General features: G+C 43.7%; 7 protein-coding genes across 22 annotated transcripts in view; 2 read left to right on the top strand and 5 right to left on the bottom strand.

Moving 5' to 3' along the window:
* coq9 (coenzyme Q9 homolog (S. cerevisiae)) overlaps positions 1 to 7,028 on the bottom strand; it is a 7,261-nt gene extending 233 nt beyond the window's left edge. Inside the window, exons 1-10 of one of the 2 annotated variants that reach the window (XM_054733455.2) lie at positions 6,901 to 7,028; positions 5,742 to 5,979; positions 5,470 to 5,587; positions 5,167 to 5,309; positions 4,635 to 4,719; positions 4,430 to 4,534; positions 4,328 to 4,360; positions 3,129 to 3,284; positions 2,964 to 3,017; positions 1 to 71 (exon numbers count right to left, since the gene is read on the bottom strand). The exon at positions 1 to 71 is cut by the window's left edge and continues 233 nt beyond it. In XM_054733455.2, the coding sequence (XP_054589430.2) occupies positions 36 to 71; positions 2,964 to 3,017; positions 3,129 to 3,284; positions 4,328 to 4,360; positions 4,430 to 4,534; positions 4,635 to 4,719; positions 5,167 to 5,309; positions 5,470 to 5,587; positions 5,742 to 5,979; positions 6,901 to 6,958 (1,026 nt within the window). In that variant the 5' untranslated portion in view covers positions 6,959 to 7,028 and the 3' untranslated portion in view covers positions 1 to 35. The remainder of the gene's footprint in view (positions 72 to 2,963; positions 3,018 to 3,128; positions 3,285 to 4,327; positions 4,361 to 4,429; positions 4,535 to 4,634; positions 4,720 to 5,166; positions 5,310 to 5,469; positions 5,588 to 5,741; positions 5,980 to 6,900) is intronic. The other variant, XM_015965330.3, reaches the window with a different exon arrangement.
* A 172-nt stretch (positions 7,029 to 7,200) lies between these two features.
* Positions 7,201 to 11,798, top strand: ciapin1 (cytokine induced apoptosis inhibitor 1). 2 transcript variants are annotated; one of them, XM_015965328.3, is made up of 9 exons: positions 7,201 to 7,283; positions 7,992 to 8,188; positions 8,350 to 8,493; positions 9,023 to 9,102; positions 9,255 to 9,423; positions 9,503 to 9,579; positions 9,685 to 9,806; positions 11,337 to 11,415; positions 11,488 to 11,798. In XM_015965328.3, the coding sequence occupies exons 2-9, from the start codon at positions 8,032 to 8,034 to the stop codon at positions 11,596 to 11,598; spliced, it is 939 nt and encodes a 312-aa protein (XP_015820814.1). In that variant the 5' UTR covers positions 7,201 to 7,283; positions 7,992 to 8,031; the 3' UTR covers positions 11,599 to 11,798. The 2 variants fall into 2 exon arrangements, with proteins under 2 accessions (XP_015820814.1, XP_015820813.1); XM_015965327.3 differs by having other exon boundaries at positions 7,283 to 7,425.
* A 2,067-nt stretch (positions 11,799 to 13,865) lies between these two features.
* prmt7 (protein arginine methyltransferase 7) lies at positions 13,866 to 22,185 on the bottom strand. The gene is made up of 17 exons (XM_015965326.3): positions 21,957 to 22,185; positions 21,312 to 21,348; positions 20,927 to 21,076; positions 20,535 to 20,643; positions 20,221 to 20,333; positions 19,295 to 19,524; positions 19,043 to 19,223; positions 18,820 to 18,947; positions 18,586 to 18,724; positions 18,430 to 18,513; positions 18,292 to 18,339; positions 18,113 to 18,202; positions 16,585 to 16,746; positions 15,950 to 16,024; positions 14,579 to 14,739; positions 14,409 to 14,505; positions 13,866 to 14,226 (listed from the first exon to the last, which is right to left on the bottom strand). The coding sequence occupies exons 1-17, from the start codon at positions 22,049 to 22,051 to the stop codon at positions 14,068 to 14,070; spliced, it is 2,058 nt and encodes a 685-aa protein (XP_015820812.3). The 5' UTR covers positions 22,052 to 22,185; the 3' UTR covers positions 13,866 to 14,067.
* Positions 22,186 to 24,544: 2,359 nt separating this feature from the next.
* exoc3l1 (exocyst complex component 3-like 1) lies at positions 24,545 to 34,157 on the bottom strand. Its single transcript, XM_054733451.2, has 15 exons — positions 33,960 to 34,157; positions 31,016 to 31,179; positions 30,713 to 30,932; positions 29,948 to 30,160; positions 29,587 to 29,786; positions 29,284 to 29,502; positions 29,007 to 29,077; positions 28,777 to 28,894; positions 28,341 to 28,466; positions 26,425 to 26,525; positions 26,209 to 26,325; positions 25,774 to 26,044; positions 25,455 to 25,610; positions 25,162 to 25,295; positions 24,545 to 24,953 (listed from the first exon to the last, which is right to left on the bottom strand). Exons 1-15 carry the CDS (start codon positions 34,000 to 34,002, stop codon positions 24,767 to 24,769), a joined length of 2,340 nt encoding a protein of 779 aa, XP_054589426.2. The 5' UTR covers positions 34,003 to 34,157; the 3' UTR covers positions 24,545 to 24,766.
* Positions 34,158 to 39,027: 4,870 nt separating this feature from the next.
* On the bottom strand, positions 39,028 to 49,501 carry anln2 (anillin, actin binding protein 2). 13 transcript variants are annotated; one of them, XM_054733441.2, is made up of 25 exons: positions 49,365 to 49,501; positions 48,453 to 48,558; positions 48,188 to 48,355; positions 47,928 to 48,002; positions 47,626 to 47,810; positions 47,379 to 47,471; positions 46,958 to 47,050; positions 46,368 to 46,467; positions 44,977 to 46,035; positions 44,423 to 44,751; positions 44,204 to 44,298; positions 43,949 to 44,078; positions 43,305 to 43,440; positions 43,059 to 43,232; positions 42,826 to 42,952; positions 42,618 to 42,666; positions 42,223 to 42,276; positions 42,094 to 42,126; positions 41,978 to 41,999; positions 41,725 to 41,831; positions 41,424 to 41,477; positions 41,182 to 41,268; positions 39,832 to 39,939; positions 39,601 to 39,746; positions 39,028 to 39,422 (listed from the first exon to the last, which is right to left on the bottom strand). In XM_054733441.2, exons 2-25 carry the CDS (start codon positions 48,550 to 48,552, stop codon positions 39,281 to 39,283), a joined length of 3,666 nt encoding a protein of 1,221 aa, XP_054589416.2. In that variant the 5' UTR covers positions 48,553 to 48,558; positions 49,365 to 49,501; the 3' UTR covers positions 39,028 to 39,280. The 13 variants fall into 13 exon arrangements, with proteins under 13 accessions (XP_054589416.2, XP_070406669.1, XP_070406667.1 ...); XM_070550568.1 differs by having other exon boundaries at positions 44,977 to 45,993; XM_070550566.1 differs by having other exon boundaries at positions 46,368 to 46,464.
* A 1,322-nt stretch (positions 49,502 to 50,823) lies between these two features.
* On the top strand, positions 50,824 to 52,241 carry LOC107389262 (C-C motif chemokine 3-like 1). The gene is made up of 3 exons (XM_015965316.3): positions 50,824 to 51,151; positions 51,227 to 51,353; positions 51,787 to 52,241. Exons 1-3 carry the CDS (start codon positions 50,941 to 50,943, stop codon positions 51,893 to 51,895), a joined length of 447 nt encoding a protein of 148 aa, XP_015820802.1. The 5' UTR covers positions 50,824 to 50,940; the 3' UTR covers positions 51,896 to 52,241.
* A 10,201-nt stretch (positions 52,242 to 62,442) lies between these two features.
* The window catches only part of septin15 (septin 15), a 58,454-nt gene continuing 52,289 nt past the window's right edge, over positions 62,443 to 68,607 (bottom strand). For both annotated transcript variants that reach the window (XM_015965315.3, XM_054733453.2), the window contains exon 13: positions 62,443 to 63,050. In XM_015965315.3, coding sequence (XP_015820801.1) covers positions 63,011 to 63,050 — 40 coding nt within the window. In that variant the 3' untranslated portion in view covers positions 62,443 to 63,010. The remainder of the gene's footprint in view (positions 63,051 to 68,607) is intronic.

The raw sequence follows: 68,607 nt of genomic DNA, 5'->3' as shown, positions 1-68,607 counted from the left end.
AACTAAATGGCCAAGTGGGACGGAGAGGTTTCCCATCATCGCCTCTGGTTCAGTCCCGTGAGATTCTTCAACTGTAAAATAAACAAAACAGCCAAACATGTGTACATATATAAACAAACTACATACATACAACCAGTGACTTCATGATAAAAACACACAATTAATACTTTTTAAATGATTTCTAATCCTGAAACCTGCGGACCACAGAGCGTTTCTTTACATACGTACGACTGCCGTCATGACCTGTAGGGTTATGAGAATTTGGCGCATGCACATTAGCGTCAGCACGGCTTGGTACGGGACCGGTAAGGAAACCAGAATTTGGTTTCCCACTAGGGCTGGACGATATAGAAAAAATCCTATCGTTTAAAAAAAAAACCTTATCGATCGATATCAATAATTATTGAAAATCCTATGAAAAATGTAGAAAACATATTTTAAGTGCAGCCCTGTCCGTTTTATGTCATTACTTTATGATAAAAACAAGTTGGTTGTGTTACCAGACTTGGCTTTTATTGATTCTCTGCGAATTTTGCAAACCGTTGTTTGTTTTTGTCAGACGTGTAAGAATGAAAATGTTGCCACACGGATGAAGTGCTGCAAGCTTTCCTCGGGACAGTTTCTTCCACCTCTCCTTGCTGCAACATCTTGTTTAAGTCACAGAGCTGTCTGTCTGGGCGGGGAGGGCTTGGGTCTGTGTTTTTGATTGGTTGGGTGGAAGTAATGACTGGTATGAAGCTACTCGATGGGCAACGATGGAGAAGGGAAACTTTTTTTATCTACTCATTTTTTTCATGTCTATCGATCGATAGACATTGTTATTGAATTATTGTTCAGCCCTATTTCTCACATCGGTCAGATATGCATTTTCCATCCCATAGTTTGTTTATTTATTTATTTATTTATATAGCACGTTTAAAACGCAGCATGGGAGAAAGTGCTGCACAGGCTAAACCAAAACACGACCAAAATACCGATCAAAAGCAGATAAAACACGAGGAATACTAAGAACGCATTAAAGCACTAAAACGAGTCGCTGTCCAAAAGCCAGAAGTGGGTCTTTAATCGAGATTTGAAAACCGCCAATGAAGGAGTGGAGCCCTGCACGGGCCTAAAATCTGAGCCCGTGTCCGTCCCGGCCCGAGGGGGTGGAGCCCCAGTCCGACCCGGTCCGAAAAGGTTTTCAGGATTCTCTGGCCCGACCCGAGCCCGGCTTTTTTTTTTAACCTTTCATAATGTTTTAGCGTGATAGGATGCTCAGTGTTCTGATCATCTGTGGGAAGCGTTCTGCAGTAAATAAATAAAAAAGAATGAAAAACAGCATCAATGCAGCTTTTTTTTCTAACAGAGCGTATTTTCCGAGCGGCAGATGGAATTTACGAACACTATATTAATTGGATGCGTTTGTAAATTTAATCTGCCGCTCTGAAAATGCGCTCTCCAGTTAGAAAACAAACCAGCGATAAATGCTGTAATTTTTTAACTGCAGAGCGAATTTATTCACAGAAAAATAGAATGCTGCTGTTTTCATGAGGATAAACGAATGTTTCTGACATCAAAGTGGACATAAAACGGCGTGTTAGAACAGGGCCACATGTTTCAGTCAGCAGTTTGAAAATTTGTTTATATCGGCGCGTTTATAAACCACACACACCTTAACTGAGCTAACGGTGCGTGAGAAGCAGGCAGGTGCTGCTGCGTTCAAGTGTTTCAGCTTTTTTTGTATGAATTCGATTAAAAATAAAGGCGCCCGGCCCGGCCCGGCCCGGCCCGGCCCGGCCCGTGTCCGAGGTAACTACACAGTCGTCGGCCCGAAGGCCGGGCTGACCCCCGGGCCTGGGGCTCCAGTGCAGGGCTCTATGATGGAGCCTGCCGAACTAAAGTTAAAGTTAAAGAGCAAGTCATCCCCTGCCAGATTCTTACTCAACTCCCACTTCCTGTTTGAAAAATGCAACAAATTCTGTTGACTAGCAGACCGAGAGGGTGGAGCCGCTAACAAATACACACACTCATGACATTGTGACATCATAATGTACCATCTAACATCATAGTGTACCTCTTAGCCAATAGCGATGGCAGATTTAAATTCAAATGCAGTGCCTGACGACGGTGCATCGCTGACAGTTTTAGGCAGAATATTTAAATTTTAACTAAGATGCACTAAAGTGCCAAATTATTGACTACACGTGTCTGCAGCATAATCAGACACTCATTTATATAGTTTATCAACAAAAAAAATGTTGATTTGGAGTGACTTGCTCTTTAAAGTCCCATTAGTTGTCACACACACACAGGTGTGTGTGCGAAATTTGTTCTCCGCATTTGACCCATCCCCTGGGGGAGCGGTGAGCTGCAGACACGGCCGCGCTCGGGAACCATTTGGTGGTTTAAACTATAACGGGTAAAGAGTCCGAGGCCATTCTTTTTTCCAGACCTCCCCCTCAGCGGTCCGACTGGGACCGAGGTGACACTACGGACTGACGACTGGTGAGTAGACTCGGCCAGTGGGGCGTTCCCGTGTGTGTGATTCATTTTCACGCTGGACGTTGTCAGGTAAACGTCTCTGTCTGTAGCACGGAGCTGTCAGTGGGAACGGGAGAAGAGAGAGATATCCGTGTGTCCCTGTCCTCCGCATCAGAGCTCTTGTCCCAGCGAGCCGACAGACAGCTGCTCATAGGAGAAAGCAGAGTGTGTGTGTGTGTGTCGCAGCAGCAGAGGACAAGAGTTTTTTGAGGACACACGCAGCAAATTAATAAAATAATGTGGTTCAGAGTCTCCCAAAGCAACACGGCTCACACCTGCTTTGTTTCTTATTATGGAGGACACCGCGGACGTCCTCACGTGTACTAAACGCCGCCCACAGGCTCGGGGTTTACACGTGGACACTACACCGCCCGTTTGAGACCGAGCTGACGCTATCCTCCCCAGACCGTACCGACACTAATGAAGCGTGAAAGACTCACAGTGACAGCGGCTCCCACGAGCCCCTGCACCACAGCTTCGCCAGTCGACTGGACCTAAACAAAGTCAAAACAAAGCAACATTTGCAGAAGGAGCAAGAAAGTCGTGCATGCTGCTACAGACTTTCCTGAGTAGCCTGATTTTATTGCTCACATATTCTTCTCTACCTGCTTGGCTGTGGTGGCCATGTTGACCACATCCTGAATGCGATTATCAAGGAAGGTCCAGGTGTCCTGAAAGTCCGGAGAGGAGTCCTGAAGCATCACCAGCTCTGTGGTGTTATAGATGCCCGTCAGAACGGCCCGCTTAGTGTACCAGTTCATCTGAAGAAGAAACACGTCACGCAAAAATGGAGCTTTTACATTTTCGTCTAAGCAGCAACACATTTAAACCACATTACATTTATTCGTACAGCACATCTAAACACGGCATGAATCCATAATACAAACAATCAAAACTAAAAACTAAATCCAGTAATTCAAATAGAAAGAAAAGGAGACAGAGAATAAGTTAGACTGAATTAAAAGCCAGAGAATAAAAGTGAGTTTTTAAACGAGACTTAAAAAGGGAAAGAGAGGAAGAGAGTCTGATCGGGAGGGGCGAGTGGCTCCAGAGCTTCGGTGCACAAACTGAAAAGGCGCGCTCCCCGTGGGACTTACAGCGGGAGCTAGGGACATGGCGGAGGTGCTGGTCGGCTGATCGGAGGGATCTTGTAGGGACATAAGGGTGAATGAGCTCAGACAAGTAGCCAGGTGCTACGTTATTGAGGGATTTAAACACAAAAACCAGGATCTTAAACTCCATCCAGAGATGGATGGGAAGCCAATGGAGATTTGCGTTCTGCACTAGCTGAAGGCGGGCGAGAGTGGAGGAGATACCGTACGAGTTAGACTAGTCGAGACGGGAGGTAATGAAGGTATGGACAACTGAATGGAGATGACGCCGTTTTTAAAATGGGCTTAACTGTAGGGAGACGCCTCAGGTGGTAAAAACAGGCCTCAACTACCTGGTTGACATGGATGTCCATTTTTAGTTTAGCATCCATTTACTGTAACTGTGTTGGAAAGGAAAAGTATTTAGCACTGAGGAACACATGCAACACTTCACCAAATGAAACAGAAAACTCAGAAACAGAAGAAGTAAGGAAGGAATGGAAGTAAGGCTGTTTAAATTGACTGATTGGTGTTTGTTGTTAGCCTTCTGGCTTTATTATCACTTGTAGGTCACTTTGGACAAAAGCGTCTGCTAAACAAAAGAAACATAAACATACAAGTATGTTGCAGAATCCTTCAAATTATGCAAAGATATGCAAAAGTAAAAATAAAATGTTAAGTTGATTGGAAGTTGGGCGTGGGGTGTTAGTAACCTGAGAGGAAGCAGGCCGGATTGTGTTGGGATGCTGGTGAAAGGGGGACAGGAAGCTGTGAGCAGATGTGAAAGGAGACCGCGGGCGATAGGATCCACTCACGTCTGTGGACCGGTCTCCAGCGTAGTACCAGATGTCGTCTACCATGGTGGAGAGGTGCTTCAGGCTGTCAGGGATGTTGTGAGGAAGGAGCAGCACGCTCATCGCCTGAGAAAACAAACACGAGTCCAAGGATCAAATTTAGTTCATGCTGCCATTTTTAAAAGTTTGAGTCTTCTCAGTGCTCTCCACGTCTACTCTGAATAACCTGTGGCCATGTTTCGATGTAGGGGATGTACATCCGCAGCCGGGTCTCTATTGCATCTCTGAGAAACTCTGCCGTCTTCTTTGGTCTGCAGCACAGTTATCACAATAAATAAAAAAGGAAGAATTGTTCAAATATGGAAAAGAAATGAACAAAAAGGCGTCTCCAATATTTGTCCATTTATCATGTTCAGTATACATTTAATTATAATACATTTTAATTAAATGTTTTTTCCAAATCCAATTTTATTTATAAAGGACATTCAACAAGGCGTTACAACCAAACAAGGAGCTGTACACTAAAAATGTTAGTTAATTAAACCGGCGTCAGACCGTCATGTAGAACAGAGATAAAAGATCAAAAGGAAAAACAACAAAATTCCTAAAACTAACAGTTAAAAATCAATAAAACACAGGGAGAATAAAAAATAAGAAAAACAATTTAAAAAAGAACCTCAATATTTTTTTTATTGGCATCTTCCACCAAATGTTCAAGCCTTTCACTTCCTGACCACGAGCAATGAAGTTATACGTACTCGGCATGGCCCTGCTGGACCTGATTATGTTGTTCTGCCAGAACTTCCGTTAGCTTCGAGTTACACTGGGCGATGAAATGCAGGACCAGGTCTCCGGCTCCGTTGGAGAACATGCCAGCGGAGGCGGAGGACAGACCCAGAACCTGGCGCCAAAACAACCACATTAGAAGACTTTTCATCAGCTACTACCTGCGTGCTTTACTCTCACGTGGATCAGATATTTGTACAGCAACCATTAAACAAAAGACAAATGCTTCTCACCGCATCATACAAGCTTTAAGCTACATGTTGTGTTTTTATCACCTCGGCACCAGCAGCGATAGCTTCCATCGACCAGCCGTGCTGCGGGACAAACTCCAGGGCAGAGGTCAGGATACGAGCCTGCAGCTGCTCCTCTGTCTCATACTCCTCATCCTGCTCGCTTCACGTACGGATGGAGTTGTATTTGAGCAACAATGAAAGAGAAGAAGAAGAGGGGTGCAAAGGCAGCTCATTTTGATTGATCAAAATAAAAAAACATGGACCTTTTATCAAAATGAAAAAGGTAAAGATCCAACTGTTTCATGCTGACTGACCTGGGGTTTGTTCCGTCAGCTGCTGGATCGGATTCATGCTGGAAATCTGCTTCTGTGTTCTGATCAGCTGAGTGAGTCTGGCTGTGCTCTTGGTACGTTGTGGAGGATGAGGAAGGGGATGACGCAAAAGAAGTGGATTTATCAGATTTGGACTCATCCTGCAGCTTCAGCGCTGCACAGTGGAAACCTCGACTCAGGCTACGGTGCTGAGGGTTTGCTGCTGCTGGGGCAGCAACCGCTAAAAGGAAGAAGAATTAAATCAATGTCTATGACGCTTAAGCCAGGGGTGCCCAAAATGTAAACCCACAGGGTCTTTTTGACCTCTGGAACAATTTCTTGCAGACCTCATGTGCACTTCAGGAGTTTTACAGTTTGGTTCAAAAGCACAACTTTAAAGGTTTTCTGTTTCATTCTTTATTATTGTAAGGTTTAGCAAAAATGCAGTTAAATACAATACAACGTATCTGACTTTAACTGACCCCCAACAAGTTTTGGGGTAAATCTTAGAAAAAAATAAATAAAAGTAACTATATATAAATAAATACAAACAAAATAAAGACACCTTGAATTTGACTGTACTGAAGTGAACTGAAATTGTTTTAAATGTGACTGAAGTGTATTTAAAATTAAATCATTGGGTTGGTTTTTATGAAACATAAACAGTAACTGACCCGAGTTTGTTTACGGTGCCCTGATTTTGTAATCACGGCCAAACTAAAAATGTAGCTACGAATGTGTTCGTGTCGTCAATCGTAGGTTTCTCATCGTACAAGTAAAGTATTCGCAGCTGTTTATAGACGATCACAAACACTGACAGCTTTGCATAACTGATGAGAAGACGCCCCCCAGCTGCAGCAACCTCCGTGTTTACACAGCTTTATGTCTTAAAAGTTTATGTCTGGCAAATTTGATCATATTAGTGTAGACATTTTAGTATTAACAATTATTTTTTATTAAACTACAGCCCCTTTAATGTAAGAAATTGTCCTTCATTATCACCTTCTGAACTGAAATGACTTTGCCTGTGTGGCTATCGTCAATTCAGGCTCGTTTCTTAGCTTTAACAATAAAAAACTAAATCATAGTAAAAGCATGCTTTTTCTACGGGCTGTCCAATGTTTAAACGAAAAATAGACAAAAAAAAAAAAGTCTGTTTTACCGCCGCCCAGTCCTCGGAGGACCCGTCCAGCCCGCAATCCTCTCAGAAGCGCGGCCATATTAGCCGAAAGGCTCACAGCTACGTCACTTTACCGCGACTCTTAGATAACGGAAGTCAAGCAGACTTAAATTAGTGCCCTTCAACTAAAAAAAAAATGTATATATTGAAGTTAATTTTTTTAACCATTAATTTTTTACTTTTACCCTAAAAGGAACAAAAAAATATTTATAAAATCTCAAAAGAACATCCTTATCAGCATATAATGACTTTAATAAACAGTATGTCTAGAGAATTCGGTCGATTATTTTATTTTGAAAATTAGAAACAGGAAACTGAGGCGAACGTAAGCGTACGTGACTTTTTAACGAACAGGAGGATAGCAGGTGAGTCTGTGAGAACAGTTGCTGGAAATGTGTTTTGTTTAGAAAATGTAATTTAATGAAAAGCTTCAAAGTAACACGGTACAAACGTACGTGTACGTTCATTGGAGGTAGATGTTTATCGGATTTAAACAATCTAAAAACGGTAAGAAATCTGAAAAATGTCCTCAACAGTTAGAACTGCGTCACTCTGCTTTTTGCTACGTTTCGGATGTTTGAAGTGAACACTTTTGTCCCGTGTTAAACACCGAAGCATCACTCACATTTTAATAATAGTTAAAAAAAACAGTATTGTCATACGTATTTTTATTACTTTGGTCGTAGGTTTGATACCGTAGTCAGGGCAGGTGTGCTATGTTTACTGTAATAATTTGTGTTTACATGGATGTGAAACTGCTCATTTAGCTTGACTTACTCTGTTGACACATCTAGGATCAAAGCAGCAAGCCTGTTATTTTCTCTCCCAGCATTTTTCTTTGCTGATATAAAAATACTACACACCTTTGTGTTTCACTATTGCAAGAATTTTTTGATCAAACGTTATAATGAAGACCTGAACTTTCTAATTAGGTGTGAATCAATAAAGTGCAGTGATGTGTGTGAAATCCTATCTGCATTATCCTCGTGTTGATGGTTTAACCCTTCATTGTTTAAACTAATGTAGTTTCTGTGTTTGCGCTGATTTCCTTAACCAGCTTCTTTATTTTACAGATTTGAGTAAATCGGCGACTAGATCTTTCTTCGGGAAACCATGGCAGACCTCGGTATCAAGGCAGGAGACACGGTTCTGTTGGTGTGGGCGCAGCCATCTTCGCCAGAAGCCTTAAAACAGTATGCAGAACAACTGAGTTCTGTTGTTGGGGTGGATGGAAAAGTGGCAGTAGAGAACATGGAGAGAATGTTACTCTGTGAGTCCTAAAGTTTATTTTATACTGAGCTAGACTTGGTGATTATTATCACACATCAGCACACACATGCTGTGAAATGTTCGCTATGATATTCCGACAGTTATTAAAACATAAAAGAAGTTGGTAGAATACCAGTAAATGTTTTTCCCCTCTTATTTCAGCCTCTCATGCAGCGTCCTCCTTTGATTGGGTACTCTCCTGCCTCTTGGCTGATGGCTCCTCCATCCACAGTTCAGACGTTTTGGCAGAAATGGTCAGAGTGCTCAAACCTGGTGGCAGGCTGGTCCTGGAAGAGCCGGTTACAGGTTGGAGACACTGTCTCTTATGTGGTGGATCAAATGTTTTTCCTCACCCTCTTCTTGAATGACACAAGGCAAGGTTTGTGGGCGACGGTGGCGCAGGAGTTAAGCGCTCGCCCCGTAATCGGAAGGTTGCAGGTTCGAGCCCCGCTCAGTCTGTCGCTGTCGTTGTGTCCTTGGGCAAGACTTAACCCTCCTCCTTGCCTGCTGGTGGTGTTCAGAGGGACCGGTGGTGCCTGTGCTCGGCAGCCTCACCTCTGTCTGTGTGCCCCAGGGCAGCTGTGGCTACAGTGTAGCTCATCACCACCAGTGTGTGAATGGCTGTTTGTGTTGTAAAGCGCCTTGGGGGGTCCCAGGACTCTAGTGCTACATCAAATGCAGGCCATTTTAGGCATGAATTAGATGTGTAACACTTGTTTTTGTGTTCTGCGTTTAAATGAAGCCCTCATACATTTTTACAAGTTTATCAAAATCATCGGATGATGAAATGTTTCCGTTTGGAATGATTCTAGATGACGACGATGTTCATTTTTAGGCACCGAAGCACAGAGCGTGAGGACGACTGAGAAACTCATGTCAACGCTGAAGTTGTGTGGCTTCATGTCAGTAACAGAGGTGAGTTAGGGTTAGGGTCAGTTTCCGTTTCTAATGTTGTTTATTTGGCGGTTATTATTGAAATCACATTTTCCAGTAGGATTAAAGAGTGAATGTCTTATTTCTGAAGTCTCCTTAGGTCCGCTCACAGTTTTGTTCCTCTCACCGTTCAGGTCAGTAAAACAGAACTCGGCGCCGAGGCGTTGAGCTCCTTTAGAGCAGCAACCGGTTACCAAGGAAACACTCTGTCCCGAGTTCGTGTGTCTGCCTCCAAACCCAACTATGAGGTGGGATCTTCCAGCCAGATCAAGCTGTCATTTGGAAAAAAGACACCCAAGCCAGGTAGGTTTACAGTTGAATGGCCTTGCTTTCCTTTTATTTAGGAGATGATTATCATTTCTGGTCAAATGTTTGTTTTCAGCGGAGAAACCTGCTCTGGATCCCAACACGGTGAAAATGTGGACGTTGTCGGCCAACGACATGAATGACGACGATGTGGTGAGTTCACGACTGGCGCTGGACGCCTTGAAGGGAACGTCTCTGAATGCAATAAAAGAAAACCTCTGGCTCTGCTAGCCTCACTTGTGTTCCTGCTAACGTCAGGATTTGCTGGATTCTGATGCGCTGCTCGATGAAGAGGACTTAAAGAAGCCAGATCCAGCTTCTTTGAAAGCTGCAAGTTGTGGTGAAGGAGGTACCAAGAAGAAGAAAGCCTGCAAGAACTGGTGAGTTCACCACTTAAAAGGATGTTTTATGTATTTTACTAACAACCTCTGTAATTAGATTAGTATTAGTAGCTTCAGTTGTTGCATTACAATTCAAACACTTCTGGTTAAACTGCAGGGGTCTCATTTATCAAGCTTGCTTACGCACAAAACGGGGTCGGAAAACTGCGTAAGCAATTTTCCACGCAAACTTTGGGATTTATGAAAGAAAACTTAGCGGAAAAATGTGCGCAACTTTAAGTTGACTAAGGACCTGGCTTACGCACATGCTGGACATGGAGAGCACCTGCAGCGCTGCTGCTGAGAAGATACAGTTATGAAATCCTGCAGAATACGGAATGCAGAATATCAGCAGGGGGACAGATTGAGACCGAACATCATGCGTCTGTGACGGTGTGTGTCCTGTCACTGTGACCCGACTGATCATGCGCCCTGGCTACTTGTACAAGGGAGATCTCCGTTTGGCTGACTGGTTAGCGCGCCTGACTTTCACCCGGGAGTCTGGGGATCGAACCCCGATTAGACCACTCTTTTTATATCCGCCACAGATCTCTCTGAAGAAGTCAGCATTGACGGCTTCAGCAACGCTGTGCCACTCCGTGGATTTTCTCTTATTTGTTTTGCAAAAGCACTTCCTTTCATTTCTCCACCTCACCCACAGGTACCTCAACTTCTGCTTCTGTGAAATAGCGCTTCCTTGATCTGCCGTGATCTACGGTCGCCATGTCATTGGCGGAGCGCTGCAACAGCCGGTTTATGTATATGCATGAGATCCACAAGGCACTTTGCATTGACTATTTATGGCAGTAAGTGGGCGTGGTGAGGGCGGGATGTGACTAAAAAGCAGCTGAGAAACATTCTCGTTAGTCTCTGATTTATGGAGCGGAGATTGCGTGCAGCTGTGCGTCCTCCATGTTTGATAGATCACAAACCTGCTTGGCGTAAGTTCATATTTTTTGCTGAGCTTAACTCATTCACTGCAAATGACTAAAGTCGTCATTTGCATGTTTTTACTGTGTGGGCGTCGGACGAGCCCCCGCGCCGAGAGAACAAACATCTCAGCTCTGAAGCCGATCTTCATCCGCACACGTCACGTGATCAGGAAGCAGAACATCCATGTGTTGGGAGATCGTTTTGGGCCGCTGCTGTAAAAAAAGTGAGGCGCGAACCGGAAAAGCTTCTGCCGATCGCAACTGAACAACGGATTATGAAAGAACGAATAACGCTCGAAACGCACAGGTTCTTCCTGATGTAAGAGGTGAGTCTCTGCTTTGTTTTGGTTGTTTTGGCGTCGACATCATGCTAGCGCGCAACATTCTGTCACTCTTAAAAAAACGGTGAGAAATGCTGGCAGCGAAGGGCTTTACCAATCAGGAAACGGCTGGCGGTGAATGAGTTAAGGACGGTTTTAGTAAGGATTCTACGCAATGTTTGATAAATGAGACCCCTGGTCTTCCATCAGAAATAATACAAACCACCTTTGCTGTGAATATTTCTAATAATCCTTTTCATGACCTGCTGTGTTTGTAGCACTTGTGGACTCGCTGAAGAGTTGGAGGAGAGTAAAGAGAAACAGAAAACTAACCTTCCAAAGTCCGCATGTGGCAGTGTGAGTAGACGTGTTCTTGTTTGATCTGAACCAACTCCTGAGGAAATGACAACTCTGACTTCTTTGTGGCAGTGTTACCTTGGCGACGCCTTCCGATGTGCCAGCTGCCCATATTTGGGGATGCCAGCCTTTAAACCAGGAGAGAAGATTGTTCTAGACAACAAAACGCTGACGGACGCTTGAAGGGAAAAGCTTCCACGGTTCTGCTGCTCGTGCTTCGAGACATTTACATTCCTCTTTATTCCATCCTCCAAGGTTTCCTTTGGGATTTTTCTCCGGACATGTCTGCTGACAGGGATGCGAGTGAGATGAGTTTCCTCTCATGAGATTGGAGTTCAGCGAGAGTGAGATGGGAAATAAAAGCAAATTAAACAGAAAACAAATTTGATTTACTTTTGAGTTTGTAAATTATGGTGAATTTGTGCTTTAAAATCATCTGTGCGCTTAATCCCTGAATCAGGAAGTGATGTCATCTCTGCAGGGTATCCGCGGGTCCTTTAAAAAGTCTTAAATTAGCTTTTCCAAATTTAAGGCCTTAAAAATCATTAAAAATGACAAATAATCCTTAAATACAGTTTCCAAAAGTCTTAAATTTTCAAAGACCCAATAAACAAGATTATTTTATTTCTATGAAATTTTCATGAATTCCTAGTTAGTCTTCAGCAGTTTTTGTGTGTGATATTGGCGTAAGCGGAACCGTACACATTCAGTTGCTTGTGAAAGGGGGCTATTTTTAGATGAGCACATTAGCTGGTTAAACTAGTGGGAGCTTGCGCCATGGGGAAGTGCAAGTTCGATGGTAACTGGGTGGCTAATGCTATGTTCGCAACGCGGTTAGCACCGGTTCCAGGCAATAGCTGGAAAATAAAGCTTAAATTTAATTATAAAAATAGCTTAAATTTGGTCTAAGTGGCCTTAAAAAAGGTCTTAAAAAGTCTTAAATTTGGCTCCCTTAAACCTGCAGATACCCTGTCTCTGATGTACACAGAGCCGTGCAAATGAAACTAAACAGGAGCGAGAGAGCCCGAGTCTGGTAAGGAGATAACTTACACAGGTTATCTGCAGGTTTAAGGGAGCCACATTTAAGACTTTTTAAGGCCACTTTGACCAAATTTAAGCTCTTTTTAAAATTTAAGTTAAAGGGGCATTATGGAAGTTTGACAGCCAAAACTCGGCAGCCTCGCCTCTGTCAGTGCGCCCCAGGGCAGCTGTGGCTACATTGTAGCTCATCCCCACCAGTGTGTGAATGTGTGTGTGAATGGGTGAATGACTGATTGTGTTGTAAAGCGCCTTGGGGGGTTTCAAGAACTCTAGAAGGCGCTATATCAAATACAGGCCATTTACCATTTTACATTAATGGTATATTTTTTTTTTACAGTAAGATGCTCAAATTTTTATTTGAGACTCGCCGAACGGCATTGAATTCACAGATAAAAAGATGTGGGTTCAACTTTCATTTTGGAACAATTTTTCAAGCAAGGGAAGGGAATGATCTGAGCATGCAGGAGGACTGACCCATCATAAACCTTTGTCGGCTGTGCTGAAGAGAAAGGTACAGAACCAAATTATTTAATTAATTAGCTGCGTGTTCTCCTGCCCTCTGTCCTCCGGGCCACACACACACACGCACGCACACACGGGACTGTCTCAGCTGTTATTTTCGTTGAGTGTGTACATACAGCATGCGCACCTCGAGCATGAGACTACTATTAAAGCTGCCGTTACGCTTTTGGCCTGAGGGGGCGATCACGAGCATAAAAATTCAAAACTCCGTAAAGTCCAAGGCAGCCTTCAAGCTGCTAACAACCCCACCCCCCCACGAAGGAAGGTGCTAACCACGTCGCTAACGTGGGATTAGCCATCCAGTTACCATTAAACTTGCACTTCCCCATGGCGCAAGCTCCCACTAGCTTAACCAGCTAATGTGCTCATCTGAAAATAGCCCCCTTTCACAACCAACTGAATGCGTACGGTTCCGCTTACGGCAACATCGCACACAAAAAATGCAGAACACTAACTAGAAATTCACTAAATTATAGAAATAAATAGAATATAGAATAAATAAAAGAATCTTGTTTATTGGGTCTTTGGTAATTTAAGACCTTTGGAAACTGTATTTAAGGATTATTATTTGTCATTTTTAAGGATTTTTAAGGCCTTAAATTTGGAAAAGCTAATTTAAGACTTTTTAAGGACCCGTGGATATCCTGTTACAGATTTACTTCTCTCTGTTTCTAATGTGCTCAGACATTCACCAGCAGGTTGACATCAGTTACAGCAGGAAACCAGAAGGCTGTAGCAGTCGGAAAGCCGTATGAGCAACACTCTTCAGTCCGTGAAATGTTTGCTGGGTTATAAACACGTTTCACCCGGGACTGACTACATCTGGATTTAGAAACGTAAGTGGCTAGTGCTGCTGCCATGCCAAACACTGAACTCATTTAAATATATCAGTTGGCATTAAATGGTTTTAATGTTTAATGCAAAACTTTTTCAGAAGAACATTCTGGGATGTAGAAAGTTCAAACTCTGCAGCCTGCTTCATCCTGAGAGCGGTCATGTGTCAATAAAAGGCAAATGGTAATGATGATCGTAACCACACGTGTTAAACGGGCACCAAAATACAAAAACGGAGGTGAAGCCTCTCCAGAATCACTGGTTTGTGATGCTAAAGTCCATCTTAATGTCTCCTAAACTGGGTTCAAAGGTGAAGCTGTAGGACAGCGCCGCCCGGCCGTCACCTGAACTCTCCCACGCCGGCCTGAGGAAGTAAACTCCCTGCTTCCTGTGTCGACTCCACTCGCAGTCGCCCTGCAGGAAACGTCCCAAAAACCCAAATGAATTCAGAGTCACCAGATTTTCAACTGCAGGAATCTTTACGGATCCAGCTTTGCTTTATAAACGCCACACAACAGTTCAGATATTAATACGACTTTAATACTTCCATAAATTCATAAATCAGACGACTAATGAGCAAAAAGAATGAGTAGTACCTGATCACTGATTGGTTTGGTTAGACCTGCGCTGACGGTGATGTCATCAGTCAGGTGATATTCCATCCACAAGGCGACGCCATGGCAACAACCAGCTCTGAATCAGACATTTTAACAGATTAACGACTTCACACACACGGAGTAAATGTTTTTGTGGATTTACTAACTACCGTATCAAAGGTAGGGAGCCCTGGCTGCTGATTGGCTGTTGAGGGACACATTGTGTGAAGTCAAAGGTCATGGCAGCGGTGGACTGAGTTAGAGCTCGACACGGGTACTCCCAGAGGGGGTGGGGCTCCGCCTCGCGGGACTCACGGAAATCCAGAGACCGCTGCAGAGACAGCAGTTCATGCAGACGAGTTTGGGCTGAAACCCCACATTTCGGTCCTTTTTCAGATAAAATAATCACTAATAATTAACTCGGACCCACAGGGTCACAGGTGCTTTAAAACGTACGTTTTTACCTGTACTCGGAAAGGTTAACAGGATGCACCCACATGAAAACGTCCATATTAATATCGTTGTTATATTTGATTACCAATATTTATCGACGTTAAATGAATAGAAATCAAAACACTGAAATATCACACAATAAGATCTCGTGATAACACTGGATGTGTTTTACAAGCATCTGACCAGAGTTTTCCATTAGGTTCTGTCTGTCTGTGTGTCTGTCTGTGTGTGTGTGTGTATCTATCTGTCTGTCTGTCTGTCTGTCTGTCTGTGTGTGTGTGTGTATCTATCATCTATCTGTCTGTGGGTCTATCTCTGTCTGTCTGTGTCTATCTGTCTATCTATCATCTATCTGTCTGTCTGTCTGTGTGTGTGTGTATCTATCTGTCTGTCTGTCTGTCTGTCTGTGTGTGTGTGTGTATCTATCATCTATCTGTCTGTGGGTCTATCTCTGTCTGTCTGTGTCTATCTGTGTCTATCTGTCTATCTATCATCTATCTGTCTGTCTGTGTGTGTGTGTCTGTCTGTCTGTGTCTATCTGTCTATCTATCATCTATCTGTCTGTCTGTCTGTGTGTGTATCTATCATCTATCTGTCTATGTGTCTATCTCTGTCTGTATCTATCTGTCTGTCTGTGTCTGTCTGTGTCTGTCTATCTATATCTATCAGTGTCTATCTATATCTGTCTGTCTGTCTATATATCTATCTGTCTATCTATCAGTGTCTATCTATATCTGTCTGTCTGTCTATATATCTATATCTATCAGTGTCTATCTATATATGTCTGTCTGTCTATTTATCTGTCTGTCTGTCTATCTGTCTATATCTATCTATCTATCTATCTATCTATCTATCTATCTATCTATCTATCTATCTCTCTATCTATCTATCTATCTATCTATCTATCTATGTGTCTGTCTGTCTACAGATACATAAAGGACAACACATTGATAAAAATATCGGTTGTTAATATCGGGCCAGTTTTACTCATCAGAATTATACCGATTTGTTTAATAATAACAACCATCGGACGATATCGATCTATTTATATAAGCAAAACTAGCTTCAGATAAACTTTAAAATGTTACCTGGACCATTTCATCCATGGGGGTGACATCAAAGCCTTCACAGGTTCCACATGGAGCTCGTATCTTCCACAAATCCTAAAATATAAACAAAAACAAGGAAATCAGAACAGCGGGTTTTTGTATGAAAACATAATAAATGTTGTTTCAAATCTTCCATGTTTCCAGCTGGAACGGTAATAACTCAACAGCAATCCAAACACACAGTAATTGGATGCAATGACCAAATAAAACATCGTTTTAATCATTTAATTACACTATTTTGTACTTTTTTCCATCTCAGGGACCGAGAAGTGAAACGAGTCGTTTCTGCTGCCTCTAGTAGGAGAGATGAGACGATATCTGTTCGAGTCAGGAGGCTGGCTGACTCGGGTGAAAGGACATTTCAGCAGTTTGTTGAGAAAATGTTGATAGCTCAAAGATGATATTAATGCTAAAAGATGAGGAAATAAAACACATAAAAGTTGTTCAGATGTTTTAATTCACCCTTGAATGGATCCTGCACTTGATGGCATTTAGTGTGAGAAATCCTCCCCGACGCCCCGAGCCCAGATCGCTCCGACTTCCATCTACCGCTGGTAAGATACTGACCACACAACCCCACAGCATCCGATTTAAGTGAATGGAGGTTTTCTGACCTGGAACTCCACAGCCGCCATATGGAGGGAGGCGGAGCCGGGCAGGATGGCGGCGTCGGATCGCAGGAGGCCGGCCAAGGCTGTGCGACAGTACCAGAAGAACAGAGAGTGCCACGGCAGGAGGCTGGTGCTGAAGAACGGCTCACCCATCAGGACTGAAATCTAATAAAGACAGTTATTATTTTGTGTTAAATTATCAACACAAATCATCTTTGAGTTATTAGCAGCAGGCAATTCTCTACAAAAAGGTCATTTCCAAAGACCAGCAAGCTGAAAAGCCTTTATACAGTTGATGATTTCACCTGCTATAAGCAGATCTCTGGGCTTTCGTCCCCCTGCGCTACAACACTCGTCTTTTTCTGCACAGTGTTATGCCAGTCTACCAGAAAAAGCAGCTAAAGTCAGACAAAACCTCAGAAAGCCACTGCTTTAAGAGCAATTCGGGGAAATCTGTCTCGTTGGAAGCAAATATAAAAAATAAGAAACTGGATCACGTAGCGTTGGGTACAGAATTCGGTACTTTTTAAGGTAGCGACCGAATTCCATAGTACCGACTGAGCACCGATTCACGTCATTTGAAACGGTGCCTCGTTTCAGTACCCGTCCTTCACAACGAGAACTTGCCTAGACAGCTGCGCATGCGCAAGAGCGTTATGTTGTCGGTCACTGAGAGCGAGTTGTAAACAGAGCAGCACGGTAGAAAGAACGCACGCTAACGCTTGGGTCCACTTCACTAAATGTGATGGGTAACTGGGTGATGATGAAACCAGCGACAACGATCTAAGTGAGACATCCTCATCTTAATCTGCTCCGGTAGGTAAATAAAATGTTTAAGATAACGTTAGCTTGATATGTTAGCTTCCGTTGCGCTAATGGTGCGTTCACTTTCTCCTCGGAACTCCGAATTTCCGACTAGAAGAACATGAACACGCTCTAAAGTTTGGCTTCACTTTACTAAACGCGACGGGTGATTGGGTGAAGATGAAACCAGCGACAACGATCTAAGTGTGAGGCATCATCGTTTTAATCTGCTCCAGCAGCTAAATAAACTGTTTAAGATAACGTTAGCTTGATATGTTAGCTTCCATTGCCACCGTTGTTATCAGCTAATGGTGCGTTCGCTTTCTCCTCGGAAATTCTAACTTCCCAGTAGGAAAAATCAAAAGAAAAAGGACGGCAAAAGGAATGAAGACACACAGTAAATTTAGTTCACAGTAAAGATGTTTGCTTCAGTTTAATTATCAGCTTATAAAACTACAAGGACGATGTTAAAATACAAACAGTTGTATGTTATTTATCGTGATATTTATCAAATATGGTTATATATTGAGAAAAATATATATTTAATTATAAAAGAGAATTAAAATAATAAACACTCAAAAGTATCGAAAATTGGTACCGTTAAGTACCGGTATCGATTCCTAGGTACCGGGAATTAGTACCGAATCGATTCAAATGTCAAAGGTACCCATCCCTAGGATCACGTGTTCTCTGCCTCCTCGTGACCAATAGAAACTAAACTAATTACCTGTTCTCCTCTGAGGTCATTGCTGGTCAGCTGATCGGGTCTGACCTCCAGCAGCTCAACTCCTCCTCGCACTGAGTTTGCTTCCAACACCTGCAGGAAAGGTGCAGTGAATCAGTCTTCTTCACCCACCAGACAACAGCCACCAAGCCTGAAAAACAGCTGCTGAACTGAGACGTTACCTGCTCAATAACCTGTTTAAACATTCTGCGGTTTTCCAGACTGAACACCTGATGGAGACAGAAGCACAAAATCACACATCTGAGCTGCTTTTGGCTTTTACGTCTTTAGTGTTTAACTGAGTTGGAATAGCCGAGGACCTTCTTGGCTCCCAGCATGTGAGCGAACACAGGAAGCAGACTTCCATCGCTGATGGAGAGACACACACCATCCTCGCGCAGAACCTGCAGGTTAGAACCGTGATCAAACACGCCAACACGCTCGTACCAGCTCAGAATTGCTGCCGGTCCTCTTACGCTGCGTAGAGCCGCGGCGTAGCTCTCCGTACGCTGCCTGTCGTTGAGTTCACCAAAACGGGGCCGAGTCCAAACCAGGTGAGCCTGGCAGGTGCAACACGGGCGGGAGGGAGGAGACTCTGACGGTACTTCCTGCTGCCTGAAACATCACCATTAGACCGGTTCAGCCAAACTGATGTGGAAAAGCTCATTCTGAGATTATAAATGGAAAGAATAAAAATATACGCCGAGTACCTGTGAGACTGCAGGCTGTACCAGAGGCTGTAGTCATCATGGCAGACTGTCAGCCTGAGATCGTCTCCCGCGGTAACCAAGCTTTCTGCAGGCAGGAAGTACACGCTCTGCATCCAGTGATCCCGCCACTGAAACACCAAACAGCAGGGCAGGGGCTCAGCTTCAACAGGAAACACTCATCTTAAAGGTCTAAGCACAAACCAGCCTCGGACCAGTGACTCACTGGGGCCATCTCTGGCTGTGGGTACGTCCAACTGGGAGCCATGGAGCACACGATGGTTCCACTGGGATCCATGTGGAGGTCCCACCAGGACAGGACAACCTGAGCTCGGCCACCAGACTGAGCGGAGAACCTGGAGGAGTGGAACTGGGGGGCGCTGCTTACCGGTTTACTGAAGTCTAGCCTGAAGAGGATTCAGGCAGACATGAAAACGACTGCAGGTGCAAAAATGAGATCTTTAAAATGACGTTTTACCTGAACATGGTGCAGACAGGACTCAGAGGGGTGAAACTGGTGGGGGGGACCTGGCTTAGCTGGATGTCGCACACAGAATGAGCCCCGGCACAGCAGCCTGCAGCGGGCGGTGGGACCAGACGAGCCCCCTCCACCTCCACTGGCTTCAGCTGCGCCCAACTCCACAGAAGATCCGACTCAACCAGCTGGGCGTAGACGGTGGCCCGGTGAGGGACCGCTTCACAGTCCGCCTGCAAGGGGAGAGTCAAGTTAACCAAAAAGTGAATCTGATGCTCTGGAAAAAACAGATGAGTCCAGAGAGACGAGCAGCAAAGCTTCAGCTTTAGACCCTGTCCACACGTAGCCGGGGATCTGCCAAAACGTAGATATTTTTCTACGTTTTGGCCTGTCATCCACACGAAAACTGAGTTTTTTCACACAAAAACGGATCTTTTTAAAAACTCCGGCCAAAGTGAAGATCTGCGTTTTCTCCGTTTTGGGTGTCTGCGTGTGGACGGACAAAACCGGAGTTTTAAGGTCCGCAACGTCACTTTCCGCGACAAAAAATGCTGACATCACGTGTGCGACCTGTGTTTACACTAGCCGACAGCATGGATGCCCTCAGAGCTGCGCTCGCTTTATCAATTGTCCAAGCGCTTTCTGCTTGTTTGTTTTTGCAAGCGGAATTACTGCTCCTTGCGGAAGACCACAGACGAAGGACGAGGTTAAGAACGGGGGAAGTACTGCCACCTACAGGTCTGGCATGTCCTTAACAACGTATTTATCCGGGTACGTGTGGACAGAGTTTTTTTCTAAAACGAGGTGGAGTGGATGCAAGTTTTTGGAGGGGCGGATATTCGTTTTTAAAAAAACCCGGCTACGTGTGGACTAGGCCTGAGTGTGATAATCAGGAACTTACAGAAAATGACGTTTACAAAAACACAAACCTGGACCAGGTTCTGGTGAGCATGCTCATAACTGGGCAGAGCTCCCTCACCGATCAGCTCGGTGTCAAACAGCTCTGTGATCAGTAAATTCGCCTTTTCCTGCATATCTCCTCCTGTTCAGAAGAACCACAAATACAAATGTTACACGATGATGGTGAAGTCACGTTTAAAGGCTGAGAAGTTAGAAAACCACTTAGATTTTAGAAAATGTTGAGAGGTTTTCATCAATTTAATGACAAAATTTGGAATTACTGAACATTTTTCACAGCATAAAGTGTGTGTGTTCATCTTAAAGTGTGTGTGTTCTCACTGACCCGGTCCTACGGTCACGTCTGTCGAGTGCTTGTTGATAATCTTGATCTTGTCAGAAAAGCCGTTTTTCTCCACGATGCACTGAGCTGCTTCAGCCATGGGCTTAAAGACCTGCAGGAACAACAAAATCACACGGTAAAGAATATTTATGAGGAACAAAGTTTAGAAGCTCAAACAGATGAGAAATGAGCAAATATTCAGCACCTTCAGCTGCTTAAATGTCAGAATTTGCCTTTATTTCTTGAACTATTTTCCACAATAAACTCACAAAATGTTAGCGACTGGCCAAATGCCATTACACGGGGAGAAATCCACAACAGGCATCTGAGAATAATGATGTCATGCAATGATTTAGGAGGAAAAGCTAATATCAATAGCACAGATGTGAATAAACCTCCACAGCGTAGCAGAAGTCCGCTCCAGCAGTGAGGGCCATCATGGACAGCAGGCCTGTCCCCGTCCCGATGTCCAGGACAACCACCTTCTCACCACGAGCCTTTACTCGGGCTACAGCCGCCCGGATGCCCTGGTAATACTTCTCATTCTGGAAGGAAAAACACAAATGTTCAAATATGGTTAAAAAAAATCTGAACACGAGTTTTTTACTTGCTTTTTATGAAAAAAATCACATAATCTACAGGAAAAATCAAACTATCAACAAACCAAACAATGAATAGCAAAGAATCGTGGATCCTTCCAACTAATTTGAACGCATATTTTTGTTTATTATTATTAATTACTTCAAATAGAGATTAAAATGATGCTGAACGAGATCTCACCCTGTCGTGATCATGCAGCATATCAGCATAACACGACCTGAAACACAGAAACAAACATGAATATCTGCGTAAAAGTGAAGAAGTGATGGTTTAAAAAATGACAGCACATGGAGATAAAAACATTTTCTACTTAAACCTGATGTCAGTCAGCCGTAAAATATAAAGACAATTAAATAGTCCAAACTAGACAACAGTTTACTTTGTGCCTCATAATGTAAACTAAGAATTTTAGTTTACTTCATTCATTTATTTTGAGAGGAGAGGATAATATTTATCACTAATGAAATACACAATAGTTTCAGGTCTGTTTTGCTCATTTTCCTGTTAACTACAAATAATCTGCTGCTGTTTAGATTTTTGATTATTTTACTTGCAGTTTGGTCCCTGAAGCGCCTAAAGGTGACAATAACGGAGTTAAAGCTTTATAAGATTATTTTTAGTTTATACATTTAGTTTGGTTTTATCCAGGAGGAATTAAACCTTTATTATTAATCTTTTGATAAAGAGGTTAATAAATAAATAAAATAAAAGCATCCGGTTATTGGAAGCCCTTTCAGCTCGTGTCAGAGAGCCACTCAGCGGGCCACTGCTTCAGCCTTCCCCGGGGAGAGTCGCTCTCGGCCCCGCTGCGCCATCCGCAGCTACCTGGCTATCTCCTGGTGGTAGTCGTACTCCTCGCCCTCCTCGACCCAGTCCAGCGCTCCGGTGGTCGGGTTCACTCTTCCGCAGAGGGTCTTCATCTTCGGTGAAAAGTCCCCAACCCAGAAAATTAAAAAAATAAGTAAAACAAAAAGTGGCTTTTCAGAATTATTTACCAATAAAGTAAAAAATGAACCAGATTACTGACACGACGTTGATCCAACGAAGGCCGCCATATTGCATTTTGACGTCACGAATTATTTTGGTCACGTGACCAGGAAATTTTCTTAATCTGAAAATAAAACCTTTTTTTTTTCCTTTTTGTTTTGAACATATATTGTTAGGCTTCACTGAACAGTATTTTTATATAATACTCTGTTATTTGAATTGGAAAAGGGTAGAACGCCTTCTCCGGGTCAGGGATGAGGTCCTGCCCCAAGTGGAGGAGTTTAAGTATCTCAGGGTTTGTTCACGAGTGAGGGAAAACTGGAGCGTGAGATCGAAAGGCGGATTGGTGCTGCGTCTGCAGTGATGCGGGCGTTGTACCGGTCTGTCGTGGTGAAGAGAGAGCTGAGTCAGAAGGCGAAGCTCTCGATTTACCGGTCGATCTACGTTCCTACCCTCACCTATGGTCATGAGCTTTGGGTAGTGACCGAAAGAACGAGATCACGGATACAAGCGGCCAAAATGAGTTTTCTCCGAAGAGTGGCTGGGCTCTCCCTTAGAGATAGGGTGAGAATCTCGGTCATCCGGGAGGGGCTCGGAGTAGACCCGCTGCTCCTCCACATCGAGAGGAGCCAGTTGAGGTGGCTCGGGCATCTGGTCGGGATGCCTCCTTGACGCCTCCCTGGTGAGATTTTCCAGGCACTTCCAACCGGAAGGAGGCCTAAAGGGAGACCCAGGACACGGTGGAGGGACTATGTCTCTCACCTGGCCAGGGAAGTCTGGGCCTCCCTGCTTAGGCCGCTGCCCCCGCGAGCCGACCCTGGATAAGTGGATGAAAATCGATGTATGGATGGATTTTGTTATTTTATGAAGCCAAATGGCATAAATGTTGATATTCTAATCAAAAACATTGTTTTCTATATTTGAAAATGAGATCAAACAATATATTAAAACTATTAAACATTCCAATAAAGTTAAAGCTATTAAAATCTTAACTTTGCTCTCTAAAAAAAAAAGTTAAATGTTACTTGTGATATCTCATTTGAGTATTAATTGGCCCCTGGCGGTTATTATTGTTGCGTTGTTTTGTATTGGTTACAAAATTTCTGAAAATAAACTGAAAAAGTAAAAAAAAACAGTTTAACCTAAATATCTAATAATAAATAAGAATAAACATAAATGAAAACTCAGAATAATTTGTTGAACATTAACCTAAAACATCTTCCACAGATGTTGATTGTGATCTTCATTTGTTGATCTTTTATTTTAATGTGATTTTTTCTGATAGATGCTATGTGAATAAGCTTTACTTACACACACAAACCTTTAAAATCATTTTGATGGAAAACCACAGAGGTTTTTCTTCAGATGGTTGACATTTAATTTAAATAATATAAAACTATAGTTACATAAGTGTGCATATTTTACATATTTGGGTGTTTGCCTTTAAAGAGCAAGTCACCCCCAAATCAACTATTTTTTTTCTGATAAACTATATAAATGCGTGTCTAATAGTGCTGCAGACACGAGTAGTCAAGTTTTGCACTTTAGTGCATTTTAGTTAAAATTTTAATTTTCTGCCTAAAACTTTCAGTGTTGTGCCGTTGTCAGGTAAAAACTCTGCACTGCATTTGAATTTAAATCTGCCACTGCTATTGGCTAAGAGGTAACCTAGAATGTTAGCTGGTACCATATGATGTCACAATGTTGTTGTGAGCCTGTATGTGTGTGTGTGTGTGTGTGTGTGTATTTGTTGGCAGCTCCGCCCTCTCGGTCTGCTAGACAACAGCATTTGTTGCATTTTTCAAACAATAAGTGGGAGTGGAGTTTGACTCTGGTAGGGGGTGACTTGCTCTTTAAGTTTCAGAACTGTTTAAAACATGCTGAGATTTTCAAAACTAAATAATGCCACTTATATCTAAATTAGTCAATTATTACATAATATGCAACAAGTAAAATGCTCCTTTGAAATACATTTCTATTATTTGTTCATGGATTGTGTGTTATGTATTTAACATGCTGGATTTCTAAATAAAAAGCCTTTGTGAAGAATTTATTAATCTTTCTGTTTATAAAGATTTATTCAGACAGTAAAAAAGCCGAAAACCCACATAAATATAATAAATACTTACTAAAAATCAGAATAAAACCTTCAGTCTAAAAAGGATAGACCTGGAGAGGATTTTAAAGCAAAACAATAAAAGGTGATTATTAAAAGAAATCAAAACATTTAAAGATTTCGCAGCCAAAATGATGTACTCCGTTCTGGATTCTCTGTACTGGTTCCCACTAGCTTCTACCAGACTGGACTGGTTATTCACACAGATTTTTTACACGAGTAGGAAATGTTTTCCACCTGTAATTCCTGAGAAACAGAGCAGGAGAGGAATGGTCAGAACAAAGATGGAAGTTTGCAGCTGGTCGAGTCAGATGTGTTTGGGCGAATTAGACGATACAACTTTGAACAAAAGTTAGACCTGAACCAGCAAGTCACCAACTCAATCCCTGAAAAATCAACAACAATAGATCCATCATGATCCCGACTACTCAATAATATTAAGAAGCCTAAGAAAAGAGAACCTGGGACAAGAGAAGACAGCTTTATTTCTGAGTCATGCTTCCTGGGCTTGAATCCATCAGAGTCCCTTCAGTCACGCACACTTGGCTGTCGGCAGACAGAAAGCCAAGGTGGAGGGAGGCACCAGGATTTCAGTGAAGATGGGTCGGTATCCGGCTGGAAGAGGAGGTGCGCTCTGCTCCAGCAAGTCCATCACGGCGCCTCGGATGTCCCTGGAGACGTCGCCTCGGATGTCCAGCAGCACAGAAACATGCTCGTCGCTGACAGAACGGAGACGACAGCATTGTCATGATAAAAGAAACACAACACGTAGAGAAAATGGGCCCTGTCAGCATCGATCCGACCTGGAGGGGATTTGGTGAAACAGCTACTGAAAGGTTTGGAATGTGAAAAAACGCACACGCGTTTAATTATGAGCATCGCTGCGTAACTACACACACGATGGGATGAAGAGCAGGAAAGGATCACCTGATGTCCGGGTATTTAGCTGCAAGTCCAGAAACCTCCAGCGTGAGCATGCCGGGGTCTTTGAGACGGACGAAGTCAGCCAGAGCGGAAAGTAAAGTCAAAGGATTCACCTCAGAGTCTGACCCCGACCCTTCCTGTTCAGACAAACAGATGAGAGGTCAAAGCTGCTTTCTAACACCGATTAAATCTACTTTTCAAACGGAATAAAAATTTCTAGGGCAGTTTCTGCAGCACTGACGCCGTGCAGACTCGTGCGGCCTTGCAGGGCATTCAGACGTTTGTAATGATCTCACCAAAATGTGGAAGACTTCTCTGAACAGCTGGTTGTCCTGAAGCATCTGCTGAGCAAGCTGCATCCTCTCCTCACCGCTGCGACACACCAGCTTCTTCTGCATCACCGCCCTGACGTATTCCACCACCATCAGCCACTGGGCCTCCTCCTGCAGGCGCTGCAGACACAAACCTGATGAGCAGTATTACCTCACACCTGCAGAGCAAACGTCATACGGTCCTAAAGAAATCTTTCTCACTACAGTGGAGAAATGTACATACATCTGGATGGTTTCTGCTAAATTCAACAAACAGAAGTAAATTGTTGAGTGGATCTGTTACCCGCCGGCAGGGCGGTCTAACCCGACCGTAAAGCTCCAGGTGACGCTCCAGGATGCTGCAGAGTTTGGGCGTGGGATCTCCCTGGGCCAGCCAGGGTCGGGTCAGCAGGCCAGGCAGGAAGAGCTGAAGCTCTAGCAGCAACTGATCCATCACCAGGCGACACGCCCGCCGCACCGCTCGGTCCAGAGCGGCCAGAGGGTTAGGAGGAGTCCGAGAGAACTGACCAGCAGACCGGGAGGCCTGTTGCTGCTGCAGGACCTCTGCAGACTTTCTGCATCGAACACAGACAACACAGAACCGTGTTTAAATCCATCTTCAGAAAACAGAGTAAATGGTAGAATGAAGAAAAACACACGAGCAGATTCCTGCTGAGTCATCATTAGCGCACTCTGAAGCAGTAAATGAACCAGAGGAGGTTTTGAAACCAGAACCCACTTGAGGATGATGCAGTTGCTGATAGAAGCCAACAGGTAGTGGAGGCAGAACTTGTTTTTGGTGTTTCGTGGATCCCTGCAATGCTCCTTCCCAAATTCAATCAGAGCTTCACGAAACCTGGAGATTAAAGTGACATTTAGATTTATTTACAATGCTGTACACACAATGAACCTCCGAGGGTGCAGATCTAATCTGGCCTTTAATCTGATGACATACCTGTTCAGGAGGTTCTCCATCTCATACAGCCCCATCTGGATGGTCTGATCCCTCAGCGATTCTCCGATCATCAGAGCCACCCGAGCATTCTCCTCCAGCATCTAACACGTTTACACAAAATACACATCACCACCGCACAGAGCTCACCAGGCCTGGAGCTGTGGTGCTGAAGCAGGGTATCTGCAGGTTTAAAGGAGCCACATTTAAGCCTTTTTAAGACCTTTTTTAAAGCCACTTTGACCAAATTTAAGCTATTTTTAAATTAATTTTAAGCTATAATTTCCAGCAATTGCCTGGAACCGATGCCAACCACGTCGTGAACAGTGCTGGGAGTAACGCGGTACAAAAGTAATTAATTACTGTAATGCATTGCTTTTAACTGTAATGTGGTAATGTAAGGCATTACAGGGAAAGAAAATGGTAATATTTACTCGGTACAGTTGTCAGTAACGCGGTAATTACAATGCATTTTAAACCCAGAATCAAGATGTGTTCCTTAAAAATTCAAATTGCGGGAAACCCGAAAAAGTTCCAGTATCTGCATATATGACGTCATTTATGGACTCAGCTTTGCGGGCAGAGAGGACGCAGCGGTAACGGCTCAAATACTCCAGCTGCATCCTACACCGCTGTAACATTCACAAAATCGCTCCACCAAAACAAAATAATTCACCTGCGATCGTTCATATCAGCACATGTTCTCTGGTATTCTGTACTTTTCTGACGTGCTTTGCCTCCGCTGAGTTAATCTGGGCTCCGGTGATTTCAACTCATTGCTGCTGGAGCGCCGCGCATGTGAAGATCCCTTTGGCTGATCGTTAGAAAGTAGGAAGTCTAGGAAACGGGTTTTCTGGAAGACGGAGAGAACATGCAGCATGCAGGAAGGTTAGAGAGAGAAAGGGCCGGAAATGATTCAAATAAAATCAAGAAAACAAAACAAAGTGCTTGAAAAGAAAAAATGTAGGTAGATTTATCCCCGATACACATTTTTACCAGTGAAAAGCAATAATATATAAGCATTTAATATTTATACATGTGATAGAATCAGATCACCCCAGAAGTCAGTCCCACATCCAGGGCCGTATCAAGGCGTTTGGGGACCACGGCAAATATAGGCTTGGAGCCCCCACCACCTCACTCCCTGCTCAGGTAATCTAAGATGGCAGCGTGCTGAGAGTACAGATTGTTGTTGCTTTTATTTAATAAACAATCATTTTAAAGAACTGTTTTTAACAGCAATCCTAGCTCAGACACCACATCACCTTCCACCGGATGTGTCATGAGTTCACCAGGCATCAGATTACCAAACCCATACTGAAGTTGTTTTGGTGAAAGTAACTTAGAGTAATGCAAAAGTAGTGTAATGCCTTACATTTTAAAATCAGTAATATTGTAATGTAATGAATTACTTTAAAATGAGGGTAACAAGTAATAAATAATGCAGTTTTATTACTACAGTTTTGAAGTAACTTGCCCAACACTGCTCGTGAACGTGGGATTAGCCATCCAGTTACCGTTAAACTTGCACTTCCCCGTGGCGCGAGCTCCCACTAGCTTAACCAGCTAATGTGCTCATCTAAAAATAGCCCCCTTTCACAACCAACTGAACGTGTACGGTTCCGCTTACGCCAACGTCGTACACAAAAAACACTGAACACCAACTAGAAATTCACGAAAATTTTATAGAAATAAAAGAATCTTGTTTATTGAGTCTTTGGTAATTTAAGACCTTTGGAAACTATTTAAGGATTATTTGTAATTTTTAAGGCCTTAAATCTGGAAAAGCTAATTTAAGACTTTTTAAGGACCCGCAGATACCCTGTGAAGGATGGATGGAGCTTGAAGAATTTTAAAGAAGCAGGAAGATGGCTGAATGTGTGTGTGTGTGTGTGTGTGTGTGTGTGTGAGACACTCACCTGTGTGATAATGGTGGGCAGGCTGGTTTGGTAGAAACCCTCGTGGTCCATATCTGGCTCCTGGTCTCTCTGCCAGTCTTGCAGCTCCACCTGCAGAGCTTTGTGCATCCACTCTGAGACACTCTTCTGCAGCAGCAGCAAAACACACACACACACACACACACACACACACACACACACACACACACGCACGCACGCACGCACGCACGCACGCACGCACGCACGCACGCACGCACGCACACACGCACACACGCACACACGCACACACGCACACACGCACACACACACACACACACACACACACACACACACACACACACACACACACACACACACAAGCATAAACACACACACACACACGCACACACACCTATGTTGTGTTAGAACAGTTTTCCCACGCATCTCAATTAAGGGATTAAGAAACGCTTCCATTCACCTGAACACTTTGCACATATTTGCTCTGCAGCTGCTCCAGTCCCTCTGAGGAGATGAGAGGTCCGAGCTCTGACCTCTCCATATCAGTCACCAGCTCCGGGTGTCCCATCATATCTGGGCTGCCAAGACAAGACCAGCAGGTCCGAGTTTCACGGTGAATGTTCCAGATGAGTCCGGCAGCAGTAAGTCTGGGATCAGATTTCCTGGAAGTGAGATTTCAGTTGGGCTCACCTGTTGTAGATGTGAAGCACCCAGTTGAGCACCGCAAATATTTCCCCGCTCTCCAGATCCCAGCTGCTGACCTGGACCACAAACATTACTCAGATGTGACGCTAACCTGTCATCACTTCAAAAAACGAACTCTTTAAAATGTATTCCCACGCGTCAAAACGGTGGAAATTCAACAATTATTTGAGAAAAATCTAAACGGTCCGTTTCGATATCTACGGTTCATGCAACACATCTTAGACTGTTGTAGTTTTAAACAGCACAGCTGAAAACGGCACACCTGTGCCAGGTGAGTGTGTAAACAGTGGTGGCTGGCCCTCAGGTAGGCGGCGGTCAGCTGGTAGTGCGTTGGGACGCAGTGCTCCAGTAGGTGGCGCACGGTGGCCAGGTCAGTCATGATGCCGTGCTGCAGGGCGGAGAGGTGACCGGCCAGGCCTGGACCACGCGTGTGCAGGTAGGAGACGCTACGGAACCGCGCGGACACCGCCTCCTCCAGTACCTGAGGGAAAAGGGATCCAAGACAACAGGCGTTTCTACAAACAGGTGCAGATTTGTCTCAAGTTGGGCTTTTATTAGTCTCCACCTGGAAGAAGGTTGCCCTCCAGCAGCGAGGCCGTCCAGGAGGGAGGGGCCGGCTGCTGCCACCGGACCCCCCCCTCTCTGCCAGCAGAGCTCGATCCAGAGCCTCCTCCCTCTCCACGATCCTCACAGCAGACACAAACGGTGTGGGGTTCTGACGGGCCAGAGCCAGGGAGCTGCTCACCACTGCCCACAGCTCTTTAGCTGCAGGAGGACGAAGCCCTCAAGTTTAAACTTCTGCTTTTTTATAGCTTTTAAATTTGTTCTGTTGATCCTTTTGACACAAAATAAATGTCACTTCATTCTGCATGTTCTGATTCTAACGTAACGTTTCCATCACTCCCGAGTAAACCTCGTCTCCTCACCCAGGGCGTCCACCAGCTGCCCGACTCCAGAGAAATACTTCACCACTAGCTCCTGGTCCTCAGAGCTGAGCGCGCTTCCTGGCGTTCCAGCTGCCCCGTGGAGCTGCCAGAGGATGTCATCCTGCCACCATTCCAGATCCATCAGGCGGGCGTGGGCCTCCAGCAGCCGCCGGGACTCCACCAGACGCTCCGTCTCCAACACCATGCTCTGAACTAGAAATTTCACATAAAGGGAGACGACTCCTGCAGGTTTAATATCTGTGCACGAAACCGTTTCAGCACGTGGTCACGTATTGGATCAGCAGGAGGTTAATGTGTTTAGGAAATCACATTTAATGCTTTTAAATCATTCAGAGCTTTAAAAATCGTTATACTTTTTCCTCTCCAGAGGGAATTCTTCATTTTTCCGTGTCAGCACAGATTTCTAAACACTGATCTGTATCTAGATTTCAAAGAAATGCAATATTACATTAAATTATTATTGTATAGCTTTAAAAAAATACAACTTTCTTAAAATGATTAAACAGAATCTTTGGGAAATGGAAAGAAAACTAAACATTTTATGATTTGATGAATAAATTTGACTATTTAACACATTTTCTGACATTTAATGAGGATTTGCAGAAACTTTAGTGGCTAAATTTTTAGTTTCATTCAACAAAAATAAATGTTGAAATGTGTGAAGCGACTCCCTTCAGCCTCAGGCAGTTTTCCTTCTGCATGATCCAATATAAACAAGTCTGATGTGGTTTCAGAGCATCTCACCAGAGTAAAGTCGAGGCAGGTTGCTGACGGCGGCGAGGAGCTGGCGGTGGTTGATGGAGACCTCCCTCAGCCTATCGAGAGATTTAACACAGTCCATGTTTCCATCCGACTCCAGCCCTGCTGCTTTCAGAGTGTGCGAGACCTCCTTCAGCTCGGTTCTGGCCTCCCGGAGCTGCTCCAAACCCCAGCCCACGCCCTCCAGGTAGGATTGCACCATAGACTGGAAACAAACCACACGATGACGCTTTGGTGTGCAGCAGAGATGCAGCTGTTGAGTAAAGCGTCTTTTTTTTTGCTCGTCACCTTTAGTCTGGCGTGAACGGAGGCGGTCCTCTGACTCTCCCGCTTCCTGTATTGGCTCAGTCGCTCCAGATGTTCAGGCTGACAGAAAACCCCCGACGCCCACTTCAGGGCAGCACCCCGGGCCAAGCGCTCCGCCCGCTCCACCTCTGGCCACACAGCAGCCTCTGGCATTGAGAAAAACACACAAGTCCTTAAAGCATTTTTCCTTTTTGCAAAAAAGCTTCAAACTGATGCTTCGCACGTTTCCATCACTACAAATGTGTCTTCAGATGAACTATCCTTGTTCTGGAGGGTTTTGAAGCGGGGCACGACCTTCCCTACGACAAAAGAAAAGAAAAAAAAAATACGTGCAAACCAGCAAACATTTGATCCTGTGAAGCTTCATCATCATCACTGTTGGAGAGAGGAAACTCAGCATGCTCCGAGGTTTGGTCCCAGCTGGGCCGCTGACGCTCTGCTGTAATTTAATCTGTTTTTAATCCATTTCTCATTGAGCAGCAGAAGAAACATCTTCACTAAAGCTGCAGAGCTTATTGTGGAGGTTTCTACTAATCAACGCTGCATTCAGTTAAGAAAAGACAAATGTCGTCATTACAGGGTGGTACTGGGACAGGAAGTCTTAATGCTTTTTATGTGGCTTCCTCCCAAAACAAGTTTAAGTCTTCTGACCTAAGTGGTCTAAAGAGTAAGAAACACGAGAAAAGGATGCGATCAGATGACGGAAACAAAACAAACAGGAAGATTTCTGCTCTTTATGTTCGTGCATTTTTTTTCCCGGGACTGCGCTGCTCTGGGTGGCTGCATGTTGGAGTAGCTCTGTTGACTAAATGTAAGTTTTGCCTTTTTTTGGACATTTTTTCTTCTAGTTTCTCAAGAAAAACTGTATTTTTTGTACACTTTACTTTTCTGTTTCTGGTGCTGTGAAGCTTGGAGGATTTTTACTGCTATTTTTTTTATTTTTTTAGCTTTTTTCACTTTTTGAGCATTTGTTATGATGCGTAACCATGGCAACAAGCTGGTTTACAATCAGAGCAGCTGATTAACATTGGAAAGGCTGAAATAATACCTCAACTGAAGCCACAAATCCCAAATGAGCTAAAACGTAAAAAGCGTGGGTGCAGAGCGGGAGCAAAATGGAGACAGAGAAAGAGGAAATTCAAACCATCTCTTCCATCGATCATAATGGGCAATGTGAGATCACTGGCCAACAAGATGGAGGAACTCCAAGCCCTTTCGAGGACTCAGCCAGAGTGTCGGCAGTTTCGGAACCGCTGGAGGAGATAATGCAAAGAAGGATTCTCCAGAGAATCAAGAAAATGATGGACAACCCTGAGCATTCTCTTCACAAGACTGTCCGACAACAGAAGAGAGTCTTCAGTCAGAGGCTTCTTCAGTTTCACTGCAACACTGACCGCTACTGGAGATCCTTCCTGCCAACAGCCGTTGTAATATACAACAACTCTTTGATGACCTGATTAATATTATTATTATTCTGAGCTACTACAGCAATCAGTTTCCCTCTGGGATTAATAAAGTATTTTTGAATTGAATTGAATTCTTAGAGATAATGAAAACTAAAGTAAAAGCTGCTTTAGAAAGATCTTGATGATGAGCATGCTCAGCAGGAGGATGTTGTGGATGTGCTCCATCCAGTCAGGTGACACTGCAGGCATCAGAGTCACGTGAAGGGGCTTCACTCAGAAATGGGGCGTGATGTTCAGTCAGCGGGTCAGAAACAGGCTGAGCGTTAGGTAGCCATCGCCCCGAACACAATGTCACAAGTCTCTTCCTTCAGGTATTTAGACGCCTCAGTTACACAAACAGGCCCGTCTCTGTCTCAGACCGGGTCATGGGGCATCGGTGACAACACCATCAGCAACTCCTCAAAACAATAAACCACTGAGCACCACACGCAGGAGAGTGATGAGTGAGATGTGATCTACCTCTGCAACAACATCCAGCCCAAACAGAACCCGCCTCTGATCAATGCGCTGTAATCCTGCTGCAAGCTGGTTGGTATGGAAACCAGGAGAGCCGGAACATTACAGCTGGCTCCATGGCGACCAAGTGGGCAGAGCTAATAAAATTTGCAGCGCTGCTAAAAATTCATTAAAAAGGATGAAATCGGAGGCGTCAAACTCAAGTTTCACATCCAGAGCTCCATAAATGTGTTTGTTTTGTGTGTCTGCAGAAAATGTCTCAATTCTTGCAGAGTTGTTTGTTCAGAGTCCAAACCTGAGTTTATTTTTGTGATTCTGCAGCAAAAACTTCACATGAAAGAGTCAATTCAGGGTCAGCTGGTTTCAAATTAAGCTGAAATGACATCAAATCCCTGCAAGATGACGTGGCCTATTCCGATGGCCCGAGTTGAGCGTTCATGTTTTAAAATGTGTCACATCCAGGGACCTGATTCGGCTACTTGAACTCATTTCAATGCTTTTCGAGACTTTTAAGCAGTCATGTTTCACCCAAATCGACCATCTCGTCTTTTGGTCATCTGAAGAATCAAAACGCATCTTTTAGAGAAGTTAACTCAAGTAGAGAATAAGTCAGGAGTTCTCAGCCTCTAAAGACACACAAAAGACTAAACTAAGCACTGTCCCTTTAAATGTTTGCATAAAAACAACAACTTGATCTATATGTGAACTTCTGTGGGAAAATGTCCCCAAAGTTCCCTTCTTATCTCAGAGGATCGTCCAATAACATCTTAGCAGAAAGGTTTTTGAATCCTAGCTGACAGAGTTGGTTTTCTGAAAACGCTGAAGCTGTTCAGATGGAGGAAGGTGCTGATGGCAGACCGTGGATCAACACGGCCCCTAACCTGATTCTCCAGTGATGACGCTGCAGACGACATCCACCGTGCTTGCAGAGACTTTAGAAGAAGAAGTGGGCATTGGCCTGAACAGTAAAGCTGCCTCAGAACAAACAGGGAGACTCTCTTTACCTCTGGGGTTGTCACCTCCATTTTCCTCGTCGCCAGCTGACATTGAAGTTCAGTTCTCAGCCGCCTGTCCACCTGACGAGTCCTTTCCCCCAGAGGGCCAACGCTGAGGGTGCCCAGGGCACGAGGCAGGCGGAGGAGGGTGAAGGAAGCCAGAGAGGAGACAGGAGAGGAGAAGAAATGGTGAAGGAGAAAGGGCACATGTCCATTCTACTAACAGCTTTCCCATTTTCCCCTCCCTCCGACACATCCTCTGCTGAGAGGCCGGCAGGAAACAGAGGGAGGAGAGAATGCTGGATGGAGAGGGGGAGACAGAGAGGGAGAGGGAAGGAAGGAGACGTGCTGCATTCAGGAGCCTTGGCAGAAGGTAGTATTTATTATTAAAACAACAACTTTGCATCCAGAATTACCCAAATTATGCAAAAATGCAAATAAAACCGAAGCAAACACACCGATCAGTTCAGAGATCACACACAATCTGCTAAAACCTTCAAGTTATTTGCAACATACACACTTTACCTTGAAAATGTTATAGCAGAGGTGGAAAAAATGAAAAAGAAAATAATGACTAAATTATATTTTAATGCAAAGCTGTAAATGAAGCACTGATTTATTCACGTGCAGGATGAAATGTGAAACTTGTTTTCTGATAATGGTCCATGAGGAAGACGTGTCCTCATAACTGTCCTAAAAGGGGGCCGGTTTGTTCACAAACCCATCTTTAAACTAATGAAACTACATAATGAGGTTGTTAAAAGCTCTTCTGGAGCTCAGCTGATCCGGAGTGAAGCTCAGGTTGCTGGTGAAATGTTCTGGGGACGTCCCAACCGTGTCTTTAGTACGACTGAAACCATTCCTTTCCTTTTGTTAGACTTGAAAAAAAAATTCCTCAGTTCTAAAAGGGACACGAACAAACCCACAGAACACGATGAGGGGAGGGGGACCAGCTGGTGACACAAAGGGGTGAGGAGGGGACGGGGGAGTCGACTCTCTTGAGAGTCTCTAAACCATTAAAGGCAAACCAGTTCCAGGAAGGAACCATGTATAATGTATAAGTCATTAGTCCGCTGGTCGTCGAACAACTAATGGAGCTGGAATCTCAAACCTTCACAGCCGACGGAGAAATCAAAGGTTTGTGATCTCCTGCGTGGACGTGTGTTCAGCTGTGTGGAGTCCTCCGACCCTGCTGCACCTTTTACGCATCCCAGCTTCCTGGACCTTCTCAAAAACACAACAAGGAGCACGCCAAGGGGCTCCAGAGCCGGAGCAAACACGTGGCTCCCGTCAGCTTTCAGAGCAACACCCAACACTTCCTCCCGCAGCTTTAAAACAAATACAGCAGAGACCTGTGGTGCAAGAGGTTCAACATTTTAAATATCTTCTTCATCATAATTTTCTAAATTAAGCCCTGCAGGAAAACTTTTACCACCACTGAGGCAAACATGCACGAACCAAAGCAGAGCAGATTATTTTAAAAGCACACAAACTGTTATTTCCAACCAACCTGTCGGTCTACTGATTTAATCAGCAGTAAAACAGCTGCAGGAACGTTTTGTTTCTTGGTTTTACGTCTTTAAATCGCAGGAGGTGGCTGAAGGCAGACCGGCGCGCTGAAGTTTAAATGCTTATTTATTCATTATTAAAAGGAGACTAGGCTGTTTTGGCTCACTTTTAACCTGGTGTGTTTGTAGAGCAGAGAGCAAAACTTATCTCCTCGCTGCACGTTCATCTTTTAAACTCCTTAATCCAACAGCTGAAATGTCTCCAGCCTTTATTAGTGTCTGCAGGAGCGCTTCTTTACTGAATTAAACAAATCAGCCGTGTTCATGATCTGAAACATGCAGGAAACGTGCTGGGACCAGACTGCAGCACCAGGTATGTCAGCTCAATGGTTTTGAGAACCGACTGGCCGGCACTCTGAAGTTGCAAGTGTACTAATCTGGCCACAGGGGGTGCTAGGGGCTGGGTGACCTTTCACTAACCCTGTAAAGGGTCATTTTAGCACATACTGGCTCAAGAAAATGATCTAAAACTGTGAAAAAGTTGCAAAGTATCCCTCTAAATCGGGGGTGCCCAATCCTGGTCCTGGGCGGCCGGTGTCGGTACAGGATCTGCTCGGGTGCTGGATCGGTTCGGGGTCCTTCGACTGCCGATGACGTCACATGACTGCAACTCTACTCGGCTTTCACACACACGTTTTGGAAAGACATCAGCAGTTTTGCTGATAAATCCTTGTTTGTTAACACCTAAATGTTTTCTTTATAATTGTAATTTGTTAATAAAACACCATATTATCTTTGTTTAGTAAAGAATGTGAAACTGCATTAAAACCAACAACGGACTGACAAACAACAGAACAGTTCTTATATGTGAAGCCACATGTGTTTGTATTAATGTTCGTCTGTATATTTCCTTAGTTGTTATCTAAATACATTCTTTGACTCTAAATGTTGCTTGGTGTCTTTCAATAAAGTTCTTATATTTAATTTTGCCCCATTTCATCACCATCAAGAGCTTTTGAGGGTCACCGTTTATCATTTGCTTATATTTTACATTTCCTTTAGAAATTCAAACATATTTTCTCCAAAAAGTGTTGATTTTTGGACTACAGAACTACAACCGCAAATTTGTTCTGACCAATCAAAATCATAACGTGACAACGTCACTTCCATAAGCTTCATGTTCAGCCAATCAACTACTTTGACGTCACTGGCAGTCGAAGGACCCCGAGCCGATCCTGTACCGACACCGGTATCCACCCCTGCTCTAAAAACTTAAACTACCAGGGCAGCTGACTACACTGCATGTTTATATTTATATATATATATATATACACAAAACATGGAAATGTGTAAATAAATCTAACTTTTGGTCCCGTTTGTTCAGGATAATCCACCCAAATCTATCATTTAATCTATAAATCTCTTATTGTGGTCTGAACGGGCCTTCAGCGTCACCTCCCTTCCTCCAGCTCAACGTAGAGAGCAGAACTGAGCTCGACTCACCAGGATGTTGTGCTGGACCTGTTCCTACAAGGGTGGGACGACGTCGATGGACAACAAGGCCAATGACCTGGACCTGTCACGCCAGCAGGCCGCCTCAGTGCAGTTGGGTGTCTGACATTCACAGCGGTCCTGCTCGACTCCACAACAGAGAATCCAACACATCAGCAGGACACGACTGAAGGTTCTTACCATAAAACAGAAAACGTAGTCTTCAGAGTATTAATCATATATAGCTAGCTGCTTTTCAAATGCCATCAGATTACAGCTGCTGCATGTTTGCTCCCTGGAGGACAAATGTGATGTAGCCAGATTTTATTTTGAAAGGGCAGCAGCAAAATTCCTCCAAAGGTAACAGAAGTTATCAAACGGCCAAGCAACACTAAACGGATGTTCTTACCTTGAAGGTAGAGCTTTAACAGATCTCAGCGACGGTGGGGTTAGAAACTTGACCAGTTACATATCTGACTCCACTCTGCTGGCCAGATGCTCCGTGGAGCGGCTATGGGGTGCTCCGATACCTGCATTACAGCCTCTGCCGCGATACCAGGAGAAAAGCAAACTTCTTTTTCTTGACGATGAGCAAACAGTCGTAACGCATGTATTAGAGCACCGAAGGCTTGAGAGAAAGCAGCCAAAAGCTGCTGCTGTAGTGAGCTTTAGATGGAAATCATTAAAGACGACCGTTCAGCAGCACGGACGCAACGTCCTGCTGTGACATTTCGTCTGGATGTTGTTATTCAGCCAGAAACCAAGTTTGCAGATCCAGCATGGTGGGAATCCTGCAAATACTCATGTAAGCCCAGAGTCTCATGGATCTGTGTGGAAGTGATGAAGACTTGCTTTTCCAGTTTGGACATCTCGACGTCCCTTCCATCATATCTGAGGCTGTGTTTTTAATCAGAAGTGCTTCCCGACACCATGATCCGACAAGCTGCAGCTTTTAAAATAGCTGCACCTTTCTGTCCAGCAGCTGTCCTGAAAGCAGGACACACACCTCCTATTGCTGTCATCACCTTAAACCCAGCAGCTCCTCCACCCAGAGGACAAACAGGAAGTCTAATTTGAGACCACTTCCTGTATGACATTCCTGACCTGAGCAGCCTTCCTGCCAGACTCTCTCAGGCTCGGAGTGTGTCGCAGACCTGACACCCCAGCTGACACCGTTACACTTTCATCCATGAAGGATAATCTGGTGTGTGTGTGTTTAAAAACATAGAAGTAGGAAGTATTTAAACTCTCGTTTTAGTTGGGAAACAAGTTCTTTTGACATGGACGGGTTTTTGTACGAGGAGGAAACCTGAACAATCACGAGTGTTCCGAGTTGTCACGTTGATCTTTTGTGTTAAATCAGTCTTAAAAACAGCTTTTGAAGCCTTTTCAATCAGTTTTATTGTAAGTTCAGTGCAAAGAATTAAAATACATACAAGGTTTATAACAAAGGGACCGACAGAGGTGGGAAAGTAAAGATCACATTCATTTCAGCAGCAAATCATTTTAACTTCACCAAGTATAATGAGTTACACGTGTCGCTATCTGGGGATACGCGTGTTCAGTATCTGAGAAGGAGAACAAACAAGATGCAAAATAATAACTTTCATTAAATGTTTCTGCAGGGAAAAGATCAATTCTGTAAAAGAAAGAAGGATTTGGAAGAAGAGGCGCGCTCATCTCGCTTCGTTAAAGAGCAAGGATAAAAACACGGTGCCTTCCCTGGGATGCGTTCCCCAAACCCCCCAAAGCAGCTGGAATAACGGCTCTGGGAACGGTCACCTGCGTTAACCTTCACTCTCAATCTGTCCCAAATCAAGTTAATAAAAATTATACGCATATAGAATAAAAAATAATTAGTTCTATATATTTAGTGTGTAGTCTACTCCCATTCTTTAAGGTTTATTAGTTAGAATTTTATTTATTAGTATCCTGATGATTGTTTTATCCAAAAACGGGATCTGAATCCAAATAAGTAAACAAAAGTAAACAGGCTACGGAGATAAATGTCAACAAAATGACTGAAAGTGACCAAATGCAGCCAATAAAGGCTAAAGCAGCCGAGTGCTCCCCAAAAATTCAAAATAAAAGCAGATTTTAATAAGTTCCAATCTCATTAAACTCAAATTAATCAGCTGTGTTCATAAAATAAAAACCAACAATGATCGGATTCAGATGAAAAGAAACACAAAAGGAAATGAATCAAATATCTCCCAACAAGATGAGACGTTTCATCTTTTCAGCAGAGGCTCGTCTACCTGCCAGGTGACTCCAGGACCCCTTCATGGGTCACAGAAAACGTAGGAAAAACATGTTGCAGGATTCCCTCCTTCACTGGTTTCCACTGCTGGTCGTGTTCTGCTGCTGAGGTTCTGGTCGGGCTCGGTTCCACGTGTGGAAGTCCAACAGGACTTGGTTAAGCTTCTTCATCCAGTCCAGCCTCTCCTGCTTGGTGTCAGCGGAGAACCAACACCTGAGGAATAAATCAAGTTTTAACGTTAAAGTTTTCCCCAAAACACACAAAACCAATTAAAGATCCGATTCAAACGTATTTATTTAGTTTCTGCTTAAATTGTGAATCAAAGCAGAAAAAGTTCAAAGAAGAGATTCACGATCGACAGCTTAAAACCAAAAATATGACATCATCTTACCTGGACAGTGGTTCCTGGTTTTGATCCTCCTGCAGCCTAACCTCGTTCGCCAGTTCAAAGGTGAAAGGTCGCGCGCAGGAGTCTCTGTTAACAGGCCTGACGCACTGACTGGGGAACTTGGACAGAGAGATGCTGCCCTCTGCTTCCTGAGAGGTGAAAACAGAAAATCACCCGGTGACCGCAACAGGCAGACAGATTTTATACATCTAGAAATCGGTTGTTCTATTAAACCTTTGTTTCTCTGTCATTTGGGTGGTTCCAGTAGAACAGATCACATCCCTGCAGGACAAAAAACCTGCGGTTCCACACGCCAAATCCACTGATCAGGTCAAACACGGTCTGGAAGCAGAACCACAGAATGGCTGTTGATTTCAACACACACACACACACACACACACACACACACACACACACACACACACACACACACACACACACACACACACACACACACACACACACACACACACACACACACACACACACACACACACACACACACACACACACACACACACACACACACACACACACACACACACACACACACACACACACACACACACACACACACACACACACACACACACACACACACACACACACACACACACACACACACACACACACACACACACACACACACACACACACACACACACACACACACACACACACACACACACACACACACACACACACACACACACACACACACACACACACCAGACTTTGCTTTTTGTTTTAATTTAAAGATCAACTTCACTCATTTTTTATACGTCTGAAGGCCGTCTGGTCTCTATTCAGAATGAATGCCTTCCAAGTCGTACTCTGGGTGAAAAAAAAGCTCTGGTACGTCTGTTTTGAGTCAGAGGAGACGGTAGCCTCAGATGACAGGGTTCGGAGTCTTACTTCCTGATTTTTGGACATCTCGCCTCAGATTGGCTAACAGCATCGTGACTCTACCACTGACTATTTGCTCTGCAACCCTGATGCTTCATCTCCAAAAATAACTCAAGCATTGAGGAGTTATGCTGTGTGGTGAAGCTGCTAATGCTAACGGTTAGCCTCTGCTAGCCAAGACGTTCTCTGCTGTTTGCTGGACACCAAGCACTTTGTGTCGCATCCTATGCATGAAAAGTGCTATATAAATAAAGTTTGATTTGAAACCAACAACAGCCTTCCCCGTTGTAAGATGGGTGAGTCCATGAATGTTAGTGACAGTGTGACGTAGATCTGTCAGGCTTTTCGAATCCTAGAGTTTCACCGTCTGTTTTCTATCAGAAGCTGATGTGGGAGATAGTCTCCTACACCTATTTTCATGTTCAGCCTGCATGAAACACTCAGTGACCCATTAGAATCAGAGATAAACACTAAAAATGGTTTTTAGTTAAGTGGACCTTCACAAGAAAAACACCTCTAACAGTTTTAATGAATTTCTATTTTGTGTGGACTTGAATTTTTAAATATTTCAGTTTTATTCCTAATTTGTGCAATGGTCTTAGATTTAAAACAGACAGTCAAGAAGCACAACAGCAGATCATTCTCCGATAAACCAGCGATGGAACCAGCGCTACTGACCAGGAAGCCTTGGTGTCGGACATCAGAGTGACCCTCGCTGTCCAGCTTCAGGTAGATGTTGCCCTCTAGAGGTGAAAGAAAAGGCACCTGCACGGTCCAGGAAGAGGAAAGAAAAACATCAACAAAGTCAAACATAAACAGAGGAAAGCGTTTACTAATTTAAATAACAGGTTAGTTTCTGCAAAGTGAGAGAAGTGCTGAGAAACGAAGGAGTGACGTGTTTAAAAAAAGAAAAGTGAAACCTTTTCCTGAAACTCATCTCCCAGCAGCTTCCTGATTTTGCCTTCAAATTTCATCTGAGTGGGAAAAGCAGGACAGAGACGGGGAGGGCGAGACATAGGACAGCAGTGAGCCCACCCGTGCTCTTGGTTTTAAAAGCACAAACAAAAAGAACCATTAATAGTAACGATGTAAACAAGAGCAAACAGAACTGTGCAGAACCCGGTGATGGTGGTGGCCGCAGTCCATTTAAAGTACTGGGGCTCTCTGAACTGCCCATACGAAAACCAAACACAGCCCCGGCCGGTGATGATCCACATTTACCTTATCCAGCGGGAATTTGTTGCTTCCTAGCGAGGCTAAGCTGATCGTGTGGGAGCCGACCAGACAAAAGTTACTGGAGCGACGACTGAGTGACGTCTGAGGAGAACCTGAAGGCCAAACAAGTCCAGACTGAGAACTCATAACAACTTTAGAGTTAAGACGGTGTGTGTGTGTGTGTGTTTATGGTCAGAGCCGTTCCTCGTTCCAGGTCATTAAACATCTCGGTCCCGACCAAAGCAAAGATCCTACTCACTTGTCAAGCTGTAACCGGATTTCTGTCACAAACACAACAAAAGGAGCTGTTAAAGAGGCGGATCAACTAAAACACGAACTTTAACATTCAGACATTAAACGTGATCAGATGCTCACTGTGATGGTATTCAGGAGCTTTCTGGGCGTCACCTGAAAACACCAAGTCACCATTAAGACATCGGCCTATTTTTATAATAAAAGCTGCGTTTTGAGATCTAAAGACTACAAAAAAAATCTCCAACTCACTCGTGACTTAGCGCCGGGTCGATCTGCGCTGCTGTTGGTGCCTGAAGAATGAGACTGACACAGAAAAAAAAAATCACAAATGAAAATGATGTTTTCTTTTTTTAAACCAAATAAAATTTTTATGTAAAACTAGGAAGAATAAAGTTGTCTTTAGCAGAGAAAAACCACAGAGTTGAGTGGACTCTTCCTTTTAGGTACACATTTATAGGCATTAAATATATAAAATAACTACTGCATTAATATGCTTTCTTCTCATGTGGAATGCAGCCCTCATTAAACATCAGTGATAAAACTGGGTTTAATTTTCTAACGTTTTTGTCCTTCGAGCACAAAAAAAATGCACTAAGCTCGTATAAAAAGTTAAATCTCAGATAAAATTTATTTATTTTTCTCACCAGGCTGTAGACTTCCACTTCAATCTCAAAACCAGGGCGGATGTCCTTCCTGAAAAAAAGAAAATGAAATTGTACATTTATTCTATAATTATATACACACACGCTCATAAGAGATTATTATTTTACAATCAGACATAAAAAAGAAAAAGCCAAATTTGATCTGAAACATAAAAGCTTTACGAGCTTTAACTAACAAAACGCAGCTCACAGCGTGACCGATGTTGGGAAGGAGATGGCGTCTCCGCTTCGGGCATCGGCTGCTGTAGCCAGCGGCGTGGCAACGATGTGGCAGGGCCCGTATCGGATTAGAACGAAGAAGTAGTGGCTTGGTCGTCCTGACGGGCAAAGAGCAAAACATTTAGCTTTTCCCTTTGCGTGCATAAGCGGCTTAAATTCGTAAACTATGAAGAGTTTAATCCAAAACCCTTTCTACCGTCCTACCTGCGCGGTTCTGCGACGAGCAGACAAACTCCACCTTGAGAGGCAGCTGGATGTTTGTGATGCTGACCGTCCCTCTGCAGGGCTGCTGCTCCTCTGTTGAAGCCCCTTCAGACTCTGAGCTCTTCTCCTCCCTCAGTCTGGTTACCTCTGCCAGCAGGGCAGAGCGTTTCTCACCTGAAGGCAGTTAAACCACAAATAATGAGACGAATACTAGAAAATGAACGCACAGTCTGGCGGTGTACATACAGGAGACCAGCAGAAGTTTCTCAGCTTCAGCCTCCTCCAGCGAGCCGCGTCCATGGTCTTCATCAGTGCAGCAGCTCAGAGCTTGTAGGGTCTGGCTGATCACGGTCTGCAGCTTCACGGCTTCTTCATTAAGAGCCTGGAGATGCAAAATTTATAAGAAACAAAACATTTTTAACAAATCCAGTCTTCATGTAATTCTATCTTGTTTGTTTTTTCTCGTCTTTTTCGTAAAATATCTTCCCGTTTTAACTAACGAGCTAACCCTAACCCTCTTAACATGAACCTACCAGAGGACTGCAGATGGAGATTAGCCTAAGGCTACAATCTGGCATATTAGCAGCTGTTCATAAATATGCAATGTCCTCTCTTTAAATAAAGTAAGAAAAAAAGTGTTTATTACAGTTTGCAGACATTCAGTAGATTTAGATGTTTGTCAAACTTATTTAAAACCAGTCGAAGAGTTTATGAAGTCTCTGAAAAACTAAAATACATTCCTGGATGAGAAATAACAAAAACTATTAAAATTGAATAATCTAAAAATAACTGCATCACTTGATAAAATCTCCTGTTTTTTTTTTTCTTTTTTTTTTTTTACACACAGAGACCATTTTAAAGTTTCCACTTTAACTCCATTAGTTCCTCACGGCTATTCTCTCCTTGGTGTTGACCAACGGCTGGGGCTCGGACACCTCTGTGGCCCGTCTCTGAGCAGCTGGAGTCACGCCCTGAGTGGCGGGTAGCTTACTCTGTCGTTGTGTGCGGTACGCATCGACACTGTCGAACAAAAGATGTGTGCATCATGTTGTAGGAAGTCATTTTAGAGACCCACTTGTAAAATAAAAACAAAGCTTTTTACGAGCTTGTCCTCCTTTTTGTTCTGTAAAACCAAAACGAGGTACCTGTAAAGTGGAGCGAAGTCAGCCGGAGGGGTGCTGGTTTCTTCTGGAGTCAGGAGCAACGATGAAGAGCTTGACTCCTGAGCTGCTGCCAGCCGCTGTTGGAGAACATCACAGACGCGCGTTATTAAAAACACTCCCAACACGACAAAAAACAAAAAGGTTTCTTAGCCTGTGCCAAGTCTCCTTTATCAGTTGGTGGAGCACAAGTGACGCTTTTACCATCGGGGTGACCGCAGCTTCTACAGACTTGCTGAGAGGAGAGAGGATGACGCTTGGAGGAAAGGTCAGCAGCTCATCTCCATAACTGTCCAGCTTGTTGCTTTCATTCTTCCCCTCTTCTGTTGCTTCTTCACTCGTCTCCTTCTGCACGTCGGTGTCCATCTTGTCTTTATCTCCAGAGCAAGCACCGATACCACTATCGCAGTCCTCTGCATCTTCATCCACTCGCTCCTTTTCTTCCACATTTCCGGCACATTCCAGCACCTCTTCAAACATCTTGTCGATTACTTCAGCGGTCCCGGTCTCATCGTGAGAGCTCAATCCATCGTCTGATGAAAGAAAAGCAAAGACGGGATGGAAAATGTTCATCATTTCTGCTTTCCGAAACAATTCAAATATCAGAGAAACCACACCGACCCCGAACACCTGTGTGTTTATCTGAGCGCAGCACTGAGAAAATGACCATCCCACCAGCAGAGAGCTTCACCCGTGTGCTCCACTGTTCTTAAAAAGAAACCCAAGTGCCCATAAATCCATCTTCAGACCAATCTCACCTGACAGACTTGTCTCAGTCCTGGACTCCATTGAGGTATCGCTCTCAGTCACGGGCGAGCTGTTAATCAGCTCGGGCTCCAGGATGAAGGTGACTCTCTTTGGGTTTTCTATCCTCTGACTTCCTGCTGCCAGCTTGTTTACATAATCCTGCCTTACACCTGATGAATCCGCCTCCATCTCACAGGAGTCTAGCTGGATCTCTGTTGACCTCTGAGCTTCACCATCGTTTCCATCAGAATGAGTTCCCGCATCATGGTCTGCGCTCCCTGACTGTGCTTCTGGTCTCGAGTCTCTTAAAGCTCGAGTTTCACGTTCCACACTGCCTGCCTGGCTCTCCTTCCACTGTTGAAATGCATCGTTGTTTCGGATCAATATTCCCACACCGCAGCTTTCACGGGACTTCAGCGTTTCTTCATCAACATCAGCCTTCTCCATCACAGAATCATCTACCATGCTCCTCATCTCAGGTGTCAGATTACCACGATTCTGCGGCTCCGGAGAGCCATCAGCCTCACTGGAAATATCTGCGTGAGGATCAGCAGGTTTGTTGTACCTCGTAAAGCCATCTTCTTTATCTTTGTCCTCGCTGAATGTTTCTAACTCCCTTCCCTCCTTGTTAGTTAAAAGCTGCCTTTCTTCCTCATCCTCAACCACCTTGCCTTGAGGATATCTCCATACCCTTAATTCCTCATCGGTTGAAGGTTCAATCCCCTCCTCACTGTATGAAGAACAATTCATTGTTTCCTCTTCATCAAAAGTAAACACCTCAGATTTGTCTTCAGTTCCTCTGAAAACCTGACTCGTTTCCTTTGTGTTGGACTCATCTAGGAGGGTTGATTGTAAGAAGCCGTCCCTCTCAGCTGTTTGCAGCTCAGATAAACTGTGCTCCTCACTGAAAGACAGCTGTAGTACAGCCAGAGCTTCTGGTTGTAGGAAACCTGGCTGCTCGTTATTCACATCTGCTGCCTTGTGTTCTTCCTCCTGACCTTCCTCATCACGATGAGCATTTTGTTTCTCTGCAGATGCAACAGCAGCAGATTCAGAGGACGTTCCTTCACCTGATGAAAAATAAGTCCTGCATCTCATCACCAGATAATCAAACTTCATATCTAATGGTCTACATGTGCAGAGGAGAGCCAAATGCCGCTAATAATCCACAGTTTAAATTATTTCACAGGAGGCAAAAGTGTCAAGTTGGCAAAGAAAAGAGTGAAATAAAGTTTACAAATATTAAAAAAGAACTACTACTGATGACTGGTCAGTGATAAATCTGGGTAAATGTAACTTCTTTCAATTAAAAATAAACTTTTCAGCTGTCTAAACTTTATGAAGAAAACGAGACATGGGAAGAGTTTGTCTATGAGAAAAGTTTAAATGTCAGATTCCTCACCAGCGGGATTTGCAGGCCCCTCTGTGGCTGATTTAAGCATTTCAATGAAACTGCCATCTTTCATCTCAGTATCATCATCATCATCATCATCATGAACCTGCTGGATAGAGAACAGCAGCATCAGGATGTAAATAAACAGCTTCTAAGTGAAAAGGAATGCATTAAGGGAAACTGGGCAGAAAGGAAATAAAAGACAAACACTGGATATTGTTTTTAGAAGCTACAAAGAAGGTGAAACAGTGCCGAGTAACCAGGTGAGTCCCTCTAAATTGACATTACAATGAAAATAATCTTAAAATGGACAGAAAGTGGTGCATGACTCATCCAAATACTGTTTTCATGCTTTTCGGTGAGCTTTCAACTTCCCACAAACCACACCACACTCTTACTAAGGTGCAAAATACCAAAAGTAAACCACACACCTCAAAAGGATTTTGATAAAAATTATCTCTAAATGTGGAATAACTCAAGTTGGACCACTTTTAAATGAAACCTAATATAGAAGAACCACAACTGAATAGAATTGTATTTAGACCTTTAGAGGGTGAAAACTCGGTGCAGTTTGTTTTGATTCCACATCACAGACTCACATCAGACGGCTGCACGGGAGGCCAACAAACCTTCCTTTTAGATCTTGCAACTGACAAGGTAGGTGATGAAGAGCCAGCAGGGGTCCTTCGCTGCTAAAGTTTATACAAGTTAACTTGCAAAAAAAAGCTAATGAGAACAACAGCCAACAAGGTGTTACAAGGTCCCACCAGCGGGTTTTATCCACTAGAAAGTGCTGAACTGTTGCATGTTTACTATTTTAGAACCTTTTCTGCAGCAGAAATCCAACCTTTGTTAATTATGTGATTTTAATTAAAATCACTAAGAATCAGTGAGAGCGTAAACAGCTCAGTTTGTTATAACTTATCTACTTTAGTACATCAGCCACACCTTCCTCAATATAGCTGATAAACTCGATGTTTTCTTTTTTATTGTCTAACAGATAAAGTATGACAAACTTACGCTTGTTAATGATGAATCGGAGTTGCTCCTTTTCAGCCAGGCGTTCTCACTAATTGGCTGGAAAGACAGCTGGTTCAGCTCCCGTTCTCGTTCCTGATCAAAGAAACCGAGTTGGACCGTTTACTGATTCTACAGGGACGTTTTTAAACGGGTGAATGTTAAAACAAATCTTGGAAGACATGTATTGATCTACAACAGAACCAACATTAAATGTGGGGACTATATCAGCGTTTAAAGCAAAACCAACCTGGCGTATGCTGAAAGCCTGCTTCGAGCTGGGGGTTGTTGAGCACTGGAGTTTCTGCTGAATGCCAGAGACGAAGCGGGAGCGGGCCCGTGGGCTGGGATTGGCAGGAATCTCTGCTGGGGTGGGGCTGGCCTGGAAAACAGGTGCTTTAAAACGCTCCAGTCTTTCATTAAATTCTTCTTCGCCTGCGTAAAAATACCAATGAATCAGTAATGATAAATCATTTCATGTTATTTTAAAAGACTTGCACTAAACATTCAGAAATCTAAAATAATTTATGGTGTGCTCATTGGTGTCCTCACCAAGGAGATGCCCTTTGATGTCTTTGGTATTAACTGATGAACCTTCAGCTCCGGGATCAGAAAAGCAACGCTGAACTAAAGAAGAAATGGCAAAAAAGTGTTTCAGACTTGATTTTAATCAAATACCAACAACGCTGCTTTTTTCTGATTCATAAATACAATTATATTATCTGACATGGAAAATCCAATCTCACCCGACTTCAGGTCAAGAAACAGAAATACCTCAACAACAAAACACCCAACAAAAACAAAACTATTACCATCTCTTCTCTGGGCGAGCAGCTGAACTCGTGAACGGACTGAGGGAATCATCGGCGTGTCTGGTTTTGTCTGTAGCGCAGCCAGTCTTCCAGAGGTGGACGGTTTAGGACTTTGGTTCTCCCTACCAGCTGCCTCCAGACGCCGCCGCTTCAGCCCATCTTTCATTTCTGAAACAACATACGGACAATTGTTGTAAATATGTGACAAAGTCTCATTGTAACAATTAGACCCATAGCAATTCTTTAAATATTCACACAAACATACCTGGGGCTGGGACAGCATTGCCTTCGGAGTCTGACAGAGGTTCTCTCTGCCTTTTCAAGTTAGCGTTGGCTTTGCCACCATCTTCCTCTCTGGCTTCCATGTTGAACTGAAAAAAGTCAAAGTAAAACTGACCTTTCCAGGCCACCATGCTAGGTGTTCTCATGGGAATTAAGCAGCTTTTTTAGCTTATAGTGGAAAACAAGTTATATAAAAACAATAAGCTATCATGAAATGTAAACAGGTTATAAAGTGAAAATACACATTTCAAGAATTGCTATTTGCTGTAACTTTAACCATGCTAGCCAAAACAATGGGTTTGTAAACAGAAGCAGAAACCAACCAAACTGTCACGCTTCTACTTTGTTTTTCAACAATGTTTATCTTTTTTATTTTATTTTTTTGTATGACTTAGCTGTGGACATTAAACGTGGGTGGGGCGGGTAACATTTTTTGAGTTACGTGTGGTTGTATCATATCAGTTCAAATGGGAATGGCAATTTTATTTTTCTTGAAAAAATGAATTGTGGTATAAAAAAGAACAAGGGGCCAATTTTTTCCATTAAACTTCTGCGTGTGTGTCTATGAAGAGGAGGAGATAAAGTCCAGTTTAGATCCAGTAACAAACACAAGTAGCATGTTTTGCTAGCTGGTCAACTACGTCTTCGACGTTTCTAAATTCAGAAAAAAAACTGTTCCATGATTTATTACATTTCCTATTCTTCTTTCTAAGACAAAATTGAACAAGTCACAACTTATTTTACTGCTTTAATAAACGTTTAGCGACGACGCCATGCGTTTTACTTTCTTCGAACCTACAGTTGGGCTAGATTAAGTTTAGCATGAAGAGTGAACAGAAGAAACGCTTTGCTAGCTCGACTTGTTATCTCAACATGTAATGTGTTGTCGCCTTACCTGAGACGATGTCTGTATAAAACTGCAGTTTCAAAACCAATAACGACAATAAGACGGAAGAAATAACCTTCTTGTTGACACAAACGTTCAATCTCCTCCTCTAACTTTAAATTTCAGCGGGTCTTGTGACGTCAGCGGAAACTACAACTGCAAACTGATCTGGAATCAGTCTTCTTAAAGTGTTACCGTAATACAATGAACGCTGGACTGGGAAAAGCTCAAATCTGACCGCTGATCTAGGATCAGCCATTGTTGGTGCAACTTCTTTTTGCGTGTTAAAAACTGGTCCCAGGTCTGACAAACGGGCGTAAAAGTTTTAGTACGGCAAGTGAACGCGCTAGAGGATATGAGGCATATTTACATACAAAAATAAATAATAAAATAAATTATAACCGTTTTTTTTGTTGCTACAAAAATCCATCAATCGAGATTAATCATTTTTACTTGTCCATTTAAATAAACCGGCTTTGATTGAAATTAGACCTTGAAACGAAAGGGTGTTAATCAACACTCTTTCTGCAGCTGCATGCAACATCTCTTTGGATAACATTTAGTTGTTTTTACATATATTTCACACCTGTAGTTTCTCAGTTTCACACTGCAACGAGCTGCTTCTTTTAGGCTTCTGCAGAAAAGTAGCTCAAGTGGGTCATTGGTGCATCTCATTTGTAAGGAGTCAAGATAAGATCTTCAGAATAATTAGTTTCACATTTTAGTTTTCAAAATTATTAATTTAGAAGAACCGAATCATGGTTCACGGTTTACCCTGGAAGGAGGAAGACAACTTCTGTTTACATTTATAACCCAAAGTGACTGAAAGTGAACTCTCACGCTTTATCCTAAAATAGCATTTTTCTCTTTGTGTCACATTTGACATTTCTTAGAATTATTCACAGTTCACCTTCACAAATAGACACAAGGAACATACAAAAAAATTACAAAAATGATGCCTTTGATTTATATTTTTAAAGGGCTTCTGCACCCAAGCAATTAAAATGTGTAAGTTTCTTTCTATTGACATTATTATGTAAGCAGTTTTAAACTAACTACAAACAAACAAAAGGGTCCTGGGTAGGTGGGTAGGTCTTTTGAGATCAAAGTCACAACAGGTTTACATGCAGATACCTGAGATTTGATGAGGCACAGGGACAAAACAGAAACCCTTTCCTGTCCCAATAGCCCAAAGATGGTCCAATTAGGACTCAGGAACTGACAAAATCTTCTGAGTTGGTCAAATCTTCTAATACTCATATTTACAGATTCTCTGTGCATTTAAATTGTCTCTTAGTGTTTGTAAAAACTATGTCGTTCGCATCAAACACATTTCATTAACAACAAGAAAACGGCCCACAAATTTGTGTCAATTTAAGACAAACTATCTCAAAGCATCTAAACATGTGAGATTGCTCTTGATTTCTGCAGATAAGATTTCCAGGAAGAGGTGAAGACAGCGACGATGATTGGACTTTTGTTTTTTGTGGTACAGAAACTGATTTTATCTCTACGTCACATCTTGTGGTACCATTTCTGAAAAACCCCTCCATAGACACCAGACAGCGGTTTTAACCTTTTCTGAATGTTAGGGTTTATTTTGGGCGGAAAGTCTGACATCACTGAATTTCAGTTCCACAGTGGACAGGATTTAAACCGGTCCAGGGGGTCTGACACAAACAGAGCCAAGCGAGAAGAAGAAGCTGCAACTCATCTTTCCATCAAGGGCATCATGAAGACTTTGTGTTTGACTCTGGGGCTGCTGCTGATTGTCTTCTACAGCTGCAACGCCATGCGTGAGTGTTCCCCTTAATGCATGTTGGTGTTTATCTGTGACGGGTTCATACTGATGTGATCTGTTTCCCTCACAGTTGACGCAGTGGGGATCAGCACTTTTCCTGGAAACTGCTGCTTCCATTTCAGAGGCATGGAATTACCAGACAAACGTGTGACTTATATTACTAAGACCCACATTTCATGTCCGAAAAAGGGATTCATGTGAGTTTCATTTTTCAATGTTGAAGCTATTGACAACCAACCAGCAAAACATTTTTTTAAAAGTTGGCTCATATAGCAAAAGCATGCCCGATAGCTAAGAAGGGCCCAACCCATTTAAAGATTTATACGCCAACACCAGGATCTTAAAACAAATTTTAAAAACAACTGGGATCCAGTGTAGTGAGGCCAGCACCGGAGTGACATGCTCATACCTGCTCATACCTGCGGGTGCCCGTTAGCAAACGCGCCGCAGCATTCTGGACCAACTGTAGTCTAGAAAGACAACCCTGACTCACCTCGATAAATAGATCGTTGGAATAGTCAATTCTCGTGGTGATAAAAGCATGAATGATTCTATCCAAGTTGCAGTGACATTTTATGCAAGTTTCAAGCCAATTATGATGAAAACTGATGCTTGTGTTTTATTTTGCAGCATTCATACGGTAACTGGACGACAGATCTGCTTCAATCAGAGCTCCGTGTGGGCTCAGAGGATCTATACACAGATCCACAACAGCGACGGCAGCGGCTGGTGGAAATAAAGACTCATAACTGTATTATACGTATTTATGTGAGAGCCTATGTTTGCAAACATAACGCTTCATTTGATCTGTGCATGTCACCAAAATGTTGCTGCAATATAATTCATTACTTCTTCAAAATAAACATCTGTCAGATTATGTGTTCACGGTTTTTAAATAAACAACAACAATAACAACAACAACAATAACACCACTATAGCTGAAGCATGAGTTTGGATTAATTATTTAAACTTTCTTTTGTACTTCACTTAAATAATCTAAATGTTGTAATTAAGGCCTCCAAGAAAGGAATAGAGCCTTTTTACTTTCAGAGCACAACAGCAAAATTAAAACAACCAAAAAAAAAGAACTTTTAAGGGTTTCTGTTTATTTTGTAAAATTAAAAATCAATTTTCATTTGTGTATTTAGTCTAGAAAAATGTTATCGTAAAACCAGATTTTATATAACAAAACAACAATTTGATACAGCAAATTAAAATATTTGATTCCTCAGACACCAAGGGAATGAAAATAGTGTGTAATTGCTCTATTCTATTCTATTCTATTCTATTCTATTCCATTCCATTCTGAAACTGTAATAGAAGTCATAATAAAAGTCGTTGCTCCAGAGAAGAAAACAAACATAACATTTTGATTAGAGATGGATTAAAGTGGCAGAAAATTAGCAAAACTAGTAACGAGTACAGATGTGTAACGATGATAAGTGTGAAGAATAAAGACATACAGTAAAACAGGTTTTCTGCTGTCAGCCTGACCCCCCCCCCCCCGTGTCAATTTAAACTTCATCCAGTAGGAGGCACTAAAGTTGAAATATGCCTTAAAGATGGTTGCCTGAGTGAATATAACTTCAAAAAAATGCCCAGTGTGCAAAATGTTTGAATAAAGATGTAATGATGTTGTCTTTAATATTGCTGTTGTTGTCATACTATTACTATTACTACTACTACTATTACTACTACTACTACATTATTAAACAATACAACCCCCTTCCCAAAAGCTTTATTTGCCATTAGAATAGAATATAACAGAATAGAATAGAATAGAATAGACTTTAATGATCCCACAGTGGGGAAATTCACTTGTTACAGCAGCACCAACACTTAAGAGAATAATTTGAAGAAAAATAATAAGAAAGGTACATGTTTATATACACATAGGCAGTAAGCTAGTATTGGAACCATCAACCACCAAAAACCACGAAATAATAAATGAAAATCTTGAGTTACAGAACTGTGGAGCATTAGGGACACAGACACATGTAAATCTGGTATTGCACAACCCAGAACCGAGCTAGCTTTGTGAACTCGCTTGTTCAGTCTCTTCCTGCCTCGCTCAGAGCTGCCTCACCCCAACAGACCACAGCAGTGGAGAACAGATCCAACCACAGATTGATAAAAGGACTTTAACTCTGAAGGACCTCAGCCTCCTCAGGAGGTGGTGGCGGCTTTGACCCTTCTTATACAGAGCATTTTAGTTGTTGGACCAGTTTGGTTCACTGTTCAGGTGAACACCCAGGTAGGCACAACCTCAACGTATCTCCCTGGATGTTTACTGGTGAGTGAGGGGTGTCTGGTGTTGTCCATGACTGACCTGTACACCAGCAGGTCATTCCCCTCAGACACACAGCCGACAATGGCCGAGTCATCAGAGAGATACTCATCTTACTTCAGTCCTTTTGAAAGTGTTCCTTTAAAGGTGTGTTCAGGTAAAGTTCATCAGTGCTGTTGAAACTTAATCAGAGACAATAAAGAGATCAGCTTCCTTGTTCTGATAATCTGAGGTTTTTGCTGAACTCCTCGCAGATTAATAATCTGTGCCATTTTTCAGAGAATAGTCTTATTTTTCACCCCAGCCCCCCCCCACACACGCACGCACGCACGCACGCACACACACACACACACACACACACACACACACACACACACACACACACACACACAGTGATGGATGCAAACTAGAACAGGAACTAAAATAGACTTTATTTATTTTTGTTTGTTTTTCTGAAGAAAACAAGAAATTCCCAATCAGAGGAACTCAAACTGAACCTGAACTCAGTTTAGATGAAATCTGAAACAGGTGACTAAGGTCTTTGCTTTTAACGGGGTTGAATATTTCGCAACAATTAAGCCGGCGTGCAAACGTGGAGCGCTGATCTCTCATCCGGTGTCCGTCGTCCCCTCTACTCAGGCTGTGGTTACATGACACATTCTTGTGTCTTCCCCTCTGAGCCTTTCTTTGTTTCTACTTTTGAAGGTTCATATGTAAATAAAATGTGACTATTTCTATTCTCAGCTTTGGAATAACGCCTCCAGGTCACATGATGCTCATCAGAAACCACCAGGAGTCTTTCTGGGTTCTCTAAACCAGAGATAGTCAGTCCTGGAGGGCCACAGCTCTGTTTCAGCTGCTTCCCTGAAACAGGAAAACACAGAAAACATGCAGGTAGTTGCTCTTGAGGACCAGGACTTAAAAGCCCCCTCACTAAAGATTAATATTATCTGATCTTATCTCATTTTCACAAGATGACTCAAAGATCACGTAAAAGTTCAGGTCTTTTCTGTAACCTGCATTCACCCACGTGTGATTCAGATCCAGAGAAGTCTGCATGCTGCACCACAGAGGAGCGATTTCTTCTGATGCAACTGGAGCAGACTGAAGTTTATCTGATCTTTGTGCCTTTATCTGGGTCAAGGTTGGATGGAACAAGATGGCACAGATTAGTAATCTGTGAGAGGTGTATTGCAGCGAAGACCTCAGAGATTATTATCAGAACGAGGAAACAGGCTTCAGTGCTGCAGGCTCGTGCAGATTTCTGCCTGAAAAACTGCTGATCTCTTCATTGTCTCTGATGAAATTAAATATCTGGCTGAAATTTAAACTAAATATCAGCACACTTACCTTAAATTATAACCCAAATGTCTAAAAGTAGATACAAACACAATTCTGACAGTTTTCACCTGGGAGCAGAGTTTATTCTGGTTTTCTTTTATGTTTTGTTGCTTGTGAGAGTAGAAAAATCAGACATTATAACAGCTAAAAATACTAAAACTATTTAAAGTTGCACTTATTACATCAGGGGAACGCCTGAAGCACGCAAGGCCGTGACCTTTCAGGACCTTCAGAGGACTCAGAAAGACTTGCGAGGATTTTCTAACGATTCGCTTTTGTTACCTGGTGGCGTTGTGCCAGATGTGATTCTAGAATCAGGCGTGTTTTGGTATTTTGATGAGAACCTTCACAAGTTAAGACGAAGAAAGGCTTGGGGACGGGAAGATGGAAGAATGCGTCATGTGACACATCCCGAGTGGGGAATAAGATCACCAGCGCTCTACATCTACATGCACTCTGAGTCGGTGTCACTGAGATGATGGCCTAAAGGTCGTCCGCTCTGGCATCAGATTTAATCTGGACCCAGTTCAGGTTCAGGTCTCCGATGGGGAACTGCAGTAAAAAGTAAAACACACCAAGTCACATTTGATTTCATTTTTCATCATTTAAATCCAAAACCCTCCTGAACTTTTTCAATCGGACTAATTTTGTCACTAAATGTTTGTCTTTTTTAGAAGATAATTCTTCTTCCGGCTCTTGGAGGGTGCAGACGCTTTTTTCCTCCTCTCCTCCGTAACTTATCCTCAAGGCCTTTGTCTGTCTGGGTGCTGGGTGCACGGCTGCTTCTGCATTTTCTGGAAACTGAAATTCACTAAAATGGATCTCGTCAGCTGGTCCCTCAACGCGGTTGATACAATTTTTTCAACGATGAGAATGGGAGAAGGGGCTCCCGGACGCCCCTCCGCGACAGACCCAGTTGGACACATCATGGACTCCTGGAAACAGTGGAACTTGATTAGTTTATCTCAGCTGTCGGTGGAGGGCTCTGAAGACGTGTGGATATTCGTGGTGTTTGTGTCAGGTTTACTGCTCATTGGCCATGGAGGCTACCTGGGAATTGTGAATCATCCTGTGCTCCTCTGTCCCGCGGAGTACCGCAGCGTTCCAACTTGGGTCCAGTTCTGTTTTCCCGTGCATTTGCTCCCGCTGGGACCAGATTTCCGGGCACGTCTTCCTTCACTGTTACACAGATGACTGCCAGATCTCTCTGCTGACACGTCTGAAGGATGTTAAACCTTGGAAGGCCCTGACCTGTGTTTGGACTGAGTTCTGCTGCCGATGTTCTTGCAAAATTTGAATCCATTTCACAAGCAACAGATTGCAAACCTGTGTTCTAGAACGGATCCCGAACAGCTCGGCAGAGGGACTCGGCCAGCTGTCCGAGCGAGTTTCTTTCACCTGAGGCAGCTGAAACACTTAGAAGCGTCCATCCACGCCTTTGTTCTCACTTGGCAACAACTCTGCTGCTTGTAAAGCACGACATAAATACAGCTGAGTTGCATTTTCAGACATTTTGAAGCTTGAAAACATTCCTAAGTATGACATGCACTAATGGAAATTGAGAAAACAAATCACATCACCACTAAGTCACTATCACTAGTAAGATGTAATGGCAAGATCAATTTGTTAAGCTTCCTGCCACCTGATATGAAACGAGCACACCCTGACCTTAACCACTACGTGACCTTGTTGCCAGTCCCCACATGCCAACGACAGTGGCAAGAAACGGGGTCAAAAGGTGGGCCACAGAGATAAGATTGGACCCACGCTGAAACACACTGAACTTGCTTATGTGAGTAAAATCAGCCAGAAGACAGGAGCCCAACTGCACAACAAGCATCCAAGCTAAGGGTCACAGAAGGGTCGCAGGGACAAGAGGACAGAACTGGGCAAAAGGTCAGGAGGCCGACCCAACCTCTGGCAGGAGCGGGAAAAGAAGGACTGGAACAGAGTGAAAAACAGCTCATCGGATCAAGAAGCCCTCGTCAGGAATGTTGGAGGGAAACTGAAGAATGCTGCATGTAGTGAAAATGATACCAAATGTCTTGTGTTGAGCTAAAAAGTGTGTATCTGGTAAATGACCCCATGACCTTACTGTCATGAAATAATGATATATGTGACTTTTACCTCGTCTAAGCTGACCCAGGGACGGTATAAAAGAGCAGCTCTGAGCAGAGCTGGGACACAACAGTTGGGGCATACGACAGGAAGAGACAGAGCAGAGCTGGGAGAGAAGAGGTCGGCCTCCGCTGACAGCAGAGAGAGTTTTGGGGCAGTCGACAGAGACAGAAGGAGCCGTAGCTCGAAGACAGAGTTGGTGTAAATCAACTCCTTATTTCTTAATTAATCGTTAGGACTAATTTCTCCTTGGGGGAAGTGGTTAGTTTTATATTTACTCATTTTTGTATTTTTTGATCTTGTAATAAACTTTTTGGAAAGAGATTCACACTCCTGATTCTTCCAGGTTTTCTCTAAAGCTTAAAAGTTTGGAGCCCTGACCATATAGGGCAGAGTAAGTTCCTGAGTTATCAGGACTTACTTTACGGTTTGTGACAGATTAATATAAAGAAACCTTAAGATAAAAGGAGCTTGTCTCCTTCCTCTCCCGTGAGTAACGAGGTGTCTTAAGGATGATAAAACCAAAACATTAGAGGTTAATTTTTGGCTCTGATTGCAAGTGTGAAAAAGTCTTTATCAGTGCTGGGAGGTTGGATTAATTAGATAAATTGATAAATCTATGTTAGCCTGATCAACTAACAAGAATCATTTTATAGTTACCAACCTCCCACATAAGCTGACAGGGGCGCAATTAATCCTAATAACCCAAATAATTGCCAGCGGGCTGGCCTCCCGCCGGGCTTCGTCCCTAGTATCTAAACCAATAGATAACGGGATTGATTAAAAAGAAGTGGGCTACTACAAAGGGACAAGTCTTGCATATCATTCTACCTTAAAATAGAAGACTGATTCTAAACTTAGGAAGTCCAGACCAGGGTCTAGTACAATAAAACTCACCGATATCCCCACCAAACCCTGAAAGATGCACAGTCTCATAAGTTCTAACGGAACTGGGTTTTGACGGAACCGACAAATGGGACGTGCACGCAACAACCTAAAATGCTTTTTAGTATCCTCACGGTGACCCAATATGCAAATGAGCTCTGACAGTGGGCTTTAAATTTTGGGGATGAGGATGGAAGGTTTCAAACGTACCGAGGCATCGTCACATCTGGAGTCAAGACAACATGAAGGTTCTCGGGGTCACGATGGGAATCCTGCTGCTGCTGGTCGTCGTTTCCAGCACCGTCGCCATGCGCGAGTCTGATTTCTGTCTCGCATCAACACATCACAGACTCTGATCTTTACGAATCAGATGATGGTTATTAGAATGTTTTAAATCAGGTCTAAATGGAAACGATGAGGCACCGGCCTGCAGGAACACCCTTTAATGACTTTTATATCAAATTTAGTTTGAGTTGCATCTCGACTTTTAGGATTTCATGCTGTAGTGTTTCTTGTTGTAGATCAGATTTAATTTTTTTTATTGAATTGGTGTATTTTTAGATTTGATTTTATTAAGTTTATTCTCATAATTCTCTGTAACCCTTTGGTCAATCTATCAACCCACTTCCTCCAGATGGAGTATTAGGATTAGCACCTTCATCAGAAACCAGCCTTATCCAGTCCTAAACAAGTTTACTGGGCTCTGGGTGATCTAGGTGGATGGGGCCAGTTTTATATACTCATTACTGTTATTATTCTATACATAAATATAAAAATAAAATAGATTATTCTTTAGTTTTTATATTGAAATTAGTCAAATAGTAGTTAAACTTTAAAAACTCAAGTAATACATATTTAAGGATTTATACACAAAATACAAAGTTCCAATTAAATCTATTTGAATCATAATCCCAAATTTTACAATATCTTTTTATAGTCATTTTAGTTAAAATGTTAATTTTCTGCCTAAAACTGTCAGTATTATCCCGTTGTCAGGTAAAAACTGCACTGCATTGAATTTAAATCTGCCATCGCTATTGGCTAAGAGGTACCCTAACGTTAGCTGGTACCATATGATGTCACAATGTCGTTGTGAGCCTGTGTGTGTGTGTATTCGTTAGCGGCTCCGCCCTCTCGGTCTGCTAGGCAACAGCATTTGTTGCATTTTTCAAACAGGAAGTGGGAGAGGAGTAATACTCTGGTAGGGGGTGACTTACTCTTTAAGATCATAGCTGTCTTCAACTGTTAATAAAAACGATCTGGTTGTCCATCACAACACAGCTGGGCTAGAGCTGTTCCCAGCCTAACTTTATTATTACCTTACATCATATTATAACCCTTAATGTCCCAAATAAACTAAAAAACATTTATTTCTGGGTGTGGATGAAAACAGTGCTGACAATCGCGTGTCTGCGTGGTTCCATCAGCTGCTGATAAAAGATGGCTGTGGTGATATTTCTAGTCATCCTGGCTGACAGCAGATTCTTCTTCTTCAGCTCACGGACCAAACAACTTGAGTCTCGGAACATGCTGCTTTAAATTCTTCACCCAAAGGATCCCAGAGGCTCACATCTTGGCCATCGTCAAAACTCGCAGCAACTATGTCAAAAAGGGGTTTGTGTAAGTTTGGGCTTTGTTTTATTTCATATGTAAGAAAATGTTGTCTTCTGGGTAAAAACAGTATTGGAAGTATGGAAATGATTTTGTCTGGGTACCATCTGGTGTTTCTTAATTCAAACGAAGGTTCACATCAGATTTTGTTATTACTCTGTGACTCCGGCAGGGAGGTACGACCTTGCAGGTCTGCAGGATCTGCTGCTATGACGATAACCTCCCTCGTTACGTCCAGACGGAGCGTTTCTCTGTTATACCAAGAACCTGGGAGTGTGTTTTCTGTGAAGGGAGTGGGTGTTCACCTTTTATGTGTGTGTGTGCTATGTTGCTTGTGAATAAAACCTTTTTGAGAGCTTCGGCTCGATGAGAGACCAAACAGACGTCCCATTGGTGCGTATCTTCCATTTCTCTCCGGTTTTGCAAAATCTGGTAGATTATTGTTGTTTATTGGTAAATGATATTGATCACCTAACATCTCTAACCTCCTTGCGTGTGTTGGACTTTCTTTGAGGTACGCCTGGATTGATAAATTAAAAACACCCAACAGTCATGTTGTTCAGTAATTAATCGTTTGTCTGCAGGCTCATGACTCCCAGAGGGAAGTTCTGCATGAGTCAGAATGAAAAATGGGCTGAAAAAGCTTTCAATAGCACTCCTTAAATCCTCGACATGAACATTTCTCCTGAAACACCACAAAGTGCTTCATCTGCTCTCCTCACTTCAGAAACCCGAATGATGCTGGGCTGCCTCAAAGTGAAGGTCTATGGAGCTGCAATAATAACGAAAGCATGAAACTGTCTTTTATAAGCTGCTGAAAAAAAAAACAGTAAAACTTTATCTTGAAAATGTTCGGTCTTTTATTTTTAACTCTTGCTGATCAACATGCTGCTTTTGTTGTTTGGGTTTATTATTCTCCTCTTACGTTTAAAATGTACTTCAGCCTGACTGTGGCTCCACATCTCCAGGACAAAAGGAACTCAGCCTTTCTTAGAACACTGAAAAGCATCATGTTTTTATTGGCCTGTGTAAACTGTTCCCGGTGTTGAGCGTCAGGCGCTTCCTTGACTCTTATTTAAAACTGTGAATCAGCGGTTCTCAATCCTGGTCCTGGAGGGCCGGTGTAAATCAGCAGGGGCCTCATTCATCAAGCTTGCTTACGCACAAAACGGGGCCGGAAAGCTGCGTAAGCAACTTTCCACGCAAACTTTGGGATTTATGAAAGAAAACTTAGCGGAAAAATGTGCGTAACTTTAAGTTGACTAAGGACCTGGCTTACACACCTGTTGGACATGGAGAGCACCTGCAGTGCTGCTGCTGAGAAGGATACAATCATGAAATCCTGCAGCATTATCACTTGTACTGCTTCGTTTTCACACAGAACAAGACCCCCCCCCCCCCCCCCCCCACACACACACACACACACAGCCTGAAGCACAGAATATGGAATGCTGAATATCAGCAGGGGGACAGATTGAGACAGCACATCATGTGTCAGTGAAAGTGTGTGTCCTGTCACTGTGACCCGACTGATGATGCGCCCTGGCTACTTGTACTTGGGTGACTGGTTAGCGCGCACGACTTTCACCCGGGAGTCTGGGGATCGAAGCCCGATTAGACCACTCTTTATATCCGCCACAGATCTCTCTGAAGAACTCAGCATTGACGGCTTCAGCAACGCTGTGCCACTCCGTGGATTTTCTCTTGTTTTGCAAAAGCACTTCCTTTCATTTCTCCACCTCACCCATCTGAGCTTTTCATTGTTTTTCCTTTTATTGCTCATTTCTTTTTTAAAAACATGTAACTAGTTTTTATTTATTCATAATTACGTCTGTTTTCCTCTGCTGTTTTTTACATCAGACTTTATTTGCTGTAAACACTCTTACACAGGCGTCGTTAAAGCATAACTTTATTATTAACCATGTACAGTTAATAGACAGAAGAAGCAAAAAACACTGTTTAATATTTATATATAAAAGAAAATGTTACAAAAAATACATCTAAACTGACCAGTTTTGGGTCAGTGGTTACAAGCTGGTTGAAAACCTTTGAACTTCAGACCAGATAAACATTTTTACCAACATTAGATGAGAACTGATGGAGCGGTCCTGAGAAGCGGTCGTGTCATTTATGCATAAATGCAAGTTTTTATGGAGTCTTTTTGAGTATCTGACATAAAAACATAAAAAAAAGAACAAATTATATATAAAAACAGAACAAGACCATAGCTGTATGTACACATGATTATAACTGGATCCGCACGGTTTAACGCTGATCTTTTGTTTATTATGAGACAACAAGCTCACGGAAAACGACTCACCTAAAGGTGGATTCATTTCAGGATTTAACTACAAATTATCATTACTATTATATGAAAATAAACATTCCCACTCGAGGAAAGCGTTATTTCTGAAAAATAAACAGAGGGAAGTCTGTTTTTGAAATAAAACTGTAAAATAAAAGGAAACACTTGGGTTAAATTGGAGAAAATGCTCCACAAATCATATTTTTAAGAATTTGATGAATTTTTAACGTTTGTTTTTGGACGCCAGGGTTTAGGTTGATGACAATACTCACCACAAGTATCACGATTTAAAACAGCTGATTACGGTTGAACCGATGGTTCCTGAAACTCTGAATTAGTCCTTTAATTCCTCTGAATGGTTAAGAAATTCTTATGAGGTTAAAATAATAATAATAAAAAGCCCACAGCTTCCCCCTCCAACAGATCCCACCTAAAGACCCGGCCGGGCCCGACTCTCATGACTTCGTCTCGGCTTGTTTTGTAAAAACGAGCCGCAACACTAAAATAATAAAAAATCAGAGCAGACACCAGATATTTAAACGCGTGGTTGTTGATGAAAAAATGAAACTATAAGTTTACCATAAATTTCAACACAGATTTCAAGACTTATTATGGTTTAAAAATATCTTTATCAAACAGATAAAATGTTAAAAATACCCCTTTTTAATGCGACAAACTCTAAATACATTTTTAAAGAGAGGAGAAATATTATGCATATTAAAATATTTGACATGGCGAGTTCGTCACAGAAAACTAAAAATTCAGATTGTTGTTTTTTTATTTTTATTTTTATTTACGGACATGATTTAAAGTTCTGTCTGCAGCTCTGCTGACCGGGTCTAGAATCCCGCAGCCGCACTCCAGGAGCCCTCCAAGTCTTTTAGTGTCTTCACACCAAATAAATCCTTAACTATAAAGAATCAGCTGATGCATCTGCAGCTCTGTGGACGGCTGCATGCGCGGAAGCTGCTCTGAAGGGTCCTGCTGGCTCAGAGGAACACAGTTTCACCTCTTTGTCAGGAAATATAGGAAAATAGAATATCACAAACACATGCATTCCCCACCGAAACAAAGAGCTCTGCATCATACCCGGCAGAGAGACGAGTCTGTTTTTGACTCCGTGTGTGTGTGTGTGTGTGTGTGTGTGGGTGTGTGTGAGAGCGGGTGTGTGTGAGAGTGGGTGTGTGTGAGAGTGGGTGTGTGAGAGTGGGTGTGTGTGAGAGCGGGTGAGCGCTCGCAGGCCCACGCAACTTCAGATGTGAAAAGGAGGTTTGTGTGGAACTGAAATAGGAAAATTTCCACTCAGTTTAAAAGATTTTCCCTTTCTTCTTGTTCTTCTCCATCGTCCTGTCAGGAAAAGCCAGACTGTTAGGATGCCATATTTGATCAAAACGTTTATTTAAGTCACTTAACCAATCAAACTTAAGATTTCTTACTTAATCCTCAGTAATCAATAACAAATTTAATATAAAAACTAGGGATGTCCCGATCCGATCACATGATCTGAAATCGGCCCCGATCACGTGGTTTCAGACTCGATCGGGACTCGGGCTTTACTTCCCGATCCAAGCCCCGATCCGGACTCGGATGCTGGGTTCAAATTACAGGAGAGCAACTTGGTTCTCCTTACAGGTTGTCGGGCTCCCCTGATGCCCTTAACTTACACACCCAGAAGGAGCACAGAGATCCAGTTTCTACCTTTATTATATTATTTACATGGACTCAGCGTAGCGGGGATTCTTTAGAGCAGAGCAGCAGGCAGACCGCTGATTATTCATCAACTCCAGCTGCGTTCTGCACACGGCCACAGTCACATGTTCCAAGTTTCTAAGTGGCGTCACCAAAAAATATATAATTAACACACAGTCGTTCGTGTCGGTTCATTTTCTCTCTGGTAAGTTCTGTCTGTGTTTGAGCACGACGTGTGGACGCACTCGCGCTGCAGCGCCCGTCACTGGCGCAGCGCACACTCCGCTTTTTTTGCGGTCAATAGATCAATTTGATCTGCTGGTTAAAAAGTTACTTGTGAGGTGAAAAAGAAGGAAGCAGGCAGGAGTTTTTCTGGAGGACTGGGAGATGCAGGAAGATCAGAGACAGACAGGACAGGAAGATCAGAGACAGACGGGACAGGAAGATCAGAGACAGACGGGACAGGAAGGTCAGAGACAGACGGGACAGGAAGATCAGAGACAGATGGGACAGGAAGGTCAGAGACAGACGGGACAGGAAGATCAGAGACAGACAGGACAGGAAGATCAGAGACAGACGGGACAGGAAGGTCAGAGACAGACGGGACAGGAAGATCAGAGACAGACGGGACAGGAAGATCAGAGACAGACAGGACAGGAAGATCAGAGACAGACGGGACAGGAAGGTCAGAGACAGACATGACAGGAAGATCAGAGACAGATGGGACAGGAAGGTCAGAGACAGACAGGACAGGAAGGTCAGAGACAGACGGGACAGGAAGGTCAGAGACAGATGGGACAGGAAGGTCAGAGACAGACAGGACAGGAAGGTCAGAGACAGACGGGACAGGAAGATCAGAGACAGACGGGACAGGAAGATCAGAGACAGACGGGACAGGAAGATCAGAGACAGACAGGACAGGAAGGTCAGAGACAGACAGGACAGGAAGATCAGAGACAGACGGGACAGGAAGATCAGAGACAGACGGGACAGGAAGATCAGAGACAGACGGGACAGGAAGGTTAGAGACAGACGGGACAGGAAGATCAGAGACAGACGGGACAGGAAGATCAGAGACAGATGGGACAGGAAGATCAGAGACAGACGGGACAGGAAGATCAGAGACAGATGGGACAGGAAGATCAGAGACAGACGGGACAGGAAGATCAGAGACAGACGGGACAGGAAGATCAGAGACAGACGGGACAGGAAGATCAGAGACAGACGGGACAGGAAGATCAGAGACAGACGGGACAGGAAGATCAGAGACAGACGGGACAGGAAGATCAGAGACAGACGGGACAGGAAGATCAGAGACAGACAGGACAGGAAGATCAGAGACAGACGGGACAGGAAGGTCAGAGACAGACGGGACAGGAAGATCAGAGACAGACAGGACAGGAAGATCAGAGACAGACAGGACAGGAAGATCAGAGACAGACGGGACAGGAAGGTTAGAGACAGACGGGACAGGAAGATCAGAGACAGACGGGACAGGAAGATCAGAGACAGACGGGACAGGAAGGTCAGAGACAGACGGGACAGGAAGGTCAGAGACAGACGGGACAGGAAGGTTAGAGACAGACGGGACAGGAAGATCAGAGACAGACAGGACAGGAAGGTTAGAGACAGATGGGACAGGAAGATCAGAGACAGACAGGACAGGAAGATCAGAGACAGACAGGACAGGAAGATCAGAGACAGACGGGACAGGAAGATCAGAGACAGACGGGACAGGAAGGTTAGAGACAGACGGGACAGGAAGATCAGAGACAGACGGGACAGGAAGATCAGAGACAGACAGGACAGGAAGATCAGAGACAGACAGGACAGGAAGGTTAGAGACAGACAGGACAGGAAGATCAGAGACAGACGGGACAGGAAGATCAGAGACAGACGGGACAGGAAGATCAGAGACAGACGGGACAGGAAGATCAGAGACAGACAGGACAGGAAGGTTAGAGACAGACGGGACAGGAAGATCAGAGACAGACAGGACAGGAAGGTTAGAGACAGACAGGACAGGAAGGTCAGAGACAGATGGGACAGGAAGATCAGAGACAGACAGGACAGGAAGGTTAGAGACAGACGGGACAGGAAGGTTAGAGACAGATGGGACAGGAAGGTCAGAGACAAACAGGACAGGAAGGTTAGAGACAGACGGGACAGGAAGATCAGAGACAGACGGGACAGGAAGGTCAGAGACAGACGGGACAGGAAGATCAGAGACAGACAGGACAGGAAGATCAGAGACAGACAGGACAGGAAGATCAGAGACAGACAGGACAGGAAGATCAGAGACAGACGGGACAGGAAGATCAGAGACAGACGGGACAGGAAGATCAGAGACAGACAGGACAGGAAGGTTAGAGACAGACGGGACAGGAAGATCAGAGACAGACAGGACAGGAAGGTTAGAGACAGACAGGACAGGAAGGTCAGAGACAGACGGGACAGGAAGATCAGAGACAGACAGGACAGGAAGGTTAGAGACAGACAGGACAGGAAGGTCAGAGACAGACAGGACAGGAAGATCAGAGACAGACGGGACAGGAAGATCAGAGACAGACGGGACAGGAAGATCAGAGACAGACGGGACAGGAAGATCAGAGACAGACAGGACAGGAAGGTTAGAGACAGACGGGACAGGAAGATCAGAGACAGACGGGACAGGAAGGTTAGAGACAGACAGGACAGGAAGGTCAGAGACAGATGGGACAGGAAGATCAGAGACAGACAGGACAGGAAGGTTAGAGACAGACGGGACAGGAAGGTTAGAGACAGATGGGACAGGAAGATCAGAGACAGACGGGACAGGAAGGTCAGAGACAGACGGGACAGGAAGATCAGAGACAGACAGGACAGGAAGGTCAGAGACAAACAGGACAGGAAGGTTAGAGACAGACGGGACAGGAAGATCAGAGACAGACGGGACAGGAAGGTCAGAGACAGACGGGACAGGAAGATCAGAGACAGACAGGACAGGAAGATCAGAGACAGACAGGACAGGAAGATCAGAGACAGACAGGACAGGAAGATCAGAGACAGACGGGACAGGAAGATCAGAGACAGACGGGACAGGAAGATCAGAGACAGACAGGACAGGAAGGTTAGAGACAGACGGGACAGGAAGATCAGAGACAGACAGGACAGGAAGGTTAGAGACAGACAGGACAGGAAGGTCAGAGACAGACGGGACAGGAAGATCAGAGACAGACAGGACAGGAAGGTTAGAGACAGACAGGACAGGAAGGTCAGAGACAGACGGGACAGGAAGATCAGAGACAGACAGGACAGGAAGATCAGAGACAGATGGGACAGGAAGGTTAGAGACAGATGGGACAGGAAGGTCAGAGACAAACAGGACAGGAAGGTTAGAGACAGACGGGACAGGAAGATCAGAGACAGACAGGACAGGAAGATCAGAGACAGACGGGACAGGAAGATCAGAGACAGACGGGACAGGAAGATCAGAGACAGACAGGACAGGAAGGTTAGAGACAGATGGGACAGGAAGGTCAGAGACAGACAGGACAGGAAGATCAGAGACAGACGGGACAGGAAGATCAGAGACAGACGGGACAGGAAGATCAGAGACAGACAGGACAGGAAGATCAGAGACAGACGGGACAGGAAGATCAGAGACAGACGGGACAGGAAGATCAGAGACAGACAGGACAGGAAGGTTAGAGACAGATGGGACAGGAAGGTCAGAGACAAACAGGACAGGAAGGTTAGAGACAGACGGGACAGGAAGATCAGAGACAGACAGGACAGGAAGATCAGAGACAGACGGGACAGGAAGATCAGAGACAGACGGGACAGGAAGATCAGAGACAGACAGGACAGGAAGGTTAGAGACAGACAGGACAGGAAGGTCAGAGACAGACGGGACAGGAAGATCAGAGACAGACAGGACAGGAAGGTTAGAGACAGACGGGACAGGAAGATCAGAGACAGACAGGACAGGAAGGTTAGAGACAGATGGGACAGGAAGATCAGAGACAGACAGGACAGGAAGGTCAAAGACAGACGGGACAGGAAGATCAGAGACAGACAGGACAGGAAGATCAGAGACAGACAGGACAGGAAGATCAGAGACAGACAGGACAGGAAGATCAGAGACAGACGGGACAGGAAGATCAGAGACAGACGGGACAGGAAGGTTAGAGACAGACGGGACAGGAAGATCAGAGACAGACAGGACAGGAAGGTTAGAGACAGACGGGACAGGAAGATCAGAGACAGACGGGACAGGAAGGTTAGAGACAGACGGGACAGGAAGATCAGAGACAGACAGGACAGGAAGGTTAGAGACAGACGGGACAGGAAGATCAGAGACAGACAGGACAGGAAGGTTAGAGACAGACGGGACAGGAAGATCAGAGACAGACGGGACAGGAAGATCAGAGACAGACGGGACAGGAAGATCAGAGACAGACGGGACAGGAAGATCAGAGACAGACAGGACAGGAAGATCAGAGACAGACGGGACAGGAAGATCAGAGACAGACAGGACAGGAAGATCAGAGACAGACGGGACAGGAAGGTCAGAGACAGACGGGACAGGAAGGTCAGAGACAGACGGGACAGGAAGATCAGAGACAGACAGGACAGGAAGGTTAGAGACAGACGGGACAGGAAGATCAGAGACAGACGGGACAGGAAGGTCAGAGACAGACAGGACAGGAAGGTTAGAGACAGACGGGACAGGAAGGTCAGAGACAGACGGGACAGGAAGGTCAGAGACAGACGGGACAGGAAGATCAGAGACAGACAGGACAGGAAGGTTAGAGACAGACGGGACAGGAAGGTCAGAGACAGACGGGACAGGAAGATCAGAGACAGACAGGACAGGAAGGTTAGAGACAGACGGGACAGGAAGATCAGAGACAGACGGGACAGGAAGGTCAGAGACAGACAGGACAGGAAGGTTAGAGACAGACGGGACAGGAAGGTCAGAGACAGACGGGACAGGAAGGTCAGAGACAGACGGGACAGGAAGATCAGAGACAGACAGGACAGGAAGATCAGAGACAGACGGGACAGGAAGGTCAGAGACAGACAGGACAGGAAGGTTAGAGACAGACGGGACAGGAAGGTCAGAGACAGACGGGACAGGAAGATCAGAGACAGACGGGACAGGAAGATCAGAGACAGACGGGACAGGAAGATCAGAGACAGACGGGACAGGAAGACAGGAAAATAAAAACCA

This window comes from Nothobranchius furzeri, chromosome 4 (genome assembly GCF_043380555.1).
Source record: "Nothobranchius furzeri strain GRZ-AD chromosome 4, NfurGRZ-RIMD1, whole genome shotgun sequence".
Lineage (NCBI taxonomy): Eukaryota > Metazoa > Chordata > Actinopteri > Cyprinodontiformes > Nothobranchiidae > Nothobranchius > Nothobranchius furzeri.
This window is presented reverse-complemented; position numbering and strand designations above follow the sequence as displayed.

Coding starts and splice junctions, on each gene's coding strand:
- ciapin1 (XM_015965328.3), top strand. CDS start 8,032: ATGGCAGACCTCGGTATCAAGGCAGGAGACACGGTTCTGTTGGTGTGG. Junction 8,189..8,349: donor CATGGAGAGAATGTTACTCT/GTGAGTCCTAAA, acceptor CTCTTATTTCAG/CCTCTCATGCAGCGTCCTCC. Junction 9,807..11,336: donor AAGAAAGCCTGCAAGAACTG/GTGAGTTCACCA, acceptor CTGTGTTTGTAG/CACTTGTGGACTCGCTGAAG.
- prmt7 (XM_015965326.3), bottom strand. CDS start 22,051: ATGAAGACCCTCTGCGGAAGAGTGAACCCGACCACCGGAGCGCTGGAC. Junction 19,224..19,294: donor CCTGTCTGCACCATGTTCAG/GTAAAACGTCAT, acceptor AATCCTCTTCAG/GCTAGACTTCAGTAAACCGG. Junction 18,340..18,429: donor ACATGCTGGGAGCCAAGAAG/GTCCTCGGCTAT, acceptor TGTCTCCATCAG/GTGTTCAGTCTGGAAAACCG.
- exoc3l1 (XM_054733451.2), bottom strand. CDS start 34,002: ATGTCAGCTGGCGACGAGGAAAATGGAGGTGACAACCCCAGAG. Junction 29,078..29,283: donor TACACACTCACCTGGCACAG/GTGTGCCGTTTT, acceptor TTTGTGGTCCAG/GTCAGCAGCTGGGATCTGGA. Junction 26,045..26,208: donor AGCAACTGCATCATCCTCAA/GTGGGTTCTGGT, acceptor TGTTCGATGCAG/AAAGTCTGCAGAGGTCCTGC.
- anln2 (XM_054733441.2), bottom strand. CDS start 48,552: ATGGAAGCCAGAGAGGAAGATGGTGGCAAAGCCAACGCTAACTTGAAA. Junction 41,269..41,423: donor GAGATGAGTTTCAGGAAAAG/GTTTCACTTTTC, acceptor TGGACCGTGCAG/GTGCCTTTTCTTTCACCTCT. Junction 39,747..39,831: donor CAAATGACAGAGAAACAAAG/GTTTAATAGAAC, acceptor TTCACCTCTCAG/GAAGCAGAGGGCAGCATCTC.
- LOC107389262 (XM_015965316.3), top strand. CDS start 50,941: ATGTTAGGGTTTATTTTGGGCGGAAAGTCTGACATCACTGAATTTCAG. Junction 51,152..51,226: donor CTACAGCTGCAACGCCATGC/GTGAGTGTTCCC, acceptor TTTCCCTCACAG/TTGACGCAGTGGGGATCAGC. Junction 51,354..51,786: donor TGTCCGAAAAAGGGATTCAT/GTGAGTTTCATT, acceptor TTTATTTTGCAG/CATTCATACGGTAACTGGAC.